General features: G+C 44.2%; 2 protein-coding genes and 2 long non-coding RNA genes across 10 annotated transcripts; 2 read left to right on the top strand and 2 right to left on the bottom strand.

The window, feature by feature from the left end:
* Positions 1-14,729: 14,729 nt before the first annotated feature.
* On the bottom strand, positions 14,730-41,962 carry ntmt1 (N-terminal Xaa-Pro-Lys N-methyltransferase 1). Of its 4 annotated transcripts, none has more exons than XM_059994186.1 (5): positions 38,256-38,448; positions 33,383-33,462; positions 30,478-30,689; positions 28,576-28,828; positions 14,730-17,892 (listed from the first exon to the last, which is right to left on the bottom strand). In XM_059994186.1, the coding sequence occupies exons 3-5, from the start codon at positions 30,637-30,639 to the stop codon at positions 17,636-17,638; spliced, it is 672 nt and encodes a 223-aa protein (XP_059850169.1). In that variant the 5' UTR covers positions 30,640-30,689; positions 33,383-33,462; positions 38,256-38,448; the 3' UTR covers positions 14,730-17,635. The 4 variants fall into 4 exon arrangements, with proteins under 4 accessions (XP_059850169.1, XP_059850171.1, XP_059850172.1 ...); XM_059994188.1 differs by having other exon boundaries at positions 38,337-38,386; XM_059994189.1 differs by lacking the exons at positions 33,383-33,462; positions 38,256-38,448 and adding an exon at positions 41,505-41,962.
* On the top strand, positions 40,597-48,736 carry LOC132407526 (uncharacterized). The gene is made up of 2 exons (XR_009516502.1): positions 40,597-41,488; positions 45,954-48,736. It is a non-coding gene; the product is annotated as an uncharacterized LOC132407526 (long non-coding RNA).
* asb6 (ankyrin repeat and SOCS box containing 6) lies at positions 47,165-58,442 on the bottom strand. 4 transcript variants are annotated; one of them, XM_059994183.1, is made up of 7 exons: positions 58,339-58,442; positions 56,234-56,435; positions 55,155-55,330; positions 54,569-54,675; positions 53,244-53,352; positions 53,068-53,154; positions 47,165-49,438 (listed from the first exon to the last, which is right to left on the bottom strand). In XM_059994183.1, exons 2-7 carry the CDS (start codon positions 56,353-56,355, stop codon positions 48,756-48,758), a joined length of 1,284 nt encoding a protein of 427 aa, XP_059850166.1. In that variant the 5' UTR covers positions 56,356-56,435; positions 58,339-58,442; the 3' UTR covers positions 47,165-48,755. The 4 variants fall into 4 exon arrangements, with proteins under 4 accessions (XP_059850166.1, XP_059850165.1, XP_059850168.1 ...); XM_059994182.1 differs by having other exon boundaries at positions 58,309-58,436; XM_059994185.1 differs by having other exon boundaries at positions 58,408-58,427.
* A 7,214-nt stretch (positions 58,443-65,656) lies between these two features.
* LOC132407525 (uncharacterized) lies at positions 65,657-69,955 on the top strand. The gene is made up of 3 exons (XR_009516501.1): positions 65,657-66,277; positions 67,486-67,585; positions 68,725-69,955. It is a non-coding gene; the product is annotated as an uncharacterized LOC132407525 (long non-coding RNA).
* Positions 69,956-71,645: the final 1,690 nt, after the last annotated feature.

Genomic DNA, 71,645 nt, shown 5'->3' with positions numbered 1-71,645 from the left:
TCTTGGTCAGAGTGATTAAAGCAAATAGTATGGATGGGTCAGAGAGAAGAATGAGAGGATACCAAGGTGAAGAGCGATGGAGGGAGAAATACAAGGGTCAAAAGCTCAGTGCTGTCAACAAACTATTCCGAAAACTCAAGTTCTGTACAATTCATAGCTCCATCCTCTCAATTAATTCTTTTGTGTAGAGGAGCTGAATAAACTCATAATGGAATCTTTCTTTACTACCCCTCACTTTTGATATAAAATATTCAAAATTCATTAAACTAAAATGAATTCCAATCATTTATGAAAATCCTGACAGTTTTGCCTTCACAGTTCTTGTCTTTATTGGGTGATTAATGAATAGGTATAACAATTCATTCTTGCTCCTTTTTACCACACGTGTTAACAGATCATTGAAGCATCAGTTCATATGCCATATTAAAAAGTACATTTTTCAAGCAGGCATTGGAGAATCTATTCAATTCCCACTGCCAGCGTCTTACCAACTCATAAGTGCTAAGGCAAATTGCAGCAGCTCATCTTCTCATTTCTGGTATCAGTTAACTCAGAACAGATTGAGGGTTAGAGGCTTGGATCTACCAGTCTTCCCTTGTACTGGAGAACCGTGCTCGAAAAGTCAAAGGAGGACACACCACATTCACAAGGAGACTCTCAGAAGTTATCGGAAGTCCATTAACAGAAGAGGTGGAAAAACATTGGCATAGGGATCACTACCACGACTGACTCATGTCAAAAGTTTACAGGTTTAAGATCGATTCCTTAATCTATGCGATGATTCCCGTGCTGTACTGAGGGAGTGCTGTTGTGTTGAAAGTGTCATCTTTGCATTAAGTAGCTGTATGAACTCTAGTCCCTAGATACAGAAACTAGCAGGTCTAATAAGAATTCAGAGAAGCATGTTTACCTAGGGTGCAGGGAGAATATGCAACTTGCTTTCAAGTGGTACCGTTCAGGAGAACAGGGGAAGCATGGCGCTAGATTGTGTTGGTCATTGACGCAAACGATGCATTTTGGTGTAGGTTTCAATGTTCTGACCCAGATGTAACAAATAAAGCTAGTCTTTAAAAGGAGTATTTCAGATCAAGCAAGATGGGCTGAGAGAAGAGGAGAGACTTACATTGTGCATAATCACCCGTATAGACATTATCTGTCTCTATGAGGTGATCAGCCTGGAATATGATCCCTTACAAGGTGGAAGGAGTCTGCTGACACTGCTTTGCTGTTGTCCATCAGGAAGGGCAACAGAGGGCATTTTGCATCCTCTTATTCTCTCATATTTCATTCAGAGTTCTGGGTCAGTGCAGGAATAAAACCAGTAATCAGCAGCAGCAAACTCCCAGTGGAACCTTTCGGTGGCTGAATACAAGCAGGAGCAAGGACTACAGAGGAAGCTTGATTTACCAAGCGGGCAGGGAGATTAGAGAAAGCACATTTACTTTATGCAGATGTCCGAGACATGCAGTGTGAAGGAACACATTAGAAATTAGACATTCGATACCTTGCATCTAGTAGTCACACAATGCTATTCGTTTCAAGGTAATTATGGAAAAAGGATAGGTCTGGTCCTGAGGGTGAGATTCCAAATGAGAGAAAGACCAACTTGGATGGTATCAAAAAGGATCTGGCAAGTTTGGATTGGGATGGGCTGGTTCTGGCAAACGGGTGTTTGGTAAGTGGGAGGCCTACAAAAATGAAAAACTGAGAGGACAGAATTTGTATGTTCCTATTAGAAGAAAAGGCAAGGCCAACAGGGATAGAGAACCTTGGTTTTTGAGGGATATTGAGCCCCTAGTTAAGCAGATGAGTAGCAGGTATAGTCAGCAAGGAACAAATGAGGCACTCGAGAGGTAGAAGAGATGCAAGAGAACATTGAGGGAAATGAGAGAGCTAAAAGGCGTATGAATGCGCTGGCAGACAAGGTGAAGGGCTTCTGCAGATATATTAAGAGCATGATGATAACAAGGAACAAAATTGTCCTCTTGAAGATCATCAATGCATGAAGCCAAAACAGTTGGAGATGTTAAATGGATTTTTTACATCTGTATTTACTCAGATGAATTCAAAATCTATAGAACTGAGACAAAACAGTGGTGAGGTCATTAACCATATACAGATTACAGAAGAAAGAAGAGCTTGCTATCCTGAGGCACATCAGGGAGGACAAGTCCCCAGGGGCTGACAAAGTGTCTCGTCCCCCCTTGTAGGGGCACTGGCAGAGGTAGGTAAAATATCCTTAACCATGGATGAAGTGCCAGAGGACAGGCAATGTTGTTCTGTTGTTTAAGAAAGGTTCTAAGAATAAGCCAGGAAATTATAGGCTGGTGAGCCTGACGTCAGTGGTGGGTAAATTATTGGAAGGTATTCTAAGGTACCAGATATATACATTACAAACAAGAGAAAATCTGCAGATGCTGGAAATCCAAGCAAAATGCTGGAGGAACTCAGCAGGCCTGGTAGCATCTATGGTAAAAAAAACCCCACTGTTGATGTTTTGAGTCAAGATCCTTTAGCAGGACTTATACATTACATACTTAGATAGAGAGGGACTGATTGGTAGTTCATGCGTAATCAATATTATGGAGCTTTTTGAGGATATACCAGGAAAGCCCGTGAAGGAAAGGCCGTGGACATTGTCAAAAGCCTTTCTAAAGTCCATACAGACAAAGTCCAGCAGGTTCAATTGTTTGGCATTCAGAATGATATAGTAATTGGGTTCAACATGGTCTTTGTGGGAGAGCCAGAGAGCTAAATACTAGCCTCTCTAACTGGAAGCCTGTGACTAGTGGTGTGCCACAGGGATCGTTGCCCAGTCCTTTGTTCGTCATCTACATCAACAATGTGGTAAACTTTATCAGGAGGGTCTTGGCTCAAAATGTCCTCTGTTTATTCTCTTCCATTGATGCAGCCTGACTTGCTGAGTTCCTCCAGCATTGTGTGTGCTGCTCTGGATTTCCAAAAGCAAGCAGGCTTTCTCCATTGAACTTGGGCGAGACGAGAACGCATAGGTTGAAGGTGAAAGGTGAAATATTTCGGGGGAACTTCCTCACACAGGTGGTGAGTGTGTGGAACAAGTCAGTGAAAGTGGTGGATGCCAGTTTAATTGCCACATTTAAGATAAGTTTAGCTAAATACATGAATGGGAGGGGTATGAAGAGCTATGGTCCAGGTGTGGGTCAATGGGACCAGGCAGAATTACAGCTCAGCATGGCTGAGATGGGCCAAAGGGTCTGGTTCTGTGTTGTCATGCTCCATACGTGCTTAAAGTGAGAAATCAAAGTCTCTGGGGAAGAACAAACAGGATAAATTAAATATCCCTTCAATGCTGATTCAATGACCTTTGGAAAAATGCAGTGTGATGCTTCAGGTCTGGTCATGATAAAGACATCACTCAAAACTAAAGCTGGAGATCGAAAGAGATCCAAGCTCTTCCTCTGTTCCAGTGTGGGTCTCCCCTCTTTCCCCTGCTGTACTGTAGAGCTGAGCTCTTCACCCAGAGTTGCCAACTGGACTTTGAGGCTTTAACTGCACAGAGCAGTACTGTAATTCAGTTCTTCATGAACACTTTGACCTACGACAACTGATGGTACGCCCAGATTGCTCCCAGGCATGAGGGGAGTGAAAAAAGAGGTGGCTTATGTTGTGGCTGTGAAAGGGTTAAGTGCAAAAAGCTGAGATCTCTTCACCCATCCCCCAACCCATTCCCATCAAGTTTTATTGGTACCGACAGTCAAACCATATCTAGTACCTGCAAAACATTAAGACCTTGAGCACAGAGACTAGGAAACAGTCCAAATGCCCTGAGGTGCGGATATTGATAGTCTGATTCAGCCACCAGTCCCCACCACATGAAAGACCTCCAGCCTTGGATTAACTGAGGCAGCTATTAAACCCAACTGAATCCCCCAAATCATTGCTTGTTGAGAGGAGACAGGAATTTGGCAACTGATGAGACTTTAGTTTCCCCTGATCTTTCCACAATTTTCTCTCAAGGATGGGAGAAAGTGGGGGTTGAGGAATAGTCTGCACAGCTGATGGGATCCAAATCTTCATGCAGATCCAAACATTTCACCAATTGGATCATCATACATTTTAAATGTTCCATTCACTTCCATGACTCTGATCTCAATGTAATGCAGTGACATCAAAGATCTGTTGGGGTGGCCCTCATATTCAATACGGTTCCTTGGGGCAGAAATTGGGTTGAAACAAAGTGCAGGAGGAACTCAGTACGTCAATAAGCATCTGTGGAGGCAAAAAGGACAGTAGGTGTTTTGAGGTTGAGACCCTGCATCAGGATTTAGGAGTGTAGAGAGAGGAAAGCCAGTATAAGGAGGCAAGAGGGAGGGCTGAGATGGGGCTGGTAGATGAAAGGTGGAACCAGTGAGGTAGTAAGTAATCAGTAGGCAGATCCAGGTGGGGAGAGGTGAGATTTGAGACGGAAGCTGGTGGATGATAGGTGGAAATCTCTGCTTCTTGTCTCGCATCTCACACTGCTTTTTTGGTGGTCTTTGCCTTGATGGTGGTGAGTCACCATCTTGAACTATTTGGGTAGTGAGAGAACTCTGGTGATGATGAAAGTCATGCTTACAGCACAATCTTGTCTGCCTGGTCTGGAAGATATAAACATACCCTTCAGATATACGTTGTTAATAAACGACGGAAATGTTGATGCTAGCTCACCCACCTCTACATTACTTTTGCTTCTTTATTGAAAGCCTTCTTTGCTGCTGACATAGTCATGTAGTCAGGACCAGGAAATAGCATTCTTGCACTATAAATTGGAAAGTTATGGATCTACAACACTTTCTAGAAGCCTACAATTCAGACTGACATTCCAAATGTAGTGCCACATAGGTAGAGGTGCCATGCTTCAAATTAGGTTTGAAACTCAAGTTTTGCTAATCCCATAAACTTTAAAGAACGAAAAATCTTCTTGGCAAGTCATCTCTCTCTCTCTCAATAATCATCAACAAGCAGATTATTTAGTCATTGTAATCTGCAGGATGCTGCTGTGAGAAAAACAATATTTCCTATATTCCAACTGTGCCTCCATTTCAAACAGTACCACATTAGCACTTTCAGAAGTCCTGAGGTGGTGAAAGTTTGCAACTGAAAGGCACTTTCTCATACACCCTATTTGTATTCAAGATCTACTCCTGTAAATTTGCAACCCTTTTGTAACGTTACCTCCAAGCCCACTCCAACAGTGATCCTCCTTACTTTCATTTACAGTGTGTTGTCCCTGTCAGCTAAGGCTATTAATCACTCTGAACATGCACACTGGAAATCCCTTTGCTATTCTTCTCACCTGAAAGTCCCCTCCTCATTGAGCTTTCTGATGGAATGCCCAGTCACACTCTCATCCCTGCTCTCCCTAGCCTAGGCCATACTCTGAAAGTGAGTGGAACCACACACTGCGGTCTTTGTGCATTTCTCAATTAGAATGAGACAGACCAGACAACTCACCAGTCAATCTTGTCTGAAAACTTCTCAGCTATAAGTGACATGGGTTGACTTCACACACATAATTTGTTAACATTCAATGACATAAATGTTCTGCTGGAAAATATTTAACGAAACACTCAATTTGAATAGAAAAAGCCTCACCTGAGCATAAGAGATACAGCACAGAAACAGGCCCTTCAGCCCATTGAATTGATGCTGTACATTAAACACACATTTTTATTTAAATTCTATTCTACTCTATCCCATTTAATTCTCCTTACCACTCCATATTCTACCTTTCACCTACACAACAGGAGAATAATTTACAGCAACAAATTAGCATATCATCCCATCTCTTTGGCATGTGGGATGAAAGCATACCCATTCAGTCAGAAAGAATGTCCAAACTCCAATGGAGATCAGAAATCAGCAGCTCCACTTGCTGCACCCGCCTGCTGCCTAAAAGTTGGATAAGTGAGCAAAACATTTATTACAGTTGTGCTGGTTGAGAATTCCCCTGCTCCTGTTACATAATACCATAGAAACTTCCACATCACTTGAGAAAATAGGTGGTGCTTTTGTTTAATATCTGAGAAGCACTGCTAACGTACAGCGCAGCATTTTGTCAGTACCATTATGTTCCTTCAGCAGTGCACGGAAAGTATCAAGCTGGATACAAACACTCAAATCCCTGGCAACACATTAGTCCCATAACCTTCTGACTCATAGGGAAGAATATTAGTCTCTAAATGAGGATCAACACCACTGCATGTGTGAAATGAGTGGTTAAATCTGGAAGGATTCAAACACACTGGTTTTACAGTTATTTTGTGTTAGGGATTCTTGACATATCCTTAAAGAATGAGTTGAAATCAGATAGCTTGAGGGATCTAATGGGTTCAGTATGTGGCACAAGTGGAGCCAGAGACAGGAGACTCAGTCCGGGTGGCTTAAGCTAATCACAGAACAAGCGGTTAAATTGTTTTAAAGATTCAAATTCACTTCCAGTTCATGAGGGAGTCTGATACAAGAAACACTTTCCACTAGCATATAGATCAATAAGACCAATTTAAGGAAAAACATCAGTTAGAACTTTAGGAAAAGTTCTTACTGATGTCAGAAATTTTGAAGTGATGGTGATGGGATGATTGGTGGAGTATGGAGCTATTCCCCCCACCCCCATAATATTAGTTACATTCTAGAATACATTGCTGGAGTGGGTGGTAAAAGCTAATCCAATACTGATTGAAAGAACAATAACATGAAAGGCTGAAGGACAAAAGGATGTACACTAATTGGTTCTTTCAAGGAAACACCACAGAAATGATACACTGAAAAGCCTCTTTCTCTGCTATTTGATATTTTGATCCTATTTAGTACACTTCAAGAATAAACTATCTCACTCACGGACTCTTATTAATTAGTGTGAGCAAATCCTTAATATGTGAACTTGAAAAACCAGAAACTACTCACTTCACAGGTTCAATATTAAATGTACCTTAAGAAGAACTTAGATTGTCTGGACAGTCGTTTGAAGTGGCTCAGTAAGTTAAGCAGCCAAATGAAACAGAGAACATCATTTACTGTAATTGACCTAAAGGGTTGTAAGAAAAAGTCTCACACACAGTTACATATGAACAAGTCTGCACACTCATTCACTTTCCTGGTAGCACTTTAGTCTTTGAACTAGGTCTAGTACTGGACCCATACGATGCATACACTCAATGCAATACCAATGTTCCATTGTTATTCACATGAGCTATGGCTCCTTCTACTTCTCACTTATCCCATGCCATCACTTCAGAATAGAGAAACTTACCTTGAGGTTCTGACCAAAGTTTATCACTAAATCAGCATTACTGACAGATTACCTGGTTGATGGTGTTTGTGAGAGTCTGTTGCATGTAAAGTGACGGCCATATTCCCAATTATGGTGGCCACACTTTAGAAGTACCTGACCACAAAGCCGTTTGGGTTGTTTTAAAATCACAAAAGGTGCTCAAATTTCAATCTTCCTTAAATCATGCACGTTGCATTCTTTTTAATTTTAAGGGAGGCTTTGAATAAATATTTGTACCTGTCACTGAAATCTAATAGTAGAACATTCATGTGCAAGGGAGAAGGAACAATAAGCATCATCACTAGAGGAAGAGTACCAGTAAACTAGTGAAACTGAATTACTTGCCAAGTTCTCTGAACTAGATGATCTGTATCCTAGGATCTAAAATTGCTGCACTGATTATTTCAAAACTTCTCAGAATCTGAAAAGGTTTAGATAATTGGAAAACTGCAAACAAAAGAAACCCAATTCAAGATAGGGTGGGAGGTAAGACAGCAGAACTTGTAGGCCAGTTAGCCTGACATCTGTCATTAGGAAAACAGGGGGATATCTGAGAATTAATACCAAATTGAATTTAGAAAATCATAATTTAATCAAGTAGAGCCTGTTGCTTTTGGGAAGGGAAAATATATTTGACAATTTTCTTATAGTGCATTGAGTTTATAAAGAGTAGATAAACAGGAGACAATGGGAATTCCAGGATTTAATTAATATATCAATGTAATTAGTGGATTGGCTAATGAACGTGGAGTTGGCCTTAGTGATTCATTTTCAGGTTGGTAATATCTAACTAGTCTCAGGTCTGGGCTGGGACTTCATCTATTTATAATCTAGAATACTGACTAACATAAAAGGATAAAGTGTATTTATAAAGAGATTTTGTGGGGAAGATCGGGAGTCTTGGATGGTATGTTGCTTCCCTGGTGCCGGGGTCCGAGACATCTCAGATCGGGTGCAGGTCATTCTCGAGAGAGAGGGCAAGAATCCAGATGTTGTGGTCCATGTAGGGACCGATGATGTGGGTAGGATGAGTGAGGGGGTCCTGCGTAGGGAGTTCAGGGAGTTAGGTGTGAAGCTGAAGAGCAGGATCCCCTGGGTGACAATCTCTGGATTGCTACCTGTGCCACGTGCGAGTGAGGCAAGGAACAAAAAGATTATAAAGATTAATACGTGGCTGAGAGGATGGTGCAGGAGGGAGGGCTTCAGGTTTGTAGATAATTGGGCTTTGTTCCAGGGAAGGTGGGATCTGTTCTGAAGGGACAGTTTACACCTGAACTGGAGCAGTACTAACATTCTTGCAGGGAAGTTTGCTAGTGCTTCTTGGAGGGGGGGTTAAACTAAATTTGCAGGGGGCAAATTTAGCGAGAGGAAGAATAAAGGACAGGTGGGGACTACACAGTTCCGGAATATTAAGTGTGTAGTAGAGAAAGGTGAGGCGGAACAAGTGATAAGGAGGACACATGTACAGAGGGATGGTCTGACGGAACATGGAGTTAATGTATTGAAAGAATAAGTAAATTTAGAAAGGACAACAAAATTCTAGGGGCGTATAGCCCGATGGGAGTTCAGGGAGCTGGGTTAAGCACAATAGGCAGCAATTCAAACAGAGAGAGGAGAAATGGGCTAAAAATTCTATATCTGAATGCACGAAGTGTCAGAAATAAGGTGGATGAGCTTGAAGCCCAGGTGCGAATGGGTAACTATGATGTTGTTGGGATAACGGAGACATGGCTGCAGGGAGATCAGACCTGGGAAATGAATGTTCAAGGGTATACGTGCTATCATAGGGACAGAAATGTGGGCAGAGGGGGTGGGGTGGCCCTGTTGGTGAGGAATGAGATTCAGTCCTTTGCAAGGGGGGACATAGGGTCAGGAGAAGTAGAGTCTGTGTGGATAGAATTGAGGAACAGTAAGGGCAAAAGGACCCAAATGGGTGTTGTCTACAGGCCACCAAACAGTAGCATGGATATTGGGTGCAAGTTGAATAGGGAGTTAACATTGGCATGTGGCAAAGGTAATGTCGCAGTAGTTATGGGGGATTTCAACATGCAGGTGAACTGGGAGAATCAGGTTGGTGCTGGACCACAGGATAGGGAGTTTGTAGAGTGCCTACGAGTAAGCGAGCCATTAGGAGGTAGTGATCATAATATGATAAGTTTTTATCTGCAATTTGAGAAGGATAAGGGCAGCTCGGAGGTGTCAGTGTTGCAGTTGAACAGGGGAAACTGTGGAACCATGAGGGAGGAGCTGGCCAAAGTTGACTGGATGGATAGCCAGATGTATGGATGGGCCAAGGACATAGGGTAACAGAGGAAATGAAACAGATTGACATTAGGAAGGAAACGGTGATGAGAAGACTGATGGGACTGAAGGCTGACAAATCCCCAGGTCCAGATGGTCTGCATCCTAGGGTACTAAAGGAGGTGGCCCTGGAAATTGCAGATGCATTGGTAAACGATTTGGATGAAGGCATTGAAAATAACATCAGCAAATTTGCTGATGATACTAAGCTGGGTGGCAGTGTGACATGTGATGAGGATGTTAGGAGAATTCAGGATGACTTGGATAGGCTGGGTGAGTGGGCAGATACTTGGTAGATGATGTTTAATGTGAATAAGTGTGAGGTTATCCACTTTGGGAGTAAGAACAGGAAGGCAGATTATTAACTGAATGGTGTAGACTTAGGTAAGGGAGAAATACAAAGAGATCTAGGAGTCCTTGTTCATCAGTCACTGAAGGTGAATGAGCAAGTGCAGCAGGCAGTGAAGAAGGCTAATGGAATGTTGGCCTTTATTACAATGGGAATTGAGTACAAGAGCAAAGAAATCCTCTTGCATTTGTACAGAGCCCTGGTGAGACCACACCTGGAGTATTGTGTATAGTTTTGGTCTCCAGGGTTAAGGAAGGACATCCTGGCTGTAGAGGAAGTGCAGCGTAGATTCATGAGGTTAATTCCTGGGATGTCTGGACTGTCTTACGCAGAGAGACTGGGCTTGTACACGCTGGAATTAAGGAGATTGAGAGGGGATCTGATTGAAACATATAAGATTATTAAGGGATTGGACAAGATAGAGGCAGGAAATATGTTCCAGATGCTGGGAGTCCAGTACCAGAGGGCATAGTTTGAGAATAAGGGATAGGTCATTTAGGACAGAGTTAAGGAAAAACGTCTTCTCCCAGAGTGCTGTGGGGGTCTGGAATGCACTGCCTTGGAAGGTAGTGGAGGCCAATTCTCTGGATGCTTTCAAGAAGGAGCTAGATAGGTATCTTATGGCTAGGGGAATCAAGGGATATGGGGACAAGGCAGGAACCGGGTATTGATAGTAGTTGATCAGCCATAATCTCAAAATGGCGGTGCAGGCTCGAAGGGCCGAATGGTCTACTTCTGCACCTATTGTCTATTGTATTACAATCAAACTGATAGGAGGAAAACAATTTTTTCAGGAAGCGACAAAGGGAAGTACAACGTAAGTGGGCAAAAACTTGGCAAATATAGTACAATGTGACAAAATATCCACTTTGCTGGAAGATTAGAAAAGCAGATTATTATTTAATGGTGAGGGGTGTTATGATACAGATGAATACATAAAAGCAGTCATGCTACAACTGGAAATAAAAGCAATGGCAAGACCACATCTTATTTGGGGAGAGATTTGCACTGGAGGCAGTTCAGGGAAGGGTTACTCGGTTAACTCCTGGGGTGAAGGAGTTGCCATAAGGAAAGTTTGAGAAGGTTGGACCTATACACATTGGAATTTAGAAGAATGAGAGGCGTTGTTATGAAAACATCTACAATTCTGAGGGAGCTTGCCAAGGTAAATGATGAAAGGATGCATTCCTTCATGGACAGATCTAGAAATGGGAAATTTAAGAACAAATAAAGATTTTGCTCAATTAAGGTAAAATGATTAGGAGTTTCTTCTTTTTGTATTTCATAAATCTTTAAACTCTCTACCACAGAAAGTGAAGGAGGCTTAATCATTAAATAAAATGAAGGCAAAATTGAACTGATGTTTTTTGGTCTACAGGAGATCAAGGCTATGGCAAACATGCAGGACAGTAGAGAACTGGGACAAGCAATGATGTTATTGAATTGTACTGCAGTCTTAAGGGGACTCATGTCCTATCCGTGCTCCCCTTGCTTATGTTATTGCTGCCTAAAGGACCTCCAACAGAGTCAGAACTTTTTGATGAGCTTACCTTGAGAACTGGTTCAGGGACAGAGGTGATTACTGCCCTCTTGTGGTAACACAAGTGGGCTGCTGGAATTATGATGCAGCAGAATTAGACACTGGTTGGAATCAGATCATACATGCACATGCAGAATTTCAGTCAGGTTGAGATCTGAGAATAATCTGTTTCTTTGGAGGGTTAAGAAGTGGGCCCTGAGATTTCATGTGATGAGATCTCTATGATTATGCATCATACTACAAATATGCTCAGATTATGCATACAGCTGTTTATTACAGGTTGAAGGATGTCACCTCATAATATGGGAATAGGAGAAAAGATTAGTTTTGTTACATGTACATTGAAAAATACAGTAAAGTGCATAATTTGCATCAAAACAAATCAGCAAGGATTGTGCTGGCCAGCTTGCAAATTTTACCATGCTCCCGGAACCAAATTAGCATGCTGACAACTCACAAATCTTAACTGCAGGCCTTTACGAAGTGACAGAAAATCAGACCATCCAGAGGAAAACTGCATAGTCATGGAAGGCCCAGATAGCTCCAACTGGACTACAGCTGATACAGACCTCAATTCTATTTACCTGCCTTAGCTTTATACTTTACGTCGCTCTATAAGCCTATCAAGTCTTGAATGTTAATTTTTCTTCAAAACTAATTTTGTGGGGGCTTGAGGCAGAGTAAGGGACATGGGCGTGGGGGTTAGCAGAAAGAATCCAAATTGTCACTATCCTTTGTTTAGAAATATTATGTGTTTTCATGACACAAAACCCAACTACAGTTATGGGTAAAGCCCTGCCCACCATTGAGCACATCTACACAGAGCTATGTCACAGGAAAGCAGCATCCATCATCAGGGACCTCCATGCTCTCTTCTCATTGCTCCTATTGTAACAGCAGTACAGAAGCCTCAGGGCTCACACCACCAGGTTCAGGAACAGTTATTACCCCCTCAGCCATCACTCTTAAACCAGTGGGGATAACTTCACTCACTTCATCACTGCTCCCACAACCAATGGACTCACTTTCAAGACTCTTCATTTCATGTTCTTAATATTTATTGTTTACTTATTATTATTTTTTCCTTTTGTATATGGTGTTGTCTTTTGCACATTAGTTGTTGGTCTGCCCTATTGGGTGCGGTTCTCATTGATTCTTTTATGGTTCTTGGATTTACTGAGCATGCCCTCAAGAAAACAAATCTCAGGGTGTCATGGTGAATATGTACTTTGATAATAAATTTACTTTGAACAGTTTAAAATTATGCCATCTGGTCCCACAATATCAGGTGGTGCTAAATTGCTTCATATTATTTTCAATTACTGCTAAGTTAGAAACACACCAGCCAATTTGATTTCATGATATTGCAGCTATTTTACATTACAGCCATTTACATCACAATGTTGACTGGAATAAAAATATGATGTCATTCATAAAGTCTATCCAGTCATTTTGCAAAGTCTCAAATGTTTGGATTTATTTTTTTTAATTCAAATTTTGATTTTTTATATTGGTAGCATTTACTCATAGCCATTGATGTTGAGCTGTCTTAACTGCTAGTTCCCCAACTACAAATGTGATCCTACACAGCCATCAGATATGGAAGGTGGGTATTTCCATAATAATAACCTAGCCATAATGAAGAAATGGCAGAAACGGATCCTATTCAGGATAACATACAAGTTGGAGAGGAGCCAGAAAGTGATGGTGGTTGAAATTGGCATGAACAAACTTCCACCAATTCTAGACTTAGGTCACCAGATTTTTACACCGGTATTTGTCTTATTGGAATAAAGTTTCTAGTTCCAACCAAATGCAAAGAACACACTATACAATGCCACATTGAGATGGCATTGTGTAATATATGCTATGCAGCTGTTTCCAACTAGAATTGTGCCCATTCCCATTTCCCATCAACCCACGTTCCCAACCTGGGATCTACGGACCCCTTGCTTAATGGCATTGGCCTATGAAATTAAAAAAACTTGGGAACGCCTGCCCAAGTTCTTTTTCCAATTCTCCAACATGAGCAGCTGATTAAAATCACTTTACACCTACACAGAAAATGACTTTTAACCACTTTCTCAACAGTCTGGATGGCGCTAGGGAAAATCAGATGAAACTAGAGATGATTCACTTAAACTGCATCAGACTTCAACAAAAACAAAATCCAAACATGTATTGTTGTTCTTAATATAAACTTTGGTATAGATAATCACTGCCTTGATCCTCGAAACTATTGACAGTGCAAGATTAGTTGAAAAAGATTTTTAGACAAACCCCAAGCTTTTAAAACTATTCTTTTCTTCAGTCAACTTGTAACTGAAAGACACAGCCAGTGAAATAAGTTTTCTGCTTTCCTCAGACTTCAAGATTTTTAGAAAGACAAATATAAAATTGAGCCTGGTTACACAAGTGATGGAAATCTGGACCAACATACAAAATGCTAGAGGACCTGATGGTCTCAACACCAAACATTGCCCATACACTTCCATCCAGATACTGCATGACCCACTTGAGTTCCTCCAATATTTTGGTCTAGAGCCTGGCTATTTACTCCAAAGCAGCTACCAATTATGGGGTGGTAGCATCTCAAAACAATTTATTTCCATAATGCTTCTGAACAATACTTTTTTCAAGTAAAGAGTTGCCAGAAAAAGGGTCAACACCAAAATGTAAGAAACATACAAGAATCCAGGAGGAGAGAACTATTGGTGATTATATAGATGGGAAAGGGTGCGTCAACAGAGGTATTTAAACACATAGGTATGACTATTAACTGTATTTCAAGAGCATGAGCCTGTTTAAGTCAGTCAGTACATTAGGAGTTTTGGATGAGCTTAATTTTTGTTCTTTACCCTTCTTTTTGTTACTTCAATCACAAAGATTATAACTCATACCTCCAATTACCCCATTGCCAAACTGGTGGAGCAATGGTGTGAAACAAACATTAATCCGAAGTCACACACTGACCTGATTTGGACATACCTTCAACACTAGGCCAATACTGCGGAATTTCTATGCAGAATATTCTGTCAGAGCACCGGCACAATGAAAGATAATCACATACAGGAACAAATAGAGCATTCATCAGTTAATTTATTAGTTAATGATTGAATTTGTACCTCAGCTTTTGTTGCTCCATACTCCTTGATGCAGCTTTGCCAACATCACTGCACCAGTTTAGCAGTGGTGTCAGAGTGGGAGATGTCATTTGGTGATTGGAAAAAATAATAAAATTCAGCAAGTGTCAGAATCAGATTTATTATCAATTTCTTATGTGAAATTTATTACCGTACAGTACAAGGCATTACATTACTGTAAGTTACAAAAATAAGTAGTGCAAAATACAAATAACGAGGTAAAGAACAAGATTAAGCTCATCCAAAAAATCCTAATGCACCGACTTAAACTAGCTCATAGGGGTGAATAGTTTTACTTGTATGTTTCCAGCAGAGTTTGGAGTCTTTGGCCAGGGTGTCTTTAGAGTTCATGTAGCAATTCTTCCAAGTTTTAAGATAGTCATTGAAACATTCTCAGACACAGCTTTGAAGGCTATTTCTATAAGAGATTAAGGTGCTTAAGTACATTATGCAAATCTGAGGGTGGAGATTACCTCCCTATGGTAAACTATGATTTTGATGGTGGGTTTGCAGCTTTGATCTTCAAACACTTTTTCTAAGGACTCTGCTAGGGTATTAGAAGCAATGGCTGACTTCACCATAAGTGGGTACGCTCAAAAATATGGGAAGTGTACCATATTTTCCATAGTCTCATTGTGTGGCTTGACTGACAGGTGTAGACTGGTGCTGTCTACTGCCACTTGGGTGAAGAGCTTCATTTCTACATATCATGTAATTTTAACTGAGTTACCGCTTCAAAATGCTGTTTTCCATGTATTAAAGTTAAAACACTGTCAGGTAAAGTGCTCTCCATTTCATCAACTGCGTAAAATGCATTTCTAGGACTTTCAACAATCCATAATGGACATTCTATAATGAGAACCTAATTTACTTACCTGAATCACCCAATATGAAGAATTAAATATTAGCCAGCCAATATTTAACCAAGACCTTGGTTAGACCCCACTTGGAGTACCATGTTCAGTTCTGGTCACCTCATTACAGGATGTGGATGCAATTGAGAGAGTGCAGAATTACAAGGATGTTGGAGAGCATGCCTTATGAGAATTGGTTGAGTGAACTTGGCCTTTTCTCCTTGGAGCAACGGAGGATGAGAGGTGACCTGATAGAGGTAAGATGAGAGGCATTGATCATGTGGATAGTCAGAGGCTTTTTCCCAGGGCTGAAATGGCTAAAATGAGGGGGCATAGTTTTAAGGTGCTTGGAAGAAGGAACAAGGGGGATGTCAGAGGTCAGTTTTCCACAGAGTGTGGTGGGTGTGTGGAATGCACTGCCAGTGAAGGTGGTAGAGGTGGATACAATAGGGTCCTTTAAGAGACTCTTAGATAGGGACATGGAGGTAAGAAAAATAGAGGGCTACATGGTAGGGAAATTCTAGGCAGCTTCTAGAGTAGGTTACAAGGTTGGCACAACATTGTGGGCCAAAGGGCCTGTAACATGCTGTATATCTTCTATGTTCTAATTAATGCAGGATTTTTGTGCTTCAGTTTAAAATCAACCTATTTCATTCTAGTCCAAGAGTAGATGTGTGAGAAAGGGAGTTCAATCTTGACTCCATATAAAAAGATGTAAAGAACGAGATAAATCTCTAGTCCAAGTATGTGGGTAGTATATACATAGCTTACAACAAAGAGGCAAAGCTCGAATGGCCAAGTTGGAGTCTCAGCTAAATGTGTGAATGGGCATAGACAAGTTATATTTTGTCTCCTTTCATTCAGGTTATTTTGCAGGTTAGAACAGCGTGACTAAACAGAAGTCTTCAAAATGGCTCACTCTGACTTGTTATTCCAAAAGCAAAAAAATGTTCAAAGATATTTGGAGTCAAGGAATGAATTATTATGTGTATTCATATAATTGATATTTAAATGATTCACTAATAAATCTTACTATAAAATTACATCTGTGAATCACATTTAGAGTTTTTGTTGCCAGACTAAAAGTCCATTAATATATGTCAGTAATCACCAAGGAATCCTCTAACATTGCCCAAATGACAGGACAAACAGGCCCTTGGAAACAATATATGCCTAACAAAGCAATTACCCATTAGTATTGCTTTGGCAGTGTCATTCTTAATTAAAGCGTCAAGCCTCTGGCTCAGATCCTCCTCAGCCTCTGGCCAGAGATGAGACAAATAGCTTATGTTTAATATTTAGTGAGTTACTGAAGAGACTATAAACAAACAAGTTCTGTACTGGAGAAAATGAAACATGTGACTGAAGGAGGATTCCTGTAATACCGCCACTAACAGCCCTGTACCAAAGAGACAGCTCTTCTGAATGACAAAATACACGCAGTTCACACAAAAATAATTTATTTCATAAATTATGATATCTGATTAATTGCATTTATGAAAATGAAAGGCGGTTTCTTGCATCTCAGAATGAGGTTAGTATGCCTTTCCTAACATGAAATATCACAGTCAAATGCAGGGGGCAGATAAAAGGCAAAAGAGGGCCAGTTAGGGGGCAATGAAAGGAGTAAGTGAGAGCAGGCGAGAATTAATTACTTTGAGGTTTAGCCTCTCTTATATGGGCAAATGCAGAAGCCCAATTAAAGGCTCTAGACCTGGAGTAGACTGTTCTAATCTCAGAAAAAGCAGACAAGGTTTTCCTGCTGATTTCCACTCATACTAGGTGCCAAACTGAATTCAAATATTTAAAACATACTCATTCTTTCCCTGTACTGAAAACTTCTGAAAAAAAATCTTTTATTAGCTGCAGCTAATCAGATTCTAGCTAAGGTAATTAATCTTCCAAAGCTGCGACTCAGTATCCAACAGTTAAGTACTTGTTCCAAGTTTACTGATCATCAGATTCATTCACTCAGATGATGGTGCAGGCTGCCTTTCAGGAATAAAGTAAAATTCAGTTTGCTGTATCCTCACTGTGCTTTATTTAAATTTAACCCAAAACCCCAGAGCTGTACCACCTTATTTTTTTCCTGTTCCCTCCTCTGAGATACGGTACCCCTTCACCAACCCATCCCCGCATCTGTGGATAGGGCTAACTTCACCTCAAAGCCAGGCTGTACACCTGATAAATTTCATCAGGGAAGTTATCCTGCTTCTCCTCTGCCAACACTTGGAGTCCTGCCAGCTGCACAATGGTGTGCAGAGAGTCCAAGTCTCGGCAGACACTACTGTCCACTTCGTCCTCAATCACACCCTCCTGGCTCACGTTATCCTTCACACAGATGATTCCATTTGGCCGAAGACCTTTCTGACACCTCTTCAGGAACTGGATAAGGTGGTCATCAGTCAGGTGCCCTGCAACAAGCCCAACAGAGATGGAAAGTTAGAGAAAATTGTCAAAATGGTTCATACGCTGACTGAAATTCATACAATTGTAATAACACAAAAGGAGGCCATTTCCCCCTTCCTCACGCTCTTCACACTGTTAAGATGGCACTACTGAAGAAGGCTGACAGCTTACTGATGGATCATAAAGAAATACAACTAAATATTTTATTAACACTTTTTCCAGTGGAAAATTGTGGTAAACTATCACTGCAAACAATGAAGAGGTGAGTGAAGGTGAGGTTGGCTCAAGGGTCGAGGAGTATGGGTTCACAGCGAGGTTGAAGCATGCTCGAGACAGTTGGAGGAAGCAAAGCAGAATAGTTTCAGAGTCTGTTGATCTAAACTGAGAGCAAGGCTGAATCGATCTAAGGGCTGGGCTGATTTGGAGGTTGGATGTGGTCCAGAATGTGGCAGTGGGGGTGAACCGGTGTTTGGACAACTTCAACACTGGCACAGGATGGACTGAAAAGGTAGAGTGCTGGGATCGGAGGCAAAGGTCAGGGTGCCCATTGTTCTGCGATGTTTACTTCACTCTCCACAAGCCATGGCGCTGAGGCTGAGGCCTAGGCTGTGGGCCTGCTCCGGCTGCTCCAGGCTATGGTCTCACTTTCACTCTGCTTGCTTTTATTATCAGCATGATTTGTCCCCTCCCTCCCCCCCTCCCCATTGGCTGTTGGTCTTTTTAAAAAAAAATGCAGTTGTTTCAGGTTTCTTGTTTTGTGCCTGCCTGTAGCCGACGAATCTCAAAGTTGTATAATTTAAACATATTTTGATAATAAATGTACTTTGAACTTTTTCCACAGGCCTGTAATATTTACACCACATTAAGTATATTGAATTCTATTTTCAAAGTTATTAAATTTGCTTTATTCAGATACTGCATCCATATAAAAAAGCAGCTTGCTGTGTAGAAGCAGTTTCTTTGTGCCCTGTTAAGATGTTCTAGTTTAAGATGGCACTACCGAAGAGATGCGCAACAGCTTACTGGTAGCTTGAAAGCAAAGAAATTTGATTAAAACCATTATGAATAACACTTTCTTTGAAGTAAATTGTGGTAAACTATCACCGTAAGCAATGAAGAAGTGAGCAAAGTCAAAATGAATTAATGGGATGTGCCCTGCTGGTGTGCTACAAAACCAATGCACTTGGAGTTAGAACCGTGCTAGATGGAGTGGACAATTTGGAGGGGAGAAGTCAGGACAAAGGAGTTACGATGCCCGTCCAACTAACCCAGGTATGAGGGTGGATCACTCTAAGTGCCAAGCCAAATTGGAGAAGTAAAGAATGGCTTGTTCAGCAGCGAAATCCAGGCCCAAAGCAAATCAATGGACAGCGTGTTCAAGGCCAGGGGTGACTCACCACGGTGAGGCCCGGGTCCTAATGCGAAGTACAATCTGCTGTTTGGACAATCTCAATGCGGGCCCATGTAGACAGGAAAGGCAGGGTGTTGATTGTCAGATGAGGTCGGATGGCTCTGGACGCCAAGTCAATTTGGAGAGGTCGAGAATGGTTCCTTTGACAGTGAAACCTAAGCCTGGAACAACTCACCAGCAGCAAAGCCTGGGTCCTAAGGCGAGGTTCGGATGATTTAAACACTGGCCAAGATGGTCTGGGGGCTTCTCTTTCTACGACAGTAAGGCTGTGAGGCTGCCCCTAGCTGATGTGCTTCATGTCTGTGAACTTTGCGGTGATATGTTCTGCTAATATGATGAACTAAAATCCAAGGCTTTGGGCCTTCGCTGGGGATCTGAATCTAAGGACTCAATTTGGTTCAGAATGCTGTTGTTCACTTGTACTGTTGTTCCCCACCCCTCCCCCCCCCTTCTTTGAGGGGTTGGTGTTATTTCTTTTAAATTGGGTTCTTTTGGATTCCTTGCTTTGCAACTGCCTGTAAGTGAACAAGTAATATACAATATAAATTGTATAATATATACATTCTTTGATAATAAATGCATTTTGAAATTTTGATTACAGACACTGCTGTGACAGAATCCTCTTAAATTTTGTAATTTTACCTTTTAAATCTCATCTTAACCTTTGCCAACCATGGAAAAGACATACAGATTAAACTGTTCCTGATGTCATTTCAGCAAACCTTTCTTCTCCCTCTTCTATTCCCCACTCTGGCCCCTTACCTCTTCTCACCTATCAACTCCCCTGGTGCTCCTCCTCCTTTCCTTTCTCGCATGATCCACTATCGTCTCTTATCAGATTTCTTCCTCTCCTGCCCTTTACCTTTCCCATGCAACTGGCTTGACCCATCACCTCCTCTGCTCACCACTCCTCCCCCCCCCCCACCCCAACCACCTTTTCATTCTGGCATCTTCCCTATTCCTTTCCAGTCCTGAAGAAGGGTCTTGAACCAAAACATCAACTTGGTTTACATCTCCATAGAAGCTGCCTGACTGAGTTCCTGCAGCATCTTGTGTGTTGCTTTGGGTGATTCATTGCTGGATTTGCACCAGGCTCCTGGCACAGCAGAAGACATTCAAAGGTTTGCATCAGGTTCCTAACATAACAGCATTTATGATGCCGTTGTGACCCTGTTAAGCACTGATTCCATTAACACTTTGTTCTTGTTAAAGGAATCCAAGTCCTAAGCAAGTTACCAGCGTACTCAAGGTCTACTTAATGCTTTATTTGTAAAGATTTGCCATTATCTAATTGTAATCTCTAGTGTTTTCTTTTAAACACAAGCTATTGACTTGATTTAACTAATAGTTGAAAGATTAGAAGCAGCCTGTTGTTTCCACACTGTCTAGACTGAGTACATCCATTGATTTTTTTCCCCAACATGTTACTGAGGTAGAAACATCAATAGCATCCCAGCTTTGAGTTCAATTAGCCAAACTCAGCTTGGGAGGGGGCAATCAGGATTAATAAGCACCCCCCCCCACTCACCTTCACTAAATTTTGCCACGTCTCCATTAAAGTAACATTTTTGCCATCTAGTGATCTCTAGAGAGACGCCAAGCACCAGATAGGAAGAGAAGTGAGTCTGAACAATGAAACAGTACACTCAGTGTTCAGGGTCATGGCTGGGAGATAGCTGGGAAGTTGCTCTTATCAAGCACAATTCTATATGTACAATGTACTGTGTATGTTAATCAAAATGGCTTCTTTGTTTTGTTAAAAGTAGGCATGCTTCTTTGTATAAGTGTTTCTCTCGCAGTTGTTTAGCTTTAGACTTGCTGATATCGGGATTGTATTCATTTGTTGACCAATGGGAATGTTATTTTGTCTTGTGGGGCTGGGAGCTTGGGGGTTTTTGCGGTCTTTTCAGGAGTCGGGAAGTAGACACCGAGGAAGGTGGACGTGCGCTGCACTACTCGGTCAATCACCCGGGTGCGAGGACGTGGAGGTCGGAGGAAAGTGACGAGGGGTTGAATGGTTCGATGGTCGAGCTCCAACGATGTGCACTAAACTGACTGAACTTTGATAAGTTGGCGCCTTTTACTTTATTTTCTTTTCCTTCATACATATTGTATTGCATAGTACTCTTTTTAGTTTTAGTAAAATCTTTGAAGTATATTCCATAACAGTATCTGGTGTGAGTTTGATATGGTGTGTGTGCACGCGAGGCACAGACTTGATTCTCACAGCACCTGCGTGTACGGGAGGTGGGGTTGGTGAGTGGCTGGATCTCCTTTTCCCCTAGACATATACCAGCCTGTTGGGTAAGTGTTACAACTGTGGGGTGCTTGTCCGGGATTGGATTGTCAGGGGCTATGGAATCGTGCAGGCAGCAGTGTAGAGATGGACAGAGATAAGATTGTTAACTGGTGCGAGTTGGAAGATGTACCGGTGCAGTATACCTGTGTAGTGAGCGGAGAGGATTTTCGAGTTTCGGGAGATGTATTAGTGCGGGGGTTAAGTTTGGTAAAAGGTATGGGGCAGGTAGAATTGGTAGCTAGACGGTATGGTAAAGAGGTAGAGTCTAGTTGGGTGTTGGTTTGTACGAGTGCTGACGTCTTGACATTGGAACTGCCAGTGATGGTCAGTGTTCTAGGGGAGGCAGGGCCGTGGGGGCTCCACACCCTCTCCAAGGATGAGGAAGATGAGACACCGGAGGAGGGAGGTGTGACTACGCCCCGCCCTCCAAGGACGGGTGGAGGCCTCGGAGCTGGCAGCCACACTTAACTCCCTGGTGGGAGTGGAAGCTGGGGGTGTTCTCAGGAGCCAAGCTACTTCGGACAGGGAGGTGGACTATGAGACCTGGATCGAGCATACGTCTTTGATGTTAGAGGAGTGGCCAGGAGGAGAAGAGGCAGTGATTGGTGGGAAGTTTGAGGGGTTTGGCAGCCAAAACAGTCCGGGAGTTGAAAGCTGAAAAGCCTGGGGCTTCAGTGGAGGAATGCATAGAAGTTTTGGAGGGAGCGTTTGGGTTGTCAGGGAAACCCTGGCTGCTTTTAGCAGAGTTCCAACGCCTGGAACAACGGAGAAGGGAAAAGCTCTCAGAGTACATATTTCGGATGGAGGGGATGCTTACGGGGTTGCGGCACCGGGGGGGGGGGGGGGGGGAGGGGGAGGGGTAGTGAAGGTGCCTGATATGGCTAGCATGAGGATGAGTCAGATATTCAGTGGCTCTCTGGAGGAGGACAAGGTGGCGTGGACTATCCGGCAGGCTTATAGAAAGGGCCCCCCCTCCATCCTTCGGGCATCTGATAGAGAGGTGCGGGAGGAAGAGAGAGTGTTGGGACAGAAAAGGGGCTCGGGCCACCGGGAGCGATCCTCAGCGATACAGGAAGTGGTGGCTGGGTGGAGGACTGAAAACCCCCAGGGGAGTAGGGACCCCCCCCCGGAGGGGAAGGACAGCCCGTGCAGTGGGTTGGGAGCAGGGTCCGTCCTGGGAAAGGAGGGATGGCGGGCAGTGTGTGCTTTAAATGTGGGAAAGAGGGGCATTTCAGGGGGGACTGTGGGCGGCCAAGGGTGTGCTATAGCTGTGGAGAAGAGGGACACTTTCGGTGGGATTGTGAGAGACAAGGAGCCCTGCGGGGGGGGGGGCAAGCCCCCCCTGCGCCTAAGAAGGGAGAGGTGTCGGGAAACTTAGGAGAGGCTCAGTGAGGGAACGGACTGGAGCCTCTGGAGGAACACGTTCCCAGAGATCAGCCAGGGGACTGGTAGGATGGGCTGGTAGGACCCCGTGCCACTGTGTGTCTACAGATAGAGGGAGTTTACGCAAAAACCGTTCTTGATACGAGATCGCAGGTGACCTTATTGTACTGGTCGTTCTACAACAAATATCTAAAGCATTTGCCCGTAACCCCATTTGACACTCTGCAGATTTGGGGTGTGAGCGAGGGTGATTACCCGCACGATGGGTACCTATCGGTGAGATTGGAGTTCTCGGAGGGCGATGTGGGAGTGTCCGAAGCCATTGAGATGTTGGTGTTGTCGTGTCCTGACCCAGTGGAAACCGGTGGTGCTGCCCTCCTGGTGGGGAATAACTCCCCCATTGTGCGACGGCTCCTGGGAGCTTATAAGGAGAAGGGGGGGGGGGGGAAACACTTTCTGGAGACCCTCTCGGTGCATCCAGTGTTTTGAGCGGTATTCAAAGAAGGGGTTGTCCCCCAAGGGCTGGACCCAGAGTGTAAACGAGGGACGGTGTGGTGTATGCCCAAGGTACATCACACCAAGGCCCAAGGTGATCCGACCAGGGGAGGTAGCACTCGTGATCAGGACCCCCATATTCCCCGGAGTGCCGACAGGCAAAGTCCTATTAGTAGACGCCCCGGACGAACTTGAAGGGGAAACACGATTTCCGGCAGGGGCGCTGGTGAGGCCTAAAGTGCAGAGACCAGGGGTGGTACATGCAAGGCCCTGCCTCCCCAGAACACTGACCATCGCTGGCAGTTCCAACGTCAAGACGTCAGCGTACGAACCAACACCCAACTAGCCGCAAGTGTCAGGAACACTATGGCAAGAGACATCACCTTTAAAAGGGGAATGCCGCTGGCACATCTGTTTCCAGTGAAGATAACGTCTAGCGCCCCAGTGAGGACCCCTAACGGGGAAGGGTTGGAGCATCGAGGGGAGCTGACCGCTGAAGCCTTTAACTTCGGGGATTCTCCTGTGTCGCCGGAGTGGAAACGCAGGCTGGTGGAGAAGATGCTGAAGATGGAAGCTGTTTCTTCTCGGGGCGAGTTTGATGTGGGCCACTCCAAAAGCACTCGCCACACCTTCCGGGTGACGGAGGATACCCTGTTCCGAGAGAGATCCTGGCGGCTGGCCCCGGCAGATATTGAAGATGTGTGGCAGCACTTGTGCAAGTTGAAGGAAGCTAGAATCATAGCTGAGTCCCAAAGTCCCTATGCGTCCCCAATAGTGGTGGCACGGAACAAGAATGGGAGGGTGCGCATGTGTGTTGACTATAGGACTTTGAATCAGCCAACTGTCCCTGATTGATATACCGTCCTAAGGGTCGAGGACGCGTTGGCCTGCCTGAGCAGATACCAGATCCCGATGAGTGAGGGCGATAAAGAGAAGATGGCCTTTATCTGCCTGCAGGGGTTCTTTCAGTTCGAACGAATGCCCCAAGGCATATCGGGGACACCAACCACCTTCCAGAGGCTCATGCAGAGAACTGTGGGTGATATGAATCTGCTGGAGGTGCTGGTGTACCTGGACGATTTGATAGTGTTTGGATCGACTTTGGAGGAACATGAAGAGCGGCTGTTAAAGGTATTAAGCCGGCTTAAGGAGGAAGGGCTGAAGCTTTCCCTGAACAAATGCCAGTTCTGCAAGTCGTCGGTCAGCTACATTGGCCATATCATTTCGCAAGAGGGAGTGGCTACTGATCCAACCAAGATAGAGGCCGTGACCACCTGGCTGAGACCCCAGAAAGTGAGCGCTCTGCGCTCATTTTTGGGGTTCTGTGGGTATTACCGCCGATTTGTGAAAGGATACTTTAAAATGTGTCACCCGTTGACTCAGCTGTTGTGTGGCTATCCGCTGGTGGGTAAGAAAAGGAAGGGGGACTGGAGGCAAGTCGCTGAAGGATACTGGAACCCAGTGGAACCTTTCAGCTTGAGATGGGATGATCGATATGAAGAGGCGTTCCAATCTTTGAAAAGGGCACTGACCCAGGCCCTGGTGTTGGCTTTTGCTGATCCCCAAAAGCCATATGTGCTGCACACTGATGCCAGCCGAGAGGGTCTTGGGGCTGTTCTGTACCAGGAGCATGGCAAAGCCTTTGTCAGCTGAAGCTTGTCGCCATTTGAGAGATGGGAGTTCCTGGCGCTGAAGTGGGCGGCGGTGGACAAGTTGAGTGATTACCTGTACGGAGCCAAGTTTGAGGTGAGAACGGATAACAATCCTCTCACTTATATTCTGACTTCGGCTAAACTGGATGTCACAGGACATCGGTGGCTGGCGGCCTTGTCAGTATATGATTTCAGCCTGAAATACCGCCCAGGAAGCAGGAATGTCGATGCGGATGCTTTGTCACGTCGGGAGCCGGGGGAACAGGAGAAGGACGAGGAGTGGGAGAGTGTCCCTGCCCCTGGAGTGAGGGCCATGTGTCAGTTTGCTATCACCGTGAAGGCCGAGGGAAGAGGAAGGCTGGAGCGAGCCGTTGACCATTTGGGGGTTTTTGACGACGCCATACCCCTAGCTTACTGTGACCTGACTGCACTGCGGATTAAACAGTTGCTGGAACTGAGTCCGGGGGAAGTGGCAGCTGCTCAGCAGAATGACCCAGGTCTTGGCACTACGTGGAGAGCGGTAGAGAAGGGGGATGTGGTATTGGCTGAGAAGCCAAAACACCCATCCGTGCCTCTGTTATTGAAGGAGTGGCCTCGGTTAAAATTAAAGAACCAAGTCACGGCGCCTCCGGACCAACCCCGCCGTTGGTAATTGGTCATGCCGGAGAAGTATCAGCAGACTGTACTCCAGGCCTTGCCTGATGATTCCGGACACTTGGGGGTGGAAAAGACCTATGGATTACTCAAAGACTTGATCTACTGGCCCCAGATGAGGGGGGGGGGGGGGAAGTCAAGGAATACTGTAGGGGATGCAGTCGTTGCATCTGGAGGAAGACCCTGCCAGTGTCGGCGGCTCCACTGTCGCAGTTGCAGAGTGCAGGACCTCTGGACCTGGTGTGTATGGATTTCCTGTCGATTGAGCCTGACACCGCGAATGTCTTAGTTATCACCGATCATTACACTCGCTATGCTCAGACATTTCCTTCTAAGGATCAGAAGGCGATGACAGTGGTGAAGGTGTTATGGGAGAAGTATTTTGTTCATTACGGCCTTCCCAGGCGAATCCATAGTGATCAGGGGCGGGACTTTGAGAGCCGACTTATCCATGAATTACTGACTGTGCTTGGGGTTGAGAAATCGAGGACTACCCCTCATCACCCACAGGGAGATCCTCAGCCAGAGAGGTTCAACAGGACCCTATTGGACATGCTCGGGACACTGGAGATTGGGCAGAAAATTAAGTGGAGTCGTCATATTGGACAATTGGTTTTCTGTTACAATTGTACTTGCAATGATGCTACAGGGTACACGCCCTATTATCTGATGTTCGGGCGGGAAGCGAGGTTGCCCATTGACTTGTGTTTTGGGGTTGAAGTGGGTGAATTACCCGGGAAGCCCTATCTAAAGTATGTGTCCGACATGAAGAGGGAGTTACAGCGGGTGTCCGAGTTGGCGGCTACCAAACAAAATCAGAGGAATAAGATACGGTATGACCGAAAGGTGAAGTTTGTCCGATTATTGCCGGGTGACCGGCTCCTTTTACGGAATTTGGGACTCCCTGGTAAGCACAAGTTGGCCAGCCCCTATGTAATAGAGAGCCAGATGCCGAATCTACCAGTTTACCGGGTGAAACCTGAGGATGGGAATGGGCCTATCAAGGTGCTCCATCGGAATCACCTGCTGCCCCTGGGTCAAGCGGTGCAGGTGGACAAGGAGCCAGAGTGGGAGGTTGCGCCTTGTGCAAGGATTCTGCGAGGGTGCGGAGCGAGGTAAGAGGCCGCTGCTGAAGAGCGGAGAAGGGTCTTCAACACGGGAATGGATACTGATTCGGAAGATGACGAATCAGATGAGTGGCCCCTGTTCCCATTCGCTGGTGCTCCAGTACCAGAAGAGGAGGCTCCTGCCCCTTCCCATACCGAGTTGGGTGAGAGGGGGGCAGGTAGTGAGGGTCAGATGGAGAGGCAGCCAGCGTTGGGGGGAGAGAGGGTGGAACCCGAGCATGAGCCGGTGGGTTCTCAGGTGAGGGGGGAACCCCGTGAGGGAGGGGGTGGGGGTCTGTCAGGTAGACCTGGGGTGTCCGAGACAGTGGGTCCACAGGTGAAGAGGGAGCCCAGTGAGGCAGAAGGGGTACGGAGATCTCAGAGAAGTAGGTGCCCCCCGGAGCGATTGACGTATGTGGTACCAGGTGAACCCAGTGTGATTTCTACTGCTCTGGGTAGTTATGTCGCTGCTTTCTGCACCTGGGTTGGGTTTTGTGTGTTGCAAGAAGCTTTGGGGAACTCTGGTAATGCCATGAGGGCATGACATTTGCTGGTGGGGGGAGAATGTACAATGTCTTGTGTATGTGACTCAAAATGGCTTCTTTGGTTTGTTAAGAGTAGGAATGCTTCTTTGTCTGATAAGTGTTTCTCTCGCAGTTGTTTAGCTTTGGACTTGCTGATATGGGGATTGTATTCATTTGTTAACCAATGGGGAATGTTATTTTGTCTTGTGAGGCTGGGAACTTGGGGGGGGTTTTCGAGAGAGTTGGGAGGAAGATGCCGAGGAAGGTGGACGTGCACTGCACTGCTTGGTTGACCACCGGGGGTGGTCCCAGGTGCGAAGACGTGGAGGTTGGAGGCAAGCGACGAGGGGTCGAATGGTTCGAAGGTTGAGCTCCAACGATGTGCACTAAACTGACTGAACTTTGATAAGTTGGCGCCTTTTGCTTTTTCTTTTCTTTCACATATATTGTATTGCTTAGTACTCTTTTAGTTTTAGTAAACTGTTTAAAAGTGTATTTCTTTACGGCATCTGGTGTGAATTTGATACTGTGTGCGGGCGCGAGGCATAAACTTGATTCTCACAACACCTGCGTGTACGGGAGGTGGGATTGGTGTGTGGCTGGATCTCCTTTTCCCCTAGACATATACCAGCCTGTTGGTTGTGTTACATAAGAAAAAAGTAGCTTGCCATGCTGAAAATGTTTCATAGCCGTTATTTGTATTGCAGATATTCTCCTTTTACAACCATTTGTTTATCTCCTTCCCAAACTGCCCTCTATGGGTCATAGTGATTGTATGCTTTCATTAATGAAGATGTCACTGGGTCACAACTGACAGGAAAGCATAGTTATTGCTAAGAGCTTTACAAGTAGTTTCCAATCTTAATGTGGATATGGAATGTGTTTTAAAAAAAAGCCAATTTAGAAACGTGGCTTTCTAACTAGACTATAAGACCAGATAAAGGAAAGGAAAATAAAACTTTGGAAGCATTCAATAGGTAGTAAGCTCAGAACTTTGCTGCTGTATGATTAAGCAGCTATTAGCCACAAGGTCAAAGAGCCCATTGGCCTACATCTGCTTTTTCTTTCAAAGCCTCCACGTTTGTTTAAAGTGGGTTTGTAGTCCAGGTTCAATTTTCCTCCCTTGTGTAACCCCACCCCTAACAGTTTTGGTCAATGACATACCAATCACCCACTGGATCCAGATGACATCGTATCGCTGGGGTTGGGGGATGAAGTCTTGCAGACCACAGCAGAAGTAGTTGCCCACGCGGCTGCCCTCTTCCCCCAGGTGGGTCTTGGCCTTGGCCAGGAAACCCTCTGTTACATCCACCATGTCAACAACTTTAAACAAGGGAAGCAGCAATCGCTTTGTAATTCTGCCAATTCCAGCACCGCAGTCCAGCGCACAGTTTGACCCTGCCTTTCCAGTTCCTTCCTGTCGAGAATGGAAAACAGCTTGAACACCTTACGTTCCAGTAGCATCATAGATGACAATTCACTATCTGCTTTGGGGTTGTATCAAACAGCATTTGTGGAAGGAAAACATAAAATGCTGGAAGCACACAGCAGAACAAGCAAGCAAGACATGCATGTTCCATATAATTAAATTTCAAAGTAAGTTCCTGCTGCAATTTAGCAAACCAGGCAACATCTCTGCATATAACAAATTTACCAAATGGATTACCTTCCTTTAAAAAAAATTGGTTAAAGGACAATAATTGGAAGTTGACAATGCCATCTCCTCTACATTGGAGAAAGCAGATGTGTACTGGGTGATCATTTTGCAGATTATCTACACTCAGTTCACAGGATTGGTCCCAAGCCTACTTGTTAACATGCCACTTTAATTCCCAATCACACTCTGATTCTCATTCCCACCCACCTATCTGCAGGTTCCTCCACTGTTGTAGAGGCTCAATGTAAGCTAGTAGAACATTTTATCTTCAGTCTGGGGATTTTGCTGCTGTCTGGAATAAACACTGATATTTCCAAATCAGGTAAACTACTCTAATCTTTTCCCATTATTATACTTAACTTTTTTTTCCCCTCAGTATCCTTTTAACGTCTTACTAATGGTCAGTACTCGTGCTCAACATTTCCTGATCTATCATATATAGGCTTTTAGTTTAAATTTCACTCCTCCCACCATTGTTTATAAACTGTGGACCCGCCATTCTCCTCCACTGCCCCCCCCCCACTGACGTCCCCATTTACGAGGAAGCATTGCAGACCCGAAAATTTGACTAGTTTCTCTTTCCACAGATGCTGCTTGACTGGCTGAGTTCTTCCAGTATTTCTGTTTTTATTGATGTTATTAGGGACTAAATACACTGACTCATGGGGGATACAACATTATAATTGGGCATAGGAATTATCACAAAATTGGGAAGCAGCCTAATCAGCAGGACTGCAAATTCTGAGGTTCCACATCCAAAGTGAAAGCTCTATTCATTTCCAATCACCTGGCTCTCCCACGTCTTATTTGTCCAGGGGCAATTTAAATCTATCATTAAGTCAGCCTTCCCTCCACTGACACTGTCCATGGTAACACATGATACACGCGCAGCCTTGGTAAAGCAGCCAGCAAATCCAAGACCTCACTCTCCCTGGACATTCTCTCTTCTCCTCAGGCAGAAGATAGAAAAGCCTGAAAGCACTTCCCACCAGACTGAAGGACAGCTTCTAACTTCCTGTTATAAGACTACTCAATGGCTCCCTAGTATGATACATTGGATTCTTGACATCACGATCTACCTTGTCACAATCTTGCACCTTATAGTCTACCTCCACTACACTTTCTCTGTAGCTGTTGCACTTTATTCTGCATATTATTGTTTTACCTTGCGCTACCTCAGTGCACTACGCAACAAGTTATCTATATGAACGACGTACAAGTCAAACTTTGCACTTTACCTCAGTACATGTGACAATAATAAGCCAATTTCAAATGAGACAAAGGCTCATGAAAGTCAAATGTTCATACAGCTTTTGTTTGTGCATGGGGAAGGGTGGGAGAAAGTGGTTAGTAGACAGACTTTCAAGAACATGCAAAACCCATTAACACAGATGATCATTAAGACTCACCCCAATGAACCGCTGCAGAAATTTCTTGGAGGAATTGATGTCAATGCTAGAGATATGTCCATAACCTCCCAACATACCATCCACTGTTGGAGGTATATTTTTCCAGTATTTCTCAGCTTTGGAGTAGAATCTGTCCTCATCACCAATGACCTCAGTAGTCATAATGCAGACTTCCAATTCAATCAGGTGAAAATGGATGTAAAACTAGAAGGCTGATAATTGGGAAGAGGGGGAGGTAAAACAGAAATGAAAAATAAAATAGAGAAAACATTAACAGTACAGTACAGGAACATGCTCTCTGGCCCACAATACTTGTGATGACCTTCATTATATATTAATAATATAAACCCCTCAAATACAAGCTATAATAACACAGATTTAAAGTGTGGGATTCCTTTACTGAGAAACTCAAAAGGACTCAGTTCAGTAAAAGACAGGATAATTGTGCAGCACACAGTACTACCAGTACATTGAGAAATAAATCAAAGGATACAGGAGTAGGACAGCAAGGTTACATCGATATAGAATAGTGGTCACCAACCTTTTTAAGCCCAAGATCCCCTACCTCGGCCTTAGTGAAAGGCAAGATCGACCTACTAAATCGATTAGTCCCACACAAGCACATCAGGCAGAAAAGACCGGAAGTAAAACCTCGCAACCCAGAAGTAGAAATAATACGTACACCAGGGGCCACCACCCTTTTTTGCCCGAACTCCAGCCTCCCGCCGCCAGGTGCTTTGGCTAGGTGTGGCTGGTCATGGGTGGGGTGAGAGGACAAGGTAAGGGCCGGAGGTCCCTGTGCCAGGGCCATGGCTGTCTCAATCTGGACAGAGCAAACAACTGAGCGAGGAGTGCGATAGGGCGCGCGCACCTGCTCCCCCCCCCCTTGTAGGATCTATCCGCCGACAAAAGTTTGCCTTGAGGAATGACTTTCAGTAGATCGCAGCAAGGTAGCTACTCTGCTACCTACGAAACCCTGAGCCCGAATTAGGTCGTTTGCGAATATTTTAGCACTGGGTTCCCCATGAACATTTGGTGTGGTGAACAGGTTTAGAGGCAACGCCCATTTGTCCTCACTCCAGGCCAGTAACAACGGCGCTTCTTGGCACGGTTACCCAACGCCAACCAGTGATCCCTGGCGCAAGGATATCACTGCGTTTAGGCGACTGATGACCTTGCATGCATTCAAATTCAACAGTGGGCGTGACAGGGAATGAGGAAAGGTGCAACTGACTCATATCGTTTCATATCGCTAAATCATATCATTTCCTCCTGGCCCGGTGGTTGGGATCCACTGAAGGACACTGTGTAGTGCGTGGCGGGGAAGCTACACGCATGCGCACTGGGCAGAAAGAATGTAACTAAAACCCCGCAACCCTGAAACAGTCTCTCAACAGTATTTGTGTATTTATTTTTCATTTTTTTCGGGATCTACTGGGAAAGTCTCAAAGATCGACCAGTTGATCATGATCGACGGGTTGTCGACCACTAATATAGAAGATCAGCCACAACTTTATTCAATGACAACACAATTTAAGAGGGCATGAATGACTTGAGGCAAATCAACAAAACTAAAACAGTGGATAAAGTTGCAAAAGGTAGTTCAGATTTTGACAATTCATAAAGAACAACAAAAAATTACAACAAACTGCTGTAATGTTCTATGGTTCTACGCCAGGTGCAAGTCAGTGGGACTAGGCAGAAAAATTGTTCAGCACAGCCAAGAAGGGCCAAAAGGCCTGTTTCTGTGCTGTAATGTTCTATGGTTCTAAACTGCATGTTACAAAAATGAAACATAAAAATTGCAAAAATCAACATTTTTTAAAAGAACAAGCTGCCAACTGCTATGTGCTTCTATTAAAAAGTGATATTTATAATAAAAAGACAAGAGATTTTGCTGATGCTGTAAATTTTGAGCAATACACACAAAATTCTGGAGGAACTGAGCAGGTTAGGCAGCACCTATGAAGGGAAATGAAGAGTTGGCATTTCGGGCCAAGATCAGTCCTAATGAAGGGTCCTGGCCTGAAATGTCGACTGTTCATTTATTTCCCTCCATCATGATGTCTGACCTGCAGAGTTCCTCCAGCATTGTGTGTTACTTATTAGGAAATATTAACATGATGAATAATTGCCAGAACTTGCAACAGAGAATAGTAGGCATGCTAACTCACCAATGTTATTCGAAGCAAAGAAAGAACTGAATAAATTAAATGCACTAAAGATAACCGATTTCGGAGGCCAGATGGTTTCTTATCCAGAATTTTGAGAGTGGATAGGAATAACTGGAATTATGGTGAGGGAACCAGCAAAGTTCTCTCAAACACTCTTAAGTTAGAAAAAAAAACAGACCACTATGCATTTTAAAAATGTTGAGAGTTAAGACATTAGGAATTGATCAAACATCTTTCAGAAAATTTCAAGAGTCCAGAATTAAGGACAGAGTTAAAATTTCCAGGTAAACTTATCAAAAATGTACAATTGCAAGTTTGTGAACCCTTTGTAATTACCTGGTCTTCTGCACTAATTACTCAAAATGTAGCCTGATCTTCATCTAAGTCACAACAAACGAACACAATATGCCTAAACTAATAACACACATGAGAAAATCTGTAGATGCTGGAAATCCAAGCAACACTCAGAATGCTGGAGGAACTCAGCAGGCCAGGCAGCATCTATGGAAAAGAGCAAACAATCAACACTTGAGGCCGAGATCCTTCAGCAGGTCCTGATAAAGGGTCTCGGCCCAAAACAGACTGCACTCTTTTCCTGACCTGACCTGCTGAGTTCCTCCAGCATCTTGCATGTGCTGCACAAACAATTACACTTCTTCTCATCACTACTGAATACACCATTTAAACAATCACAGTCCAAGTTCAGAAGTATGTAAATGTCTGGGGAATACCTTCTGCAAAAGCAATTTGGAGTCAGGTGATCCAATCAATGAGATGAGATTCCAGGCATGGATTGTAAAGGAGTCCTGCCCTATAAAAGGCACACAAAGTGAGGTTACTGACAGATCTCAAGAAAGATCTGCTTATGTACAAGCCTCGATCAAAACCTTAGAAAAACTGTAGAGACGTATGAAGTTGGAAAAAGGCTGCAAAAGCATTTCTAAAGGGTTGAGTACTCGTAAGTCCACAGTATGAGAAATTGTCTACAAATGGAGGAAATTCAGTACTATTGTGGCTCTCCTTAGAAGCAGAGTCCTGCGAAAATCACACCAAGAGCATAATATGCAATGTTGAAGGAGGTGAAAAAGAACCCAAGGGTAATAGCAAAAGACCTGCTGAAATCTCTAGAACTTGCTAATGTCTCTGTTCATGTGCCCACTAAGAAAAACACCAAACAAGAATGGTGTTCATGGAAGGACACCACAGAGGAAACAACTGCTCTCCAAAAAAAAACATTGCTGCATGTCTTAAGTTTGCAAAAGACCACCTGGATGTTCCACAACACTTCTGGGACAATGTTCTGTGGACAGAGGAGACAAAAGTTGAACTTAATGCAGAAATGCACACCACCATGTTTGGAGAGAAAGGGGCACCACACACAACACCTCATCCCAATTGTGAAGCATGGTGGAAGGAGCATCATGTCTTGGAGCTGATTTACTGCCTCAGGGCCTGGACAGCTTGGAATAGTTGAGGGAACAATTAATTCAAAATTGTATCAAGACTGGAAAATGTCAGGGTGGCGGTCATTTACCTGAAGCTTAACAGAAATTGGATGATGCAACAAGACAGTGATCCAAAACACAAGAGTAAATCAACAGAATGGTTTAAAAAGAAGAAATTTTATGTCTTGGAATGGCCAAATCAGAATCCAGACCTTAACCCAATTGAGATGCTGTGGCGTGACCTGAAGATGGCAGTTCATGCAAAGTATCCCAGAAATATTGATGAACTGAGAGTTTTATATGGAGGAGTGGTCTAAAATTTCTCCTTGTCATTGTGCAAGTCTGATCAGCAGCTGCAAGAAACAACTGGTGGTGGTGACTGCTGCTAAATGAGGTTCTACCAGTTATTACATCCCTGCCTTTATATTCTAATTCTCTCGAAATAAATGCTTACATTGTATTTGCCTTCCTCACCTCCGACTCTACCTACAAATTAACATTCAGAGAATTCTGTATGAGGATTCCCTTTGCACTCTGGATTTTTGAATTTTCTCTCCATTTAAAAAATAATCTACATTTTAATTTCTTCTAATCAAAGTGCATGGCAATACACTTCCCAACACTGTATTCATCTTAATCTTTTAATTCTTTTAGTTGTGTGTCAACAACCAGCATCATTCAAGATTTGTGCTGGCACTGAAGTCCAAAGGATTATGATGCAAAGTTCAGATTAACATCAGAATGCCACTGCTAATTCTGCTGCTGCACCAAAAACAATGGGTGTCTACTCACATTTATTGAATGTGACTACAGCTGTCTTACATGATCTGTAATCAAAAAAGTAGTTGCTTAGAATCTGAAATAAGATCAAGAATGACAGAAGTACTCAGGAAATGAGAGAACAACACCAACAATGTTATAGAGGAACCAAACCAAAATAGGAAAAAATGATTATTCAAACTACTGAATTCAATTTTTTTTTAGTCCCAAGGGCTGTTACCTTGCCTAGACTGAGGAAGGAGTGCTCTTACTCAAGCTGAAGATGGACACTAGTAGAACAGTGTAGAAGACAAGTCAAAATGAGAGAGGAACAGAAAGCAATGGTGTGGCAGAATTGCAAGGGCAGTTTGGGCACCTGGATGGCGAGGAAGGAACAAAGCAGACGGGCAGTTTCTGATGCAAGATCATCCACCAGTAACATTAACTCATTTCTGCTCTCTCCATGCTTGCTGGCTGATCTGTACCTCAGAGCTCCAGTGCATTATTCTCTCTTCTACCGTCATTCATCTGCTGTTAATTGTTATGATTAATGAGAATGAATTTCTATTTCTTAGGTAGTACCAAAAGCAATTATGTCACCTGGACAACCTTTGTCTGTACCATATCACAGAATCACACATTCCTTTTTGTTTGCTTCAATGTTCCCTGCCTCTGCAACTTATAAACATACTCGTTTTCTCATTTTTCCAGTTCGGATGAATCCAAAACATTAACTGTTTTGTTCTTTACAACTGCTGCCTGACTTGATGAGCATTCCAGTATTTTCCATTTTGTTCCCCTTTACTTCTAAGTTGGAACTGAAAATAAAGATCACAGGTACAAACAACACACACAAAATGCTGGTGGAACTCAGCAGGCCAGGCAGCTTCTATAGGGAGAAGCGCTGTCAACGTTTCGGGCCGAGACCCTCCGTCAGGACTAACTGAAAGGAAAGATAGTAAGAGATTTAAAAGTAGTGGGGGAAGGGGGAAATGCGAAATGATAGGAGAAGACCGGAGGGGGTGGGATGAAGCTAAGAGCTGGAAAGGTAATTGAGTGTTCGCAGGTACAAATACAGCTTGGCAACCCTAATGTTAAGGTGCCAGTCCAATAGCTGACAAGCTTTTAATTATCAGTTCATCTGATTTTTTGCAAAATAAGGTTTTGTACCCAAGCTCAAGGAGGGAAAGATGAAGGGGGTGTACGATAGGTAAAAACAGGCCTTTGAGGGGAGAGATGGTGATGACTGACATAAGCCACAGAATATTGTTTAAACATATGAAGATTTTACCAGAACAAATCATAAGACACAGGGGAATAAGGCTATTTGGCCCATCAAGTCCACTCCACTATTCGATCATGGCTGTTTTATTTTCCCTGTCAATCCCATTCTCCTGTCTTCTCCCTGTAACCTTTCACATCCTTACTAATCAAGAACTTAACAATCCCACTTTAAATATACCCAATTTCATGGCTTCCACAGCTGTCTGCGACAATGAATTCCACAAACTTACCACCCTCGGGCTAAAGAAATTCCTTATCACTGTTCCAAAGGACACCCTTCTGTTCTGAGGCTGGATCCTCTGGTCTTAGACTCTCCCACTATTGAAATCATCCTCTCCATATTCACTCTATCCGGTACTTTCAATATTCAGTATGTTTCAATGAAAGCTCCCCTTCATTCTTCAGTAAGTACAGACCCAGAGCCAGCAAACGCTCCTTATATGTTAACCATTTCATTCCCAGAATCATTCTTGCAAAACCTCCACTGGACCCTCTCCAATGCCAGTACATCCATTAATGGATATGGGACCTAAAACTATGCACAATATTCCAAATGCAGTCCAAAAAATGCTTTATGCTCACTATTTTCCAAAAGAAGTCTGACCAACAACTTAAAAGCATTATATCCTTGGCCTCTCAAAGTAAATGTACTTTTCCTTACTGCCGATTCAACATGCAAATTAACCTTTAGGGAATCCTGCACTGGGACTCTCAACTCCCTTTGCACCTCCAATTCCTGAATTTGCACCCCCCAATTAGAAACCAGTCTACATATTTATTTATACCTTCTAACAAAGTGCATGCCCATACACTTCCCTATTCCATCAGTAGCTTCTTTGCTCATTCTCCTAATCTGTCCAAGTCTTTCTGCAGAATCTCTGCTTCATCAACACCATCTTTTTTTTAAATCATCTGCAGACTCGGCCACAAAACCATCATTTCTGTCATCCGTATCAATAACATATAGCGTGAGAAGCACAACACTGACCCCACAAGTCAACCACAGACAGAAATGGCCCTCTTTATTCCTATCTTTTATCCATGCTAGCATTTTTCCTGCAACATGGGCTCCTATCTTGCTCAGCAGCCTCATGCAAGGCACCTTTTCAAAGGCCTTCTGAAAATCCAAAACACAAGAGATTCTGCAGATGCTGGAAATCTTGAGCAACACACACGAAATGCTGGAGGAACACAGCAGGGCAAGCAACATCTATGGAGAAGAGTACACAGGCGATGTTTAGGGAAAAGATCCTTCATTAGGACTTGCTTGTTACAATTAGGATAATCTTATATAATGGATCTTCTAATCAAAGTGTCCAATTTGCGACTGATACCAGGATTTATGAATAGATCATTGGTCACTCCCAACCAATGCGATCATAAACAGTTAAAAATCACAAGAGAACGAACATCCACAAAAATGCTTTTATGCTAAATTTTTAATTTAAATTCTCTACCAGAAATTGTTGCCAGAGCAGGGTTTATTATTTGTTTTAAAAGGAAACGAGGGAGTTGCTGCAGGGAGAAAACACATGTGAAGTGAAAATGTCCACCGTCTATTCAGTTATTTGATTCTATTTTCAGCATAAGGCAGGAAGGAAATCAAACTAAAACAAATTCTGGCATTGCAGGGCGGCTGCATGTCCATCTGACAGTAAACGACTTCCCTGTGGGGTGTTAGGAAGGTTAATCAGAGATTGTACAATTAAAATCTCAACTGGAACACGATAAAGCGAATGCAGTTTTTTTTGTATCGCCAGAAATAATTCACAGGATGATGGATAAACAGAATCTGCAGTCACCAGTGAATTTGGACACGTCAATTCCCAGAATAGTCTCGGTGCTCCAACAAATGTGGGTCGGCACAAATGGCGAAACTGGAGCCCAGTAAATTCCAGGGCTATATTGGGAAAGCTGTCGCCTCGCCAGTCTGACCTGCTGCTCAGAGGCAAGGGGTTTGAGAGATGACTCGCTCAAGGTCTGTGACTCTCCCCGAGTGATCGTCACTTTAAAGAGAAGCAAAGACCCTCAGCAGGGAAGGGCTACCGGCATGGGGGGGGGGGCACTGTGCTGGGGATGCTGGAATAGAGCCAGGGGTCGGAGTGGGACAGCCTACCCGCCGCACGGCTACTTCCAGAACCTTCAGGCCTCCAGCCTCTGACACTCGGGACCCCGCTCGCCGCCGGCCCTGCCAGACCTGGTGCCGAGGCGCCGCCGTGCTCCCGAAGGCCGCAGGCTCCCGCGCCCTTCGCTCCGAACTAACTGCCGCTCCACGCGGAGCGCCCTTGTCCCCGCCCCGTGACGCAATCGCGTACCCGCCTCAGTTGCTAATGGCGACGCGTCCATATGATGTCACTTAGATTGCGTTGCTGGCGTTGGTTGAGGAGACGTAACCAAGTTCTGTACGAGTTGTGGCCGTTCCTTAAGTTTAAAGTGACACAGACTACATTTACTGAGCACCTTGCGATGCGCGTCCAAAAGTTATACTAGCCAATAATATGTTTCTCCATTGCGCTACTGTAAATACGGGAAATAAGACAGTTAAATTACAAAGCAACAAACTGTTCCAGCTGCTACCATCCGGGAAACTGTACCGCGGCATAAAACCAGGACCAACAGGCTCCGGGACAGCTTCTTCCACCAGGCCATCAGACCGATTAATTCATGCTGATACAATTGTATTTCTGTGCTATATTGACTGTCCTACAAATTACTACATTGCAATTTAGACGAAGACGTAACGTAAAGATTTTTTTACTCCTCACGGATATTAAGGATGTAAGAATAAAGTCAATTCAGAAACATTGTTTTGGGTGGTATTTGAGAATAGACGTTGGTCAAGAACCTCGGGAGAAATAGTAGTGTTGAGAATTTGTACACTGGAAAGAGTTTGGCAGGAAGACTTCTAGTTTAAATCTCATCTCTTTCAGCCGAATTGGAATGCTGACCTGGATTCTATTAATGCATTCCTAGTGGGTGGAAACCTCTGATCTTCAAAGGCCTGTAGATCAGTGGATTAAGACAAATGTCCTGGCTAAAAGGGGAAACCTACCTCAGAAAGGCCTTATTTCAATACCTTCCCTGCATTCATTCTTCTTTCTAATTTACTTTTCTTCCCTTCCAAAACCTCCTTTTACAGGGTCCTGCTTTCCTCCTGGGCACGATGACCTGAACTGAATTGGATTTCTGGCAGCCCTATTTAATGTCGGGTTTTCATTTATTTTCGGGCACCACGGCTGCGCGCTCGTGGCTCCAACCGCCCAGGTTTCATCCTGACCTCTGGAGATGTGTGCGGAGTTTACAAGCCTCTGGGGCTCCTGTGTGCAGGTTACAAGTTCTTCTTATGCTATCTTTTTACGCCCCTGGCATATATCAGGGTTAATTGGACACTAAATCGCCTCTAGTCAGTAAGAGAGTGGAATGAGTTGAGGGGATATGGAATTAATTTAGGATTATTTTAAGAGATCACGGTGGTAATTGAAGACTCAGAACGTTTATTAGACTATAGACTTAGGAATAGAATTAGGCCATTTGGTCCATTGCATCTGCTCCGCTATTCCGTCCTGGCCTATTCATTACCCTCTCAACCCCATTCTAACTCTGCCATGGACGGGCCCACGCCTGACTGTGAAAGGAGGAGGGCAGGGCATGGGGCTAGCAACCCCAACCTGTAAAAACCCACCGCTACAGCAATGCCGACAGAAGACCTTATTCCTGGGAGAAGAAGGATCTTCAAAGATGGCTACACCCGGGGTCACTTTGAAAGACTGGCCCAAGACCAAGGCTCTGGTGAGCTGCCATCGGCAGCGTATGCCCCAATAGGGGTGATGGGCTTAAGTAAGGGGCAACCTCATTCTCCTACCCTCTCCCCACAATCTTTGCTGACTTACTAATCAAGAACTTTCCAACTTCTACTTTAAATATGACTTGGCCTCAATAGCTGTCTGTGGCAACGAATTCCACAGATTCGCCACTTTTTCACTGAAGAAATTCCTCCACCTCCTATCTGTTCTAAATGGATGTGCTTCTATTCTGAGGCTGTGCCATTTGGTCCTGGACCTCCCTCTCTGTATGTTCCACAATCTCAACTCTTTTCTCCAGGTAGGTCCTGAACACGGCAACTCAAAACAGAAAACCTTACATGACGTCCCAAAATATTTTTTTTTAGTGTAAGACCATTATGCACTGCAAATATCAAAACCAATAATAATAGATAATTTAATTTCTTATTCTATTAGGTGACCAGCGAGAAATGGCCATCCCACCTATTTGTAGTGACATTGCCTGTAGGTGCACGGATCAGCGATAAAAATCAAAAAGAAACCTTGGAAGATTATTTATCCTTTGACCAATACTGCTGAAAATCATTCTGTAGCGGAGAATAGCTAAACCCGCAATTTCCAGATACCAAATCTGAGGCTTTCCTGGTTTTAAAGGACATGATTCTTTAACTAAAATAAACTTTATTCATAGTAAAAAATATTTACAAGAATAAATAAGCCGAGCAAAGCATTTCCATTATTCAATTTTAAACCTTTAAATACAGTTCTTACAACCAATAGCACTTGTTGCCGCAAAAATCGCGACATACCGCACGCTAGTGATTTCGATTCAGTGTTGTCACCCATGTCGCCCTCCTGGAAGTACACTACTACGATAATTGAGGGGCTTCCTCAGCCAACCCGACCCCTTCCTCTCCCGTAGAACCCTTTCCTGTGGTGCTCCCGCACAGCTCTTGCGTTTGTTGTACCAAATTTCAGCGCGTCCTTCAGCAAGTACCCCTGCAGCTTGGAAAGAAGCAGTCGCCGGTCTCCGCGTGCCGACAGACCAGTGGGCGCCTTTCACCAATTTTATGATCTTCTGGCAGCATTTGATACCTGTGTATCTCTGGGAACAACCCGTAGATGAAAGAGTCATCTGCCAGGCATCTGCTCAGGATGAACCGCAAACCCGCAGCCCGCTAAGAGGTCTCGTCCCCAGTGTTCAGCCCGCGGTGGAAGGGACGTCCCGGGCATACGGCAGGAAGGATCTGACTGGGAGGGCCCCTCTCACCGCCAGCCTGTTGGTGAGATCTGGCAACGGGGTCCTCGGAGAACCACCTCGCGGTATCCACTGAGGCCTTCTCCTGCAGAACGTTCCGTGCTGACCCCTCCCTGATGGGTCAAAGGTGATGGTCTGCAATTTGTTTTCTACGAAGGACAGGTAGTGAGACAACATCAGGCTGACTAACGGGGCCAGATAGAACCGTGCTCGGCACGTAGAAGCATTTCGGTCCTCCGTTCTTCGGGCCCACACACAGCCTGATGCAGGCACTCACGAGGGTAATCATCAGGTTGCGGGCGACACTGTGTACGTTCTCCAGTACCTGCGCATCGTGACCCGTCGACTCCCTCCACCTTGTCTCCCCAGAAGAACCGGTAGATGGTCCGGGTGATTTCCAAGCCACAGGGGCGGGGAATGAGCCGAGCACAGCAGACCAAAGGGCACCTCACACTTGATGACCGGGCCCTCCCCAAGCCCCAGTGTTCAGCCTGACGGCTTACGCAAAGGGTTCTATACAGCACACAAACAGCCCCGCCTGCCCACTCTCGATCGGGAAGCTGTCTGTTTCCCGCTGATTGATTTGGACTACGCTATTGCAGCCTGCGCACACTGCAGTTAGATCCAATTCATGATTCCCTACCCAAACACCGACCATCCTGTGGGAAGCTTTCTCCTGGTTCAAGCACCCACGTCCCCGTTCTGCACGTAGATGATGGTATCCTCCAGGAAAAAAGAAAAACAAGCAAGTCCTCAGTCCAAGACATCAACTGTTTGTTCCCCTCCACAGATGCTGTCAGACAAGCAAGTACAGGTGAAACATCAACTGTACTTTTTTTCCACAGATGCTGCCTGGCCTGCTCATTTCCCTCCAGCATTTGCAAGGGGGGACATAGGGTCAGGAGAAGTAGAGTCTGTGTGGATAGAACTGAGGAACAATAAGGGCAAAAGGACCCAAATGGGTGTTGTCTACAGGCCACCAAACAGTAGCATGGATATTGGATGCAAGTTGAATAGGAAGTTAACACTGGCATGTGGCAAAGGTAATGTCGCAGTAGTTATGGGGGATTTCAACATGCAGGTGAACTGGGAGAATCAGGTTGTTGCTGGACCACAGGATAGGGAGCTTGTAGAGTGCCTACGGGATGCATTCTTGGAACAGCTTGTACGAGAGCCGACCAGGGACAAGACTATTCTGGATTTAGTGTTATGTAATGAACAGGATTTGATAAGCAATCTCGCAGTAAAGGAGCCATTAGGAGGTAGTGATCACAATATGATAAGCTTTTATCTGCAATTTGAGAAGGATAAGGGCAGCTTGGAGGTGTCAGTGTTGTAGATGAACTGGGAAAACTATGGAGCCATGAGGGAGGAGCTGGCCAAAGTTGACTGGATGGATAGCCTAGCAGAAAAGACAGTGGAACAGCAATGGCAGGTATTCTTGGGAATAATGCACAAGGTGCAAAATCAGTTCATCCCCCAGAGAAGGAAGGATTCAGAGGGGGGAAAGGGGTCACAGTGGTTGACAAAGGAAGTCAGAGATTGCATAGCATTAAAAAAAAGGAAATATGATAGAGCTAAGGTGAGTGGGAGGACAGATGATTGGTAAGTTTTTAAGGAACAACAGAACTTAACTAAAAAGACAATACGGGGAGAAAAAATGAGGTACGAACGCAAGCTAGCCAGGAATATAAAGGAAGATAGCAAAAGCTTTTTTAGGTATGTGAAGAGAAAGAAGTTAGTTAAGAACAATGTTGGGCCCTTGAAGAATGAATTGGGTGAAATTATTATGGGAAACAGAGAAATGGCAGAAGAATTTAATGAGTACTTTAGATCTGTTTTCACTAAGGAAGACACAAGCAATCTCCCAGATGTATGGATGGGCCAGGGACATAGGGTAACAGAGGAAATGAAACAGATTGACATTCGGAAGGAAACGGTGATGAGAAGACTGATGGGACTGAAGGCTGACAAATCCCCAGGTCCAGATGGTCTGCACCCTAGGGTACTAAAGGAGGTGGCCCTGGAAATTGCGGATGCATTGGTAATCATTTTCCAATGTTCCTTAGATTCAGGATCAGTTCCTGAGGATTGGAGAATGGCTAATGTTATCCCACTTTTTAAAAAAGGAGGGAGGGGGAAAACAGAGAACTATCGTCCTGTCAGCCTGACATCGGTGGTGGGAAATATGCTAGAGTCCATTATAAAGGATGAAATAGTGGCATATTTAGATAGCAGTGATAGGATTGGGCCGAGCCAGCATGGATTTACCAAGGGTAAATCATGCTTGACTAATCTGTTGGAGTTTTTCGAGGATGTAACCAGGAAGTTAGACGGGGGAGATCCAGTGGATGTAGTGTACCTCGATTTTTAGAAGGCATTTGATAAGGTCCCACATAGAAGACTGGTGGGTAAAATCAAAGCTCAGGGCATCGGGGGGAAGGCATTGACATGGATAGAAAACTGGTTGGCAGATAGAAAGCAAAGGGTAGCGGTGAATGGGTGTTTCTCGGAATGGCAGGTGGTGACTAATGGGGTGCCACAGGGCTCGGTATTGGGACCACAGCTGTTTACCATTTACGTTAACGATTTGGATGAAGGCATAAAAAATAACATCATGATACTAACCTGGGTGGCAGTGTGACATGTGATGAGGATGTTAGGAGAATTCAGGGTGACTTTGATAGGCTGGGTGAGTGGGCAGATACTTGGCAGATGGCGTTTAATGTGAATAAGTGTGAGGTTATCCACTTTGGGAGTAAGAACAGGAAGGCAGGTTATTATCTGAACGGTGTAGAGTTAGGTAAGGGAGAAATAAAAAGAGATCTAGGAGTCCTTGTTCATCAGTCACTGAAGATGAATGAGCAAGTGCAGCAGGCAGTGAAGAAGGCTAATGGAATGTTGGCCTTTATTACAAAGAGAATTGAGTACAAGAGCAAGGAAATCCTCTTGCATTTGTACAGGGCCCTGGTGAGACCACACCTGGAGTATTGTGTACAGTTTTGGTCTCCAGGGTTAAGGAAGGACAACCTGGCTGTAGAGGAAGTGCAGCATAGATTCACGAGGTTAATTCCTGGGATGTCTGGACTGTCTTACGCAGAGAGGTTAGAGAGACTGGGCTTGTACACGCTGGAATTAAGGAGATTGAGAGGGGATCTGATTGAAACATATAAGATTATTAAGGGATTGGACAAGATAGAGGCAGGAAATATGTTCCAGATGCTGGGAGAGTCCAGTACCAGAGGGCATTGTTTGAGAATAAAGGTAGGTCATTTAGGACAGAGTTAAGGAAAAACTTCTTCTCCCAGAGAGTTGTGGGGGTCTGGTATGCACTGCCTTGGAAGGTAGTGGAGGCCAATTCTCTGGATGCTTTCAAGAAGGAGCTAGATAGGTATCTTATGGATAGGGGAATCAAGGGATATGGGGACAAGGCAGGAACCGGGTATTGATAGTAATTGATCAGCCATGATCTGAAAATGGCGGTGCAGGCTCGAAGGGCTGAATGGTCTACTTCTGCACCTATTGTCTATTGTCTATTTTGTGTGAGTTGCATGAATTTCCAACATCTGCAGATTTTCTCGTTTGTTCTTTTCTGTGGGACTCAGACTTACAACAAAGAGTAAATACTACCATATGACACTTTGCTCATATTTAATAGAAGATGTTGAAAATATCTTAACACTGCAAGGACTTGCTTGATGTGCGTAGAGAAAATGTATTTTCCTTTGAGAGCTGCAGGACACCTCACTGATAATCTTATCATACTCACCTCATAGTTCCTCAAAAGTTGTCATGAAAGTGGTAAGGAATTATCTGCATAAAGGACAATATGGGTTGGGTTGGTGGTGTCTGAGAATAAGGTGGCCAGTAGTATCTGCCCTGGCATTCTAATGTCACATGGCTGATGGACCTCCAGATGTTAGTGATAGTCCAATGCATAGGACTACAGGCTGATGAAGCTAGGTCACTTCACTTGATAGAAGATTGTAGCCACAGGGAGAAGGGAACAGAATTTCTGAATAGATGGAGTGGGTTAAAGAGAAAAGAATGAGGGAAACAGAGAGCATCAAAGAGCTCTGGGCACTGAGCTTAATGCATAAAAACTAATGAAGCGCTGAATAAAGACTGCAGTACTGAATTAATATGGTTCCCAAGAGAGGACAGAATTCTAAGAAAGTGTAACACCAGCTGGGCGTAGAACTTGCTATCTATGCTTTGCCACAGCTTCATCAGCTAACCACTGACTCTGCACCTGGGGAAATGCAAAAAAATTTTAAACCAACAGTTTTCAGCTGGTCTGCAGGGATGATACAGAAGGAGAAGGGATGGAGGGAAGGAAGAGAAAGGGAGCAAGATACTTCTCCTGCCAGCACTCAAACCTTCCTCTTGCTACCAACTGTCATATGGATGGTCAGACATGGAGACTACACAGCAGGGCTTTGTAATTTTAGTCCACTATGCCCAGCCAGCATTCTACCGAAGTGGTCTCTTCAAGTTTAGCTGCTATTTTCACCCAATTCACTCTTAAGTACTGTGACTAATTCCATGGTAATTAATACTATGCCTTAACATATCCTTACATCGAAACATTCTTCACTCTTTATTCTCCAAAAAATCCCACATTTATGCTTCCATTCATCAGTTCATTGATCAGCACAATCTTTCATTCTTCTCTCTTCCAAATGTTGCATTGCATTCTCAACCCTTTAATTCAGGCTTTAGTTTTGCAAATCAATCAATATCTTGAACTAAAGTTGTACTTTCCTTTCCACAGGCAGTTGGCCTACTGAGATGAGTGTTTTGATGCTTGCCGAACACAGGGAAAAGCACAATTCCCTTTGACACCGACTGTCCCAAAATGCTCCGGAAGGAAAAGGGATCAATACGATCTGTCAAAATGCCTCATTACTAGAACTGGTCTGATGACACCAGGATGTTTAGTCTGGATAGTGATGAGTATGGTTCTTATCACTGTCTTTGAACTTGCTTAGAATCTTGAGACTGCAGTAAGGGCAACACTCTTAGCAAAGAAGGCAGATTATTCCTTGATAATTCAGAGTTCTGTGCCCTATGGCCATTCCCCAGGACAGAAGAGACAGATATCAACTGCAACTGCAAGACCATTAACCTAGTGAGAAAGGCCGTGTGGTCTATCCAAAACATGCTGGCCTTCCAGTTGTCCATGATTCAGTGATGCTGAATGATCGTCTCCAAAGTTAAAATTTATGTCCTAAGCAAAACGTAAGTGTGGAACATCTGAAAAAGGACTCATGAGGAAAGGTTATACTGCAAGCAAGCCCAGAATCCTTACGCCAAGTTTTAGAGGTTCCAATCTATGCTTTGTCTTTTCAAGAGTACACATTATGCATAATCAGAAATATATTTATTAAAACAATTCTGACTGCAATTTGTGCTTCTGAATTATTGTACATTTACATAGTTTATGAAAAAAATACTAAATTTTGAGAAAGGGATCAAAGGTCAAAACACAGGAGCGGGTCCATTTTCACACAATTATACAAAGTATAATTAAAAATTAACTTTTACCAAAGCAATATCTGCTTCCAATAAATTAAACAAATGCCATTTAAATCAAAAGATACATTGAGGATTTGAAGTTAATAATTCCAGCTTAGGGTCAATATCTGGTGGGTGGGAGACACCATCTCTCATTTGATACCTTGAAATGTGAGCAGTCAGTAATATACCCTACTATTTTTGTCACCTAGTTCTTTCTGACAATGGGGTATATCTGTTGGCAATACACCCATCTGGACTATCCATCACCCAAAGCACTACTCAGTACCCTTAAACCTCAAATCCACTTAGCAATGGGCCAAAACCATCAGGACTTGGCTGCACACACAAAATGCTGGTGGAACGCAGCAGGCCAGGCAGCATCTACAGGGAGAAGCACTGTTGACGTTTCGGGCCGAGACCCTTTGTCAGGACTAACTGAAAGGAAAGATAGTAAGAGATTTGAAAGTATTGGGGGGGAGGGGGAAATGCAAAATGATAGGAGAAGACCGGAGGGGGTGGGGTGAAGCTGAGAGCTGGAAAGGTGATTGGCAAAAGGGATACAGAGCTGGAGAAGGGGGAGAATGGGACGGAAGGCCTAGGGAGAAAGAAAGGTGGGTGGGAGCACCAGAGGGAGATGGAGAACAGGACTTGGCTGATCTGAGCAAACAGCCCCTCCAATGCTTATAGTCTCCCATTCCACCCCTGCAATCCCCTCCACAGCCAAGGTTCATAGCAAAGGATAACTTATTACCCTATGCCTTGAAGCTAACTGCTCCCTCACCACAGGTTTGACAGCCTCAACATTTAAGCAATTTGCTCCCTTCCATTACTCAACGTGCATAAAAAACACTGTAAATCTCAAGTCAAAACAACACACAACGTATGAATTTAAACAAATTGCTGTTTTTATATGGGAAATGTGTAATTATGTTCCCTGTCCTCCACAAGCAAGGTTGTTTTGATTCTTTGTACTTATCGAAACCTGATCACCCTATAGACTTAACAACATAGAACAATCTGATTTCAGAATATAGGGTGAAAGGGGCAGGCACTACCCCTTGCCTGTCTAATCTCAACACCACCTGCAGGGTGGCAGAACTAAACCAGCTACAGTGCTGGTGATTTAACGCCTTAAGAATTGCCAGCAACTTAATTAAGTTGTAATGCAGAAGTTCTCTCCTGCTGTAGTCCCATTCCTACTCAATTTGCTGGATATTTCCATCTTTGGCCTGTTACGCAACAGACCTTTCAAACACCAGACTGCCTGACAGGTGGGTGAATGCTGTACAAAAGCAAAATGCCATGTACACTAACATGGGTTTTGCAGTTCAGAAACCTGTAATCATGTTGGAAAACACAGGCATTTTGTATACAGCAAAGATGTTGATTTATTTTTGTGATGGGTTGAATATTACTCAGGACAGACACAAAGACGCACAATGCTTGGAATGGGTGAAGGAGCAGTGAAAGAGCAAATGTTATTCTCAGTTTAACATCTTAACACACCTCCAACTATTTTTGTTGGCCCCTCCGTTCTGACACTGAGCACCAGCTTAGTCCAACCATGCAGATAACAGTTCAACCTTTTTGGTACCAGATATTTCACCTGCCCTCACATTCCCTATTTCAATTGGACGACAATGGAATGCATACTCCTGGGAATAATTCAATGTAGTTTTTTTTTGTTAAGTATAGAATTTCACATGTAGCATCTAATCTCTATCTTAGATCAAGCGTAGAAATCTTACAATTACCAGTTGAGAGTTGAATTAATTGCTGCAGAAATATTAAAGTCTTCAAACTAGTTGATGTAAGCTATGGTACAGAAATTATCATTCATGTCTGGACTTCACTAGTCTATTTGTACATCGATTGTGTACCAATGTCAGCAGAATCTCTTTCTCCATGAGGCTGTTTGTGGTCTCATACCTCAATACTGTTCAAGAAGTCAAATTGTGTTGGGTTCGGAAAGTCGACCTCAGACCAACAGCAGAAATCCAGAGCTCTGCCCCAGATAATGACTAGTCTTAAATCGCTGCCAAGTTGCCCTCTGCCTTTACTGTTGCATGATTTCATCCTCATTCTTATTATTTTCCATCAACAAAAACCACTTCAACCGGTCTGGCAGTGGCAAGGCTTTTACCTTAGGATCCAAAGGCACGGGCCTCAGAAGTCGTCGGATGTCCACTCTACACAGATGCTTCAGTGAGGCTGGAGAAAACTCCAGTAGCTTCAGGGGCCTGGACAATGCCAGTACTTGGTCTGTGTAGACGGAGTAAGCTGTGGGTTTGATTTCCCAGCCTAAAGGCAGCCAGGGACGCGTTGCATTGCCCAACATTAGGTCCAAGGCCACTCCCGCTCGGCGCAAGGCTTCTTGGTGTGTGATTCCCGTCTCAGGTCCGTTTAGCAGTGTACGCAGTCTCTCAAAGAGAAGTGTGAATCCGGACCAGCAGGACGGGCCATGGTCAGGGCAATGGCTGGAAGCCCCTGAGTCCAGGAGAACTTGTATGATTGGGAGGTGAACTTCAAACTGATTAATGCAGGTGTAGATGAGGGAATCTTCAGGTTGACATGCATTGGGTTGAGCAGAATGAGCAAGCAGCAGCTGGGTGGCATGCAAGCAGAAATGCCTGAGGGTTTCAGTCTCGGTCTGGTCTCTACCTTCTGTCTCACCCAGAAGAAATACAATGAATGTGAAGACGTTGTCACCGTCTATCATGTTTGCTTTCACATCTGCACCTGATAGGCAAACACATGACTTTAAGTTTGACGTTTTGATTATTAAAAAAAGATAGAGACACTGGAATCTTCAGTAGCTCAGGACATTCCTAGCAACACATGCACACAAAATACTGGAGGAACTCACCAAGTCAAGCAGTGTCTGTGGCTGGGTACAAACAGTCGATGTTTTGAGCCCCTCGTCAGCACTGGAAAGGAAGGGGGCAGACTTGGTTTGAAACATTGACTGTTTATTCCTTTCCACAGATGCTGTCCAATCTACTGAATTTCTGCAGCATTTTGTGTGTGTTGCTCAAGCTTTCCAGTATCTGTAGGATCTCGTGTTCAGAACATCTCAAACCATTTTACAGGACAATACTTGTGTCATGCCTGTTGTAATGAAGTAATCCAATTTACACAGTGTAAATTCCCACAAACATCAATGTGATAATGAGCATCTAACATTTTGGTGATCTTAGTTAAGTTAGAGTATCGCTTGGTCAAAGCTGTCTGGTGATCATCTAATGAACTATTCGTTCTTACCTTAAAAGGGACTGGCATACAAAGGAAGAATGTCACCCTTAAGTTGTACAAAAACTTTTCAGACACTTTCTGGCATTTTTCACAATTCTGCCATTGTACATTAGGAACAATACATCGGCTTTGACAGGATGGAGCACAAATTCACCAGAATGAATATGTAATACTTGAATAAGTGACATAAAATAACAGAAAAAGTGCACACAGAGCTTGTATTCCACTGAGTTTAGACTACTGAGAAATGATCAAACATAAAATGTTAATCCTAAAAAGTTATTAAGAAACCATTTTGCTTGGGGGAAATGAGGAATGACAGGATATTATCTTAAAATTAACACTAGGGCATCGGAGGTGAAACATCAAAGCATTTTTTAAAGCATTCAATAGTATAAAGCTGAAAGCAGATGGCTGTAGAGGAGCCATTACAGCTTCCATGACTGAGATCAATAGATAAATGTATTAAGTGATGTTGGCAAGGGTGGGTAAATGAGGTCAGCCATGATCTAACTAAAAGTCAGAACAATCTCGAAGAGCTGAATGGCCTCCCTTTGCCAGTGCCTCAGCCACTTCAATGAAGCACGAGCCTGAATAGAATGGGCAGATTTTTGTTCTGAAATTTCTAGACAGCCGCAGCAGCACTGAACTCTTCTCAGCTTGACTGTGAAGAAATTATCCCACATCATCAAGATTAGTGAGTATTCTTAAATTCATATATCTGTAAAACCTCACTCCAAATATTCCCTGGCTAACTGCAAGCCTCATCCTACACTTTGCTGGTAAATTCCCCAACATTTCCCATTCCACGTTTGTCGGAGCTCACAGTGGCACTTAATTCACTCTTGCACTTTCTATAACAGTGTAACACTTCAAACTAAAACAAATTACACTAAGTTATCCTACAACCAATGAATCTAATCAATGCTCTGCAGTCATCAACAATAATGGACATTTAGACTGTTAAAGAAAAAGTTTTAAAAACAGCCCATCATCAGCAAAAGCAGAAACCAGCATAAGAATTCTTCACTGAGTAACCTTTGCTCAGAGGGTGGTGAGAATGTGGAACGAGGTGCCAGTGGAAGTGGTGGATGCAAGTTCAATTTCAATATTTAACAGACGTTTGGATAAGTACATGGATGGGAGGTGCAGATTAATGGGGCTAGACAGAATAATCATTCAGCATGGATCAGATGGGCCAAATGGCCTGGTCCTGCATTGTAGTTCCCTATGACTCTGAGTATCATGAGTATCAAAATTGTTTAATGTCATTTCTAGTACACAACTGTAAAGGAGAACAATAACTATTGCTTTGGATGCTACTCGGCACAAAAAACAATAAATAAAAAAAACACAGTAAATATAAATACCTAAGGTAACTTATATGCATAGACTGTTTGTATGTCCATAAAGTGACACTAGACACAGGAGGTAACTCTTATAGGAAATGATAAAGTAGTAGTGGTGGGAGTGTAGAAGGGTGGGTTAGAGGGTGGAGGTGCTGATCAGTATTACTCCTTGGAGAAAATAAGTGTTTTAGTCTGGTGTTTCAGGTATGGATGTTACATACCCTCCACCCTGATGGGAGTGGGACAAACAGTCTATGAGCAGGGTGGGTGGGAGGGACCCTTCTTGATGTTATAGGCCCTTTCCTAGTACCCATATCAAAGAAATGCTGGGTGATTATCCATTTTGTTTTCCTCCAGAGGTTCCCATCATCAAATGTCCATCTTCAGCTGAATATATTCACACCACATGCCATTAAGGAGCTGAAGACCCTAATTCCAAACCACAGCAATAAAATGGAACCCTAGGGGTCCGGGATTAGATGTATCCCATCACTCAGGAATCCCAAAGAACATTATCTGGGATTATGAGCCCATGCAGAAAATAAATCTCAGAAACACTGCTCTAAGTAATTCTGAGCAACCTTTTCTCTGGTTCCATCTTCGGAAAATTTAGAACTCAGTGAGCGTATTTTGTAACCTAGACATCCCAAATCTGGCTTGGACAGGCTTGAAGTGGGGGCAAAAAAGTGGCAAATGGAATAGTGTTGGGACTCGTGTGGTTATGCACTTTGGTAGGAGGAATAAAGGTGCAGATACGGGAAGAAAATTCAGAAATCAGAGGTGCAAAGGAACTTGGGAGTCTTGGTGCACAGGATTCCTTAAAGATTGAGCCTGTAGTAAAGAAAGCAATTGCAGCTGTACTCATTTGGAGAGGACTAGAATATAAAATGAAGGATGAACTGCTGAAGCTTTATAATGTGTTGGCCAGACCTCATTTGGAAAACAATTTTGGGCCCCTATCTAAGGAAAGATGTGCTGGCTATGGAGAGTGTTCAGAGGAGGTTCCCAGGAGTCAACAGCTTAACACATGAAGAACGTTTGACGTCTCTGGCTCTGTGCTGAATGGATTTCAGATGAGGGGAGAATCTCATTGTATTGAAAGGCCTGATGGAGAGAATGTTTCCATTGATAGGAGAGTCTAGGATCTAAGTCAGAGGTTCCCAACCTGGGGTCCATGGATCGCTCGGTTAATAAAAAAGGTTGGGAAATTCCTGCTCTAAGGGAATGCCTCAGAAAAAAGGGCATCCCTTTAGAACAGAGATGAAGAGGAATCTCTTCAACCTAAGTATAATGAAACTGTGGGATTATTGTAACAGAAGGCTGTGGAGGCCAAGTCATTGAGGAATGCATGAGGAACGTCTGACGTCTCTGGCTCTGTGCTGAATGGATTTCAGAAGGATGAGTGGAGAACCTCATTGTATTAAAAAGCCTGATGGAATAGATATGGAGAGGATGTTTCCATTAATAGGCAAAGATTGATAGGTTCTTGATTGGTAAGGGGATTAAAATAAAATCAGCCATGATTGGACAGAGCAAACTGTTTAATCTAATCCGGTATCTTTTATCTAAATGATCTCAAATGTGACAATAGCACTAATACTTTAACAACATCACTGGCCTGAACTTACTGTTGGCACAAGGGGAAGGGAAGCAAAAAGATCTTCAGAGTTCCCGACTCTAGGATGCTGAGCGAGAGTATCCACAACACTGTCTCACTAGTAAAGCTTACAGCTTGGAAATCAGGGAAAGTAGTAGAACTTATCTTACCCCTCTCAAGGAGCAGCTTGATGTTGTCGATGTTGTGTACCTGTACTCCATCGCTGCTGGCCAGAGCATGCAGCAAGGCAGATTTTCCTGACAGAGAGAAGACAGACACATATAACACATAATTTTTGGGCAAATGCAAACCTCTGAAATGAACAAGTCAGGAAAAGGCGGCTGACCAGTCCTGTCAACTCCATTTATATTGGCACCAAGATCAAGAAGCCGCTGGAGGCATGGCAGACGTTCTGCTTCCTCACTGGCCAGGTCTAGTGGGCTGCTGCAGTGAACCTACACCGGGGGAAAGGAGATTGTTAGAACCCACATTTGTACAGCACCTTCTCACCCTTTAGATATCCCAAAACACTTCGTAGCTAATAATTACTAAAGCATATTCACTGTTATAACATTGGAAAACGTGTCAACTGCTTTGCAAGTGGGAAGGTTCCAAAAACTTTTTATCAAATAGAAACATGGCATTAACCTGAGAGAATATTCACAGGCAGTTTGCTTAATCCAAAAGTCAGCAACTGCAGAGATACTGTGTTCCATCTGATCTCCTCCTGAAGCACTGGCCAAGGCTCTGACTCATGTCAAAAAGGGAACATTATTCTGAGTAACAGGTATCCACCAACCTCCACCTCCCTCCCCATCATTAGTCCATTTTGGGGAAATACAACACAAATAATTATCAATTAGAGAAGGTGTGGAGGTCAAATCATAAAACATTTTTCAGCAGGGGCAGATAAATTTCTTGACAAAAAGGTAAAAATGTGCAGGAGGAACAAGATAGTGATATTAAAACGGATAAGCCATGAGGCACACAAGTGTAGATGCTGAAATCTGGAGCAAAAAGAATTTGCTGCAGGAACTCGGGGTGTCAGGCCGTATTTGTGGTGGGAAATTAAGAGCAGACATTTTGAGTTGAGACCCAGCTGAGTGTTTGTGAACTGGACCAAAGGAAATGGCTGGTTTTGAATCTGACAAGAGAGCCATGGAGTTTAACACTCTGATTCAATTTACCATTGAAATGCACCGTTCACTGAACTAACAACTTGTCTTTATATATTGCTGTCAGTGTGACAAAATGCCCTGTGGTAATCCACGGCCATTGATTTAACTGTATTTGATATGAAGTCATGCATGGAGTTATTACCACTGTCACAAATAAAACTTGGACAAAGATAGCTTTAACAAGCAGCTCGGAGGAGAGAGAAACAGGCAAGTTTATTGAGAAAATCTCTTTATTGGCAGCTGACAGGACAATTGCTAACGGAATTAGAAGGAAATCAGGGATGTCTAAGAGGTCGGAACTGAAGGAGTGACGATCCCTCAGCAGTTTTAGTGCTACAGGAAAAAGAAAGGCCATGGAGGGGATTTGAAAAGATTGATAATAATTTTAAGCCGAGGAAGTGAAGCAAATGTCAGTGTAGGCCAGCGAATGAGAGGGGTGATAGAACCAGCAATGAGATATTTTGCAACTTTAGACTAAATGTCTCTTGCTTACCCGGTCTCTCTTGTTGATGTCTGCTCCGTGTCGGACCAACAGTTCTACCATGTCGGGCTGGTTGCGCAGGACTGCTATGTGCAACGCTGAGTAATATGTAACGGGATCTATGGAAAACACAAGAGACCATTCCATCATGAAACCAAGGTCCACCAGAACCAGTCAGCACAATCCACTCTTTACTTCTGATTTCACTTTATGCCGACAACATAAATCTCTAACCGGTTGGGTTACAGTACAGGCCATGAGAGAAAAACATCACATTCCACTGGTTAAAGTAAGGAAACAGCCTGGTGCGCTCACACCAGGAATCTCAATGCTGAGAGTTAATCAGTCTAGGCTTTCAAATGCACAGATTACCGTATTTGTGATTAGCACGGTACATCGTCAAAAGTAAACACGTTTGATAGGTGGACATAAGGAAACTGTTTCCATTTAGGGAGATCAGAACCAAAAGCCATACATACAGAATTATCATTAATGAGAAATTGTACACGACAAACACTTGGAAATGGGAGCTCTACCACATGAGGCAAACAGCATAAATATATTTGAAATATATCCTGCTTTCAGGATGTAGACTAACCTTCAAAGTTGAGGTCAGCTCCGTGTGTCAGCAGTTTCTCAGCTGCAGTGATCAAACCCGCCTCAGCCACTTTAAACAACGCATAGCTGACAGCTTCCACGTAGAAGGGCGATTGTGACTCTCTCTCCAGCAGTCCCTGCAGTGCCACCGTGTCCGCTGCAGTCACAGGAACCTCGCTGTAACCCGATCACAGAAATCTTAACCAAATGGATGTCTGGATATATCTCGCGCAAAGGAAATTTGTTTGTCATCAGAAAAAAATATTGTGGACCATGGACTTCTCACATTCAATACCAACACTCAATTCAACACCTGTTTTGTGAACAGGAGGGACCATTCAGCCCCTTGTGTTATTCCATCAGAAGTCTGACCCGTTGGTAAGTGCACTTACTGAAATTTGTTCTGAAATCCTTCATGCACGTACTGACAAATACACTAACAATCATCTCCTAAAACTCTCACAAAGAGCTCAGAGCACTCCTTTGCATTTTACAAGTAATGAAGGGAAGATGTTGCTGCTTAAGAAATGTGTTGTCAAAAATGTGTATCATCAAAAAGTCCCACCAACAGTAAGGAGATCATGTACGCAAACTTCTTAGTGATGCTGATGGTAAGTGTTGGATCCTGGAGAGAATCCCCCTTTCCCCCCGCCAAAATAGGGCCACAGATCATTTGCATCCTCCTGTGATGGCAGAAAGGGGCTCAGCTTAATGATTCACCTTGAGACTGTGGAGCCTAACCAAGCAACTGTCAGAACTTAAGAAAAATAATTTGCTGAGAGAACTTTAACAAATTCTCCAACATTTGCTTGCAACAAGACAATGAAGCTATCTGCTGTGTTCAGGAAACCTCTCTACACCCCACAATATATGTTGTGCCTTTCACTAGGCCATTAGATTTTACAATACATACCGATCTGATTGCATACCTGACTGCACATTGTATCTGACTTTACACACATATACAACATAATTACTTATATAATCTAGTGTTTGGGCAACATTTCCCTTCCTTATTGTTTGTACATAGCAATGGAAATGCAACATAAAGATTTTGAAATTCTAATTCTATTAACTCACCTGGTTGAATTTTCCTCACCAGCCTCTCCAGTTGGTTCCTGCAACCCTGCAGCCCTGAGAATTTGATCGACCAGAGGCTGATATTCGAAGATAATTCGTCGAAATCCGTGCAAGTAGGGCATGGTTTCCAATTCTACCCGTTAGTACAACCTGATGTAAAGGTCATCCTCTGCATTGCAGCAATGGGAAACAAGGTCAAGACCTAAGACACAAATAAAGGAGGAGAATTCAAATATATTCATGGTGTAGTTCCAATTGTTCCATATTCTGACTCAATGTGTGAGACTGTGTTCAGCAAAATACACACTTCCCTCAGAAGGCAAATTTGGAAATAACAAAATAAAACTATTACAAAATTTTGCCCATTTAGTTGAGGAAACTGAGGAAAGTACTTGAGATCTCACTGAATAAAGATCAGTAAGTCATTTCTCTAACAGACCAGTCTTTGAAAGGGGTGGGGGCGTAGTCACAAAATCTCAGATTGGGTGATAACTGCTTTAACAACAAGAAAGAGTTTTCTTTCCCTTAGAAGGTTGTTAATCTCATTTACCATCAACTTTAGATTGCTATAGAGCTGAGAAACAATAAACATAGAAACTGAGCAGGAAAATACGTAGGCCAAAGATCAGATGCATCGTGATCTAAACAAATGGCAGATGCTGTATGGACTAACCATTTTTCATTTCTTGTTTGAAATAAGTGTTTGGAGCGGGGCGGGGGGGGGGGGGAATACAACCCAGTTTAAAATTCTCCTTCAACATGCCCATAGTTGCAATGTTGCGACACTCCCTCAGGACTGAGGTTGACTCAGTACCACTCTAGTTCTGTGGTGTTCTGAAGTGGCGGATAACAAAATGCGGGACCCACAGACTCTGCCAGTGGCAAATAGCTTGGTTGGTGGGGTGCTCATTCTACCAGTTATACTGAGCTTCTGCATCCCAAATATTCCTTCACACTGACTGACCACAAGCTGCAAATCAACTTTTAAAAGGTGGGGGGGGGGGGGAGAGAAGAGGATCATTTATTTATTTAACACACTTCTTCCCAGTAATCTTTACATGACAGAGCTTGGAATAAAGTGTTTGTTTTGGGAGTCTGTTGTTTGAACCAGCTGAATGGAATTAGGTTTCAGATTTGAGGGTGTTGGCCTGGGAGAGGATATCACTGTTGATTTGGTTATCCCGGAGAAGTGTGGAAAACACTGGTGGTATTCACTGTTAGTAATTCAAGTCTCAGAGCATACAGGAGGGCACAGATCACCCTTTTGAAGGAGAACGGACACTACCACAATATCTCACTTCAATTACTCTAAAAAAAATGAATAGGTTACATACAACCTCCACTGAAACAGCAAAGATAACCCGCAAAACAGTGAAAAAATCTAGGAATTTATCACAGATCTGGGTTTACGAGCAGTAGCTTGCAGCTTTTATTTTCTGTCAGCAGCTGACTAACAAATTGTTTGGGGTAGCTTGGTGTATCTTCCTTTAATGAAGGAAGCTTCCTTCCTGAATTACAAGGGTAATTACATTTCAAAATTACTTAATTAGGCTAGAAAATACTTCCAGAGATTCAGAAAACTACTTGATACACGCAAATCTTCCTTTCTCCTTTTTTTTTGGAACTTCCGGCTGATTTTGTAACAACAGACTAACATGCAGGTGCTTTAAACAAGTGTTAACACCATAGCATTGGGACATATGAGAATGTTTTTAACTGGACATGTCTAAGGAAATTTGGGAGTAAGGGAATTTATGTCAGCAACAAGCATACTACGGAGGTTTACTCAGTTATACCTACAACTCTGACCTCACAAATCAGAAGCTTACTATCCCAGTCCATGGTTCGGGTCTGGGGAAGAATGTTAATTCAGATTCCCTTCCTCTACTTAAGGTATTCAACATAATTGTTGTCGATTCTCTTCCTCTCAATGTTTGTTTCCAGAAACTGAGTAACACCCTGTCAGATTCGAACAATGCAGCATCACACTCAATTTCGGCGCATTTCTCTGCCCTCCACCAGCGATAACCACAACCCTTCTACCGATCACCAGAACTCCTTCACCGGTCACCTACAATAACCAGCGATAACCAGGGCATCTCTACCGATCATCACAGATGACCAGGACCCTCCACCGGCCAACTTCCCGGTGATTCGCAACCAGATTCAACCACCTTCGCCACTACTGCGCACCGACTCATTCCACCGGGCGAACACACTTCCGCCAATTGCGCGCAAAGGTTCCGAGTTTCTTTGTTCCGCCCTGTATATACAGTCGGACAGTTATTCAGCACGGTGAACAAGCCCTTCGGCCCAACTTGTCCATGCTAACCGAGTTGTTTATCTGAGGTAGTCACTTTTTCCAGCGTTTAATACATCTTCTACTAAACCTTTCCTCTGCACCTACCCGTCCAAATGTATTTCAAATGTTTTAATTGTACACACCTCCATCACTTCCTCTAGCATCTTATCTTTAAATTCCTGCTGAGGCCAGCCTAGAAACATCCATTATGACGTGAGAAGGAAATAAAAATGTGACTAAAATGCCAGACCTAGGTATTACTCCAAACTGGTATAAAAAGAAAATGCTGAAAGACCTCATCAGTTCAAGTTGCTTCTAGAGTCTAGACCATAAGACATGGGAGTAGCATTCCACCCGACCAGTCTGCTCCACAAAGGGAAACTGAATTGAAGTTACAGATTGATAATCATTCACAGGAATTGGCCAGTTTTAATGCAAACTTAAGTTTCCAGCACGATGGTGACTGCTTGGTTGCAACAGCTTCTATGGGGCCAACCAAAGGTGTTGCTGTCTTTTTTAAATGTAATTTTTATGATCACAAGATCCTGCTGGACATTAAGAATTTACAGGTCTACGCCATCAGCAAGTTGCTCATTGGCGGAACTGTAGGAACTGAACTTGGTGCAGATTGTGCGGCTGCCCGCGTCAGAGAAGCTGTGGAGGTGTCAATGTGCAATCTAACAGCAAATTATCACCTTAGTCACTTTTCTTATGATCGGAAGACCCTGTTGGACATTGTTGATGTGAAATGCTGCAAGCATGATTCACTGATTTATTGGTGAACAGCAGGGGCGGACGTGGGGAAAGCTGCGTGGCCTTGGTTGAACTGGGCCTCAAGCCGCGCTGTCGCCTGTTTAAGCTGCCCAGGAGAGAGGCTTTGGAGTCAGTACACTCCACTGGAGTGCCGGAGGCAGAGTGGTGCAGGCAGTATCTAAGCTGGAGTCAGTGCTGCCCCCCCAGTGTTCACTTGGCAGAAGACAAGTCATACTGTGCTTGACTGCAGACTGCTGTAACATTCATGGACTCAGGGACTATATATTTTTTTGCTGTATGCGCCTTGAGCTGTGTATGTTGGTACTGTATTTCACACCTTGGCCCTGAAGTAACGCTGTTTCATGTGGCTATTTGATAGGTATTCATGTATGGTTGAATGACAATGAAACTCGAACTGGAAAGGTTGTTTAGGTGGCACATGCATAACTAGTGGAGTTGCTGTTGCACGGTTCCAATAACCATGGCTCAGTCCAAACTGCTTGCGCTGTCTGCCCATTCCCGTGTGACTGCGTCGATTTCCTCCGGTGCTTTGATTTCCTCTCGCATTCCAAAAGCTTTGGCAAGTTACTTGGCCATTGCAAGCTGCCCCTGGTGTGAGGTGAACGTGGGGTTGGGGGGGGGGGGTTTGTAGCTGATTGAAATATAGGAAGAATAAAATGGAATTAATATAAATGGAGCTTGATGTTTGGAATGGAGTTGATGGGCTGAAGGATCTGATTCTATGACTAATTACACAGTAGAAAAGTGTCTCCTTTCCTCAGGTTCCCCATTTACAGAATCTGCTCCAGACAACTTATTTAGATGTTCAATCATCTCTGGCTGCCTGTTCTTACTGCCAGTTTCCATCACTTACTAGTAGTGGTGAGCATTTGGAAAACTTACTGAGACTAGTGGCTGTCCTGATTCCCACTACAATCAGGCCAATGAATTTGAGTGGTCTAATGACTGGGGGATATCAGAGGTGGGCAGAAACCCAAACTTTAGCAAGCACATTTGCCAGAGCAGTTTTAATTCCACCATCACATGAACATATCTGTGTTGGCTGCATGTGACGATGAAGTTCTGTCCATGATACAGATCTACCATTGCCTAGAGGAACGAAATCTGCAGCTGGAATTGACTGGTGAAATAGGACAAGAAAGTGGAGATTGCATGTTCTATTTGCACTTGTACCTGAATGGCAGGCAAGATCGCAGGAGATGGCTACACAAGTTGGGAGCATGATTCTTTCTTTCCCTGACACAATGCAACATGTGGTTTAATGACCTCACCCAGGTCATGAAATGTAAACACCGTGACACATTCGCTGGCAGATCCATCAGATCTTTTAACGTATGTGCAACTCGTTGTTCTCCTTATGTATGAGCTAGCATTTCTTGCTGAGTAGGCACAATCATCTGCAGTTGTCTAGCCACCATTATCATTCACCTTTGTCTTTATGTAACATGTCTCCTCCCCCTTATAATCACAACGAAGAAATGTTGACAATAAATCAGCAAAACTCATCCAACATCATAAGAACATTAGAAACAGGAGCAGGAGTCGGCCATCTGGCCCATCGAGCCTGCTCCACCATTCAATAAGATCATGGCCGATCTGGCCATGGACTCCTCTCCACCCTGCTGCCTTTTCCCCATAACCCTTAATTCCACTACAATGCAAACATCCATCCAACCTTGTCTTACATATATTTATTGAGGTAGCCTCCACTGTTTATCATCGGGCAGAGAATTCCACAGACTCTGGGAAAAGCAGTTCCTCCTCATCTCTGACCGAAATCTATTCCCCCGAATATTGAGGCTATGAACCCATCCACCTGTCAGCATAAACCATTAATCTCATGAAAAGGTCCCTAACCCTTCCCCACAATAAACCACTAAATGACAAGGGCCCCTCCTTCCACAGTCACTGACCCCTCTGGAAAGGAAGTCCTAATATTAAGCAGCATTCCTGAATGTATGGTCTGGAGCAGGAGGCAGGTGGGAGTCTCACAGAATTTTACCTCATCCAGAATCATGGGGATGAAAGATCATTCTACTCAAAATGAAAAGCTCAAATATGTTCACATTCATTCCATTAAAATCCCCAGCCGCTCATTCATCCTTGAGGGCGAGGAGCAGGAGCAGACGAGGACACCCCCCTCAGAAGAGAGCAGCAATTACATCAAACTGTCTCCACAAAACAGTTATGTTTCAGTGGGCTGAGAAGGGACATGAGGAGGGGAGCCAGAGGGAGGTAAAGGGGAGGTGAGGAGAAGAGAAAGAGTGAGAGGGTAACTAGAATAGGGAATGGAAAAAAAGAGGGGGGAAGAAATTACCAGAAGTTAGAAAAATCGATTTTATACCATCGGACTGTAGGTTATGAGGTGTTGCTCCTCCGACCTGATTTTGGCTTCATCATAGCAGTAGAACGGACATGTCGATGGGAAATCAAATGGAAACAGATAAAGTAAAGGTTTGGAGTAGTACAAATGTCTACACACAAATGTTTTACTTAAAGAGAATTCCTGAGACATTACTTCCTGATGCACAATAATTCTGCTTATGGAATGGCATCAGCATTTTAGTGTGTGAATTGATGGTAATGGGGGGGTGGGGGTTATACGTGACGTGTTTATACAGTCACAAGAGACTGCGGCTGCTGGAGTCTGGAGCTGCAGGAGGAACTCACTGGGTCAGTCAGCGTCTGTGGAGGAAAACGGTCAATCTGTGTTTTGGGTGAAGATCCTTCACCTGGATTCACTTACTTATTTAGATCCTTTCGGCTCTTTGAACCCTGCTAGCCGGTGACCCCTGACCCCAGCCTATCCACGGGGCAGTCTACAATGACCAGTTAACCTGCCTGGCACGTCTATGCGAGGAAACCGGAACACCCAGGGGAAAACCCAGGCATTCCACGGGAGAACGTACAGACTCCTTACAGAGGATGCCGGGATTGAACTCTGAACTCTGACACCCCGAGATGGAGTAGCGTCGTTCTAACCGTTACGGTGCCGTGGCACCCAGAGGCGGGAAATCCTGTCTGCTGGTGATTTGCGGAAGCCGAGGACACCAAAGAGGAAGGAAGGAAGCACTGAACGGAACCACTGCAAACACTGCGATCGCAAAGTCCAACACAACCTTGGTGACCCCGGCGTGATTTGAACGCACGGCCTTCTGGTCTGGAGTCAGGTGTGAGTCCTGGCATGCTAAAGCATGTTAATGGTGGCACGTGGTGACACACTGAGAGGCTCTCATTTGGGTACGCAGTGGAGGTATGAGTGCAACCAAGGCGTCCCATGCAGTAACAAACTACATCTCTCCAACTTTGTCCAGGCTGTCAACCCCTCCTCTTCCTCGTCAGAGGTCAGTGGGCTTTGTGTGGCGCGGTGCAGTCCCATGGGATGCCACCACCTTCACTCTTGATAATTGTGCAGGCCTTGCCAGAAACCTGCATCAATGATTGCTCAGCAACATTGGTGCACAGATGGGCTTTACCGTTATGTCGTGGCCCGTCCTTACTGGGGTCAGCAGCCATGTTTGCACTGGGTGTCCTTTGACCCTAGCTGACCATCCCCAGGTGGGCTTGGAAACCGGAGTCTGGAGTGGACTGTCTGGGTGAGTAGTGGGGGCAGGATGTCTCATAACATTTACGAAGCACCTGGGCAGAGAACGTGGAATTGTCAAGGTATTGAAGGCTTTGGACCAAGTGCTGGTAAATGTTATTGTTACAGATGGCCAACACACATAAAATGCTGGAAGAACTCAGCAAGTCAGGCAGTTTCTGTGGAGGTGAATAAACAGTCAACGTTTTGGGCTGAAACCCTTCATCTGGACTGGAAAGGATAGGGGCAGAAGCCAGATTAAGAAGGTGGGTGAGTTGGGGGGGCAGAAGGAGTATAAGCTGGCAGGTGATAGGTGAGGCCAGGTTGGGGGGGGGAAGATGGGTGGATGGGGGAGGGGGAATGAAGTAAGATGCTGGGAGGTGATGTGTGGAAGAGGTTGAAGAAGGAATCTGACAGGAGAACAGCAAACCGTGGAAGAAAGGGAAGGGAGAGGAAAACCAGTGGGAGGTGATGGGTAGGTGAGGGGAAGAAAAGGAGTAAGAGGGTAGCCCGAATGGGGGATAGAAAAAGAGAGAAGGAGAGAATGAGGAGAATTTACCGGAAGTTAGGGAAATAGATGGGTGCTTGATAGTCAAAGGTTCATTTATTATCAAAGTGTACAACTTGAAATTCTTCTTCTCCAGGTAGCCAAGAAGGAAAGACAATGCGATCATCAACCCCCCCCCCACTATCCCCCCCCCCATGCACAGGAAACCGAACAAAATGAAACAGGCACATCAACTCCAAAATCTCTCTCCCCCACACAAAAAAAACAAGAAAGATCAGGGGAAAAACACAGAATATATATAAAAAAATTATAGGTCAGGATTAAAAGTCTATAGTCCAAGTCCACATCCAAAACGTAGAAAAGCTGGACACACTCTCTGGGCCCAAGTGGCAGACCTTTCCCTCTCAGAGGCAGAATGATCAGAAGACAGGCAGCCAGCACTCACCCTCCGCACTCGCCTTGACACTTCAATCTCCCTTATTGCTTTAATCGGTGAACAAAGGAAGCTTACTCAGTATGGACGTGATGGGCCGAAGGGCCTGCTTCTATGCTGCATGACTCTATTTGATGCTTTAGGGAGGTTGGCATGTTGCAGTGGTTTCTAGTTGTCTTGCACTGACCTGAGAAGGACCTTCCTGTAACTGTAGACCAGAACGTCAATGGACTGGAACCCTGAATATTCCAGACCACATCAGTGCATCCAACACCTCCCCTGCACAAGAACAGCTTCTTGCTCCTTTCGTTGTGTCTGACCTCCCCAGTAACAGACCTGGCGAACGTCTGGCCTTTGCAACTACCTGCCCAAGGGCCCCATAAGCTGCAAACTCCTACATGTGATCCTGCTGTTGTTGAAATTGGAACACATAGTAATTTTCTGCACCGTGGACAGAGCGTGCCTCCCCTCCGCTGCCCCCACCCCTCTGGATACAGGACAGCATCCTTCAGCTGTAACCTCTCGTCATGCCGATGTCCTGGGGTCCACCTCCACGTGCTGCCTGCTCCCCTTGTCACGTGTGGCCATGCTATCGCTGACCTTGGTTTCACCGTTGCCTGCAGATTGGGCTCGATAACTTTGCCAATCCTCCAGACTTCCCCCGGGGCTTGCTGAACGTCGGCGCTGCTCAAATGCAGAGAGCCTTTGATTGCCTTGCTCAGGCCCGTCCGTTCCCGAGCCTCTGGGCCGGTGGGCTTTAACTGTGGCTGTCTCCAGTTCAGAATGACACCCAACATCTCTCTCCATGAGATAGTTGACAGCATTTTATATTTTAGTTGAACCTTTATTTCAACTAGACTGATATTTTGGTTGGCGGTCTGCTTTTCCTGGCCTCTGCCCAATGTGGCCATGTTACATCTGGCAGAGGGTTTGTACTGCAGAGTGACCCTCAGTACGTGCTGCAGGAATTCAGCAGGTCAGGCAGCCTCTGTGGAGGGGAATAAAGAGTGGAACGTTCAGGCTGAGACCCTTTGGGTTGGGTTTGTACTGCCTTGCGAAACATAACCCCCCACCAGAGATTAACATCAACCCTCCCCACCTCACTGAAGATTCCATTTCTAAATTATCTTTCGTCTTTCGAGGGGCTTTTCAACCAATATTATTGATTATTTTAAGTGTAGACCCTGATGCAACATGCATCACGTGCGATCAACATGTACATAGTAAGATCTGAACGCTGGGGAAAATGACCTGTCACAGATAATCCCGTTCTTTTATCCAGCATCCTGCATCTTCTCTGCTGTTTTAGCTTGTTATCCCTCACCCCACCAGACGCTGCCCGACTTCTGGATGTTTCTGATTCTCCCTGTTTTCACGCCTGGTCGTTTTTTCAGTGTACTGTTCGAACGGGGGTACAAGACATCACCTCTGACTGTGCAGCACCCTGAGCCCAGCTTCCAACCTCTGGACAATGGGCTCAAGCCCAGCTCCAGAGAGTTAGTCCCAACTAGCTGGTCAACAGCTGGCCCAGCTTCTCAGGGGGTAACGGTTAATCTTTAACCGCGCCGAAGGATTTGGGAGCCCGGTACCCGCAGTATATTTCCACACGAACCGCCCTTCCTACAGAAGGTGTCGCTATTGATCCACTGAAGCCGCTGGCTCCCATTTTCTAAAAACTATTTTGCTCTTGTAAACTTTCAGTGATTTGCCTGATCTTTGCAGTTCACGAAGCGAAACAGATTTATACCGATTCGACGTTTGCTACCGACACAGGTATTCCGTTCCGCCCTGAGCATTCCGCACGCCAAGCGGATGCACTCTCGGATAGTGGAGGGGACACTCACTCGGGTCGATATTTGAAAACTGCAAAGTCTTCGAGACAAGTCTTCACCGCGCGAGTCTGTCTCCGGACATCCAACCCTCTCATCACCCAAGTCCCTTTTTATGTAAATTTTCATTATGGTCGCCATCACCCTGTAACTTCCTCCTGCCAACCTCCCCCCACCCCCGATAAACTTGTATCCCCCTTGTCAGGTTATCTCTCCCGACCCATCGCTGCTTTCCTGCCCATTTCCTTCTCGACATATCTCTTTCTGTCTGCAAGGATAAACCTGCCCACAGCTCCCTCTTCTCCTCTGATCACGCTTCTATTCCCTTCACTTTCAGCCGCGGCTGCTCTCTCTCTCTCTCTGCCTTCCCTCTCTACTCTTAATTCTCGCATTCCCAGCGGATTTCCTGTCTCCGCACCCCCGCCCCCCCCCCCCATAATTGTAAAATGGTGGAAGAATGTGTAAGGTCGTGAGTTGGAAGAGGAAACAAGTTAAATTAAAACAGCGAGAGAGGCTGCGGTATTAAAATATGAGGAGTTAAATGGGAACGAAGGGCGGACGTGGTAAAAGGCTAAAAAGAGTGGTTGTGTTTCTGAGCTGGCACTGCGTTTGCCTGTAAGCGTGTGACCCTGTGAAGTACATATACATCATTGCCCTTTAAAGCTTGCTGAGGGAGGATGGTACTGGGAGAGAGGGTAGCTGTTTGTGTGTGCTGATGCATTACCAGTTACTGCTTACTCCTGGGATATATTTGATTGCCTTAGGGGATCAGGGAAGAAAATATCATTAGTCTTTTACCCAACTGCATTTTGTAGGACTTGCCTGTGCATAATTGGGCGCTGCATTCCGCCACATTGCATCGTGCTTTAAGTGTTCTTCATTGGCTGTGTAATACTTTGGGGCGCCCGGTTGGTAGTGAATGGAGGTTTATTTTGCACTGGGCAGAGTGCTATGCAGCTCTTTTCTTGCCCTTCATCGAATTGTTGTACATTCTCATTCAAATAACAGGCAGACGAGCTTTGACCAGATGCCATGGAAGTTGGTGTTTTGGATAAATGAATGACGTCAGATGGAGCCTGTGCAGACCCCACACTCCCAGCTTGCCCAACCGCTTGACACTCTGGTGTTTTCTGACCCCCTCTGTCAGTGAGTCAGGAAACCGCTCTGTATCTCCAGCCATGCCATTGTGGTGCTGAACGTGTGATAACTCAGAACATTCCAGAGCAGACTAAAACTGGTGTACAGCATCATCCCGCGTTTGTGCTGCTCTGACACAACTCGGGCAACCTTCGTTTGCTGCCTCTGTGGAGTTTGCATGCTCTACTGATGTACCGTGGAGTACATTCTAACTGGCCGCATCACCATCTGTTATGGAGGGGGTGGGCTTCTGCTTAGGATCAAGGTAAGTTGCAGGGAGTTGTAAAATTAGTCGGCTCCATCGTGGGTACTAGCCTCTGTAGTATCTAAGCCATCTTCAAGGAGCGGTGTCTCAAAAAGGCGACGTCCATCATTAAGGACCTCCATCACCCAGAACATGCCCACTTTTTATTGTTACCATCAGGTAGGAGGTACAGAAGCCTGAAGATGATTCGGGACCAGCTTCTTCCCCTCTGCCATACAATTTTTGAATGCCTCATTTTTTAAATTTCTGCTTTTGCACTGCTTATTTTACTACTTAATATATATATTTACAATAATTCATAGTTCTTTTCTAAATTATGTATTGCATTGTACAACTGTACAATGTACGTTGTACATTTCATTACATATGCTGGTGATATTAAACCTGATTCTGATTCTCCCTGTGACCTTCCTTCCTACAGGTTGTTTGGTTTTCTCACACGGCCTAGAACTGTGCTGGTAGGTTAACTGGCCACTGTGAACTACACCCAGTCATCCAGGGACATCGGGAGGAGCTGGTGGGTATGTGAGAGGGAAGGGGTTACACTGGGAAATGGGAAGGAGAGTGGGAGCAATGGGAATGCTATAGACCCAATGGGAAGGAGAGTGGGACTGATGAGAATGCTATAGACTCAATGGGAAGGAGAGTGGGACTGATGGGAATGCTATAGACTCAATGGGAAGGAGAGTGGGAGCAATGGGAATGCTATAGACCCAATGGGAAGGAGAGTGGGACTGATGGGAATGCTATAGACACAATGAGAAGGAGAGTGGGACTGATGGGAATGCTATAGACTCAATGGGAAGGAGAGTGGGAGCAATGGGAATGCTATAGACTCAATGGGAAGGAGAGTGGGACTGATGGGAATGCTATAGACACAATGAGAAGGAGAGTGGGACTGATGGGAATGCTATAGACTCAATGGGAAGGAGAGTGGGAGCAATGGGAATGCTATAGACCCAATGGGAAGGAGAGTGGGACTGATGGGAATGCTATAGACACAATGAGAAGGAGAGTGGGACTGATGGGAATGCTATAGACTCAATGGGAAGGAGAGTGGGAGCAATGGGAATGCTATAGACCCAATGGGAAGGAGAGTGGGACTGATGGGAATGCTATAGACTCAATGGGAAGGAGAGTGGGAGCAATGGGAATGCTACAGAAATGGGAAGGAGAGTGGGATTGATGGGAATGCTATAGACTCAATGCGAAGGAGAGTGGAATTAATGGGAATGCTGTAAACTCAATGGGACAGACAGACAGACAGACATACTTTATTGATCCTGAGGGAAATTGGGTTTCGTTACAGTCGCACCAACCAAGAATAGTGTAGGAGTTGTAAAGTTTGATGGCCACAGACAGGAATGACCTCCTATGATGCTCAGTGTTACATCTTGGTGGAATGAGTCTCTGCCTGAATGTACTCCTGTGCCTAACCTGTACATTATGGAGTGGATGGGAGTCATTGTCCAAGACGGCCAACTTGGACAGCATCCTCTTTTCAGACACCACCGTCTGAAGGAGAGTGGGAGCAATGGGAATGCAATGGCTGAGTGGCGTTCTCATTGTATAAGAATATAGTGACTTAAAGTTCAAAGTAAATGTATTACCAAGGCTCATGTATGACACCAGAAATAACTCGAGATTTGATTTCTTGTAGGCATACTCAGTAGTACAAGAATCACAATGGAATCAATGAAAGACTTCACCCAACCGGACAGACAACCAACCAATGTGCAAAGGACAGAAAGCTGTGAAATTACAAAAGAGGAAAAAAAGGAAGTAATGACAATAAATAAATAAGCAATAAGTATCGAGAACATGAGATGAAGAGTCCTTGAAAGTGAGTCCATAGGTTGTGGGAACAGTTCAGTGGTGAGGCCAGAGAAATTGAGTGAAGTTATTGGCTCTGGTTCAAGAGCCTGATGGTTGAGGGGTATTAACTATTCCTGAACCTGGTGGTGTGAATCCAGAGGCTCCTGTACCTTCTTCCCAATGGCAGCAGCGAGAAGGGAGCGTGACCTGGGTGGTTGGGGATGGATGCTGTTTTCCTGCAACAGAAACTCTGCGTCAATACTCGTAATGGTGGGGAAGGCTTTACCTGTGGTGGACTGGGCCAAATCCACGACTACGTATTAGATTTTCCATTCAAGGACATTGGTGTTCTCGTATCAGGCAGTGATGCAGCGGTCAACATATTCTCCACCACACATCTATAGAAGTTTGTCATGCCGAATCTTCACAAACTCCTAAGGAAACTGAAGTGCTGCTGTGCATTCTTCATAATTGCATTTCCGTGTTGGACTCAGAACAGATCCTCTGAAATTATAACACTGAGGAATTTAATTTGCTGACCCTCTCCACCTCTGATCTCCTGATGACAATTGGCTGATCAAACTCAGGTTTCCTCCTCCTGAAGTCAATAATCAGCTCCTTGGTACATAGAGTAAGAGGTTGTTGTTGTGGCACCACTTGGCCAGATTTTCGGTCTCCGTCCTATATGCTGATTTCTCACACCTTTGATTCGGCCAATGACAATGGTGTCGTCAGCAAACATAAATATGGCTTTGGAGTTGAGCTTAACCTCACAGTACCACGTACTGAGGAAAGAGTCCAAAAGAGTTACAGACTCCTGAGAAACAATTACACAAAAAACCGAGGGACATGGGGGGCTGAGGTGATTTGGGAGTGAGAGACATTGGGATTGAGGATATTGGGAGTGAGATTAGGTTCAATCACATTAGGTTTACAGGATGCTGGGAGTAAGTCACATTCTGAATAAAGATTACTTGCTCTTGAGCTCAGCCAACATAACATGCCCTCTCAACCTGAGAAACTTATTACATAAATCATCAAAACGTCGCTAAGTTTTCTCCCAAGAGGCTCCCCCTGAATCTGAATATAGTGAAACCTGGCAGTACGTTAAACAATGATGTCAAGGTTCTGGGGCTACTGATCAGGATTTCTCATTTAACCTTCACATTTGTTCTGTCTTTCAGTTTGTTTCTTCCAGATTTGTTCCTTGGCTCAAATTAACCTTCATTTTCTTTGACAAAATTACATTTTATTCATCAAATATGTCATTACCTTATCACGAGATTGCTTTCTCTTCAGTCACTGTTTCAAGGATATCAGTACCTGTGCTTGCAATAGCTACATTGCAACAATATTACACCAGTTTTCCAGACCCAGACATACTACGTTACTACAGAGGGCGAAACCCCTCTAGTGTGCAGCATTGGGAATAGGCAGAATAACAGTCCAGCACAGACAGGATGGGCCAAAGGGCCTGTTTCTGAACTGCAGTGCTCCATGACTCCATGATCCTGTACTGTTTGGCCTTTGCAGTAGCTGAACCGAGCTTCTCTGCTTCCATTGGTGTGTAGGAATGGGACAGTGTGCAACATTCATTTATGGACAACTGCTCACACTGGAAGATCAGGAAATTTTGGGCAGGCTGAAGTGGCCGAGTGGATGAGCAGTTGACTTTAGTCTCTGTGGATACAAAGTCAAAGTAAAATTTATTATAACCATATAACAATTACAGCACGAAAACAGGCCATCTCGGCCCTTCTAGTCTGTGCCGAACGCTTACTCTCACCTAGTCCCACCGACCTGCATTCAGCCCATAATCCTCCATTCCTTTCCTGTCCATATACCTATCCAATTTTACTTTAAATGACAATACCGAACCTGCCTCTACCACTTCTACTGGAAGCTCATTCCACACAGCTACCACTCTCTGAGTAAAGAAATTCCCCCTCATGTTACTCTTAAACTTTTGCCCCCTAACTCTCAACTCATGTCCTCTTGTTTGAATCTCCCCTACTCTCAATAGAAAAAGCCTATCCACGTCAACTCTATCTATCCCCCTCATAATTTTAAATACCTCTATCAAGTCCCCCCTCAACCTTCTACACTCCAAAGAATAAAGACCTAACTCGTTCAATCTTTCCCTGTAACTTAGGTGCTGGAACCCAGGTAACATTCTAGTAAATCTTCTCTGTACTCTATTTTGTTGACATCTTTCCTATAATTCGGTGACCAGAACTGTACACAATACTCCAAATTCAGCCTTACCAATGCCTTGTACAATTTTAACATTACATCCCAACTCCTCTACTCAATGCTCTGATTTATGAAGGCCAACATACCAAAAACTTTCTTCACCACCCTATCCATATGAGATTCCACCTTCAGGGAACTATGCACCATTATTCCTAGATCACTCTGTTCTACTGCATTCTTCAATGCCCTACCATTTACCATGTATGTCCTATTTGGATTATTCCTACCAAAATGTAGCACCTCACACTTAACAGCACTAAACTCCATCTGCCATCATTTAGCCCACTCTTCTAACTGGTCTAAATCTCTCCGCAAGCTTTGAAAACCTTCTTCATTATCCACAATGCCACCTACCTTAGTATCATCTGCATACTACTAATCCAATTTACCACCCCATCATCCAGATCATTAATGTATATGACAAACAACATTGGACCCAGTACAGATCCCTGAGGCACACCACTAGTCGCTGGCCTCCAACCTGACAAACAGTTATCCACCACTACTCCCTGG

This window comes from Hypanus sabinus, chromosome 18 (assembly GCF_030144855.1).
Source record: "Hypanus sabinus isolate sHypSab1 chromosome 18, sHypSab1.hap1, whole genome shotgun sequence".
NCBI classification, from domain to species: Eukaryota; Metazoa; Chordata; class Chondrichthyes; order Myliobatiformes; family Dasyatidae; genus Hypanus; species Hypanus sabinus.
Note: the sequence above shows the minus strand (reverse complement) of the source record. Positions and strands in the feature narration are given on the sequence as shown.

Excerpts from the sequence above, each read along its gene's own strand:
- ntmt1 (XM_059994189.1), bottom strand. The coding sequence starts at position 30,639 with ATGACTACTGAGGTCATTGGTGATGAGGACAGATTCTACTCCAAAGCT. Across the intron at positions 28,829-30,477 it reads TTCTGCAGCGGTTCATTGGG|GAAGGAACTGGAAAGGCAGG; the intron begins GTGAGTCTTAAT and ends CATTCTCGACAG. Across the intron at positions 17,893-28,575 it reads CTGGATCCAGTGGGTGATTG|GGCACCTGACTGATGACCAC; the intron begins GTATGTCATTGA and ends GGCTTGTTGCAG.
- asb6 (XM_059994183.1), bottom strand. The coding sequence starts at position 56,355 with ATGCCCTACTTGCACGGATTTCGACGAATTATCTTCGAATATCAGCCT. Across the intron at positions 54,676-55,154 it reads AGCTGACCTCAACTTTGAAG|ATCCCGTTACATATTACTCA; the intron begins GTTAGTCTACAT and ends TGTTTTCCATAG. Across the intron at positions 53,353-54,568 it reads ACATCAACAAGAGAGACCGG|GTTCACTGCAGCAGCCCACT; the intron begins GTAAGCAAGAGA and ends CCCCCGGTGTAG.